Source organism: Trachypithecus francoisi, unplaced genomic scaffold (assembly GCF_009764315.1).
Source record: "Trachypithecus francoisi isolate TF-2019V2 unplaced genomic scaffold, Tfra_2.0 Contig00745, whole genome shotgun sequence".
NCBI classification, from domain to species: domain Eukaryota; kingdom Metazoa; phylum Chordata; class Mammalia; order Primates; family Cercopithecidae; genus Trachypithecus; species Trachypithecus francoisi.
This window is the reverse complement of record NW_022680868.1, coordinates 1-70,804: the sequence shown is the minus strand read 5'-3', so window position 1 is coordinate 70,804 and position 70,804 is coordinate 1. Positions and strand designations below refer to the sequence as shown.

At 47.5% G+C, this 70,804-nt stretch overlaps 1 protein-coding gene and 3 long non-coding RNA genes across 4 annotated transcripts in view; 1 reads left to right on the top strand and 3 right to left on the bottom strand.

The window, feature by feature from the left end:
- LOC117088362 overlaps nt 1-2,999 on the bottom strand; it is an 8,119-nt gene extending 5,120 nt beyond the window's left edge. The window contains exon 1 of the long non-coding RNA XR_004439176.1: nt 2,950-2,999. This is a non-coding gene — a long non-coding RNA (uncharacterized LOC117088362). The remainder of the gene's footprint in view (nt 1-2,949) is intronic.
- The window catches only part of LOC117088359, an 8,721-nt gene extending 953 nt beyond the window's left edge, over nt 1-7,768 (top strand). Inside the window, exons 2-4 of the long non-coding RNA XR_004439174.1 lie at nt 1,553-1,655; nt 4,549-4,655; nt 6,428-7,768. This is a non-coding gene — a long non-coding RNA (uncharacterized LOC117088359). The remainder of the gene's footprint in view (nt 1-1,552; nt 1,656-4,548; nt 4,656-6,427) is intronic.
- An 8,703-nt stretch (nt 7,769-16,471) lies between these two features.
- On the bottom strand, nt 16,472-30,623 carry LOC117088355. Its single transcript, XM_033219561.1, is given in 4 exon segments — nt 16,472-16,685; nt 17,675-17,758; nt 30,251-30,551; nt 30,554-30,623. Coding segments are annotated over 4 exon segments (654 nt in total). The 3' UTR covers nt 16,472-16,486.
- A 12,505-nt stretch (nt 30,624-43,128) lies between these two features.
- LOC117088349 lies at nt 43,129-68,576 on the bottom strand. Its single transcript, XR_004439173.1, has 3 exons — nt 68,567-68,576; nt 62,384-62,398; nt 43,129-43,291 (listed from the first exon to the last, which is right to left on the bottom strand). It is a non-coding gene; the product is annotated as an uncharacterized LOC117088349 (long non-coding RNA).
- Between the last annotated feature and the right edge of the window lie 2,228 nt (nt 68,577-70,804).

Here is a 70,804-nt window from a genome sequence, read left to right as displayed (position 1 = left end):
TAAGCCATCTCATCCAGGTGAGAATAATTAGGTTGGGTGCGGTGGCTCACACCGGTAACTGCAGCATGTTGAGAGGCCAAGGCGGGCGGACCACTTGAGGTCAGGAGTTTAAGACCAGCCTGGTCAACATGGTGTAAACCGCGTCCCTACTAAAAATACAAAAATTAGCTGGGCGTGGTGGTCAGCACTTGTCATCACAGCCACTCAGGAGGCTGAGGCAGGAGAATTGCTTGAACCCAGGAGGTGGAGGTTGCAGTGAGCAGAGACTGCACCACTGCACTCTAGCCTGGGCAACAGAGCGAGACTCTTGTCTCCAAAAAAAGAAAAAAAAAAAGTGTCCCCATGACCAAGCTGAAGATTTCCCCTAACTGCTCATAACCCTCTCTCTCCCTCTTAGATTATCACTATCATGACATGGAGAAATGTCCTTGCTTCTTAAAAATATTTTACCATCTCCGCATTCTGACAGTATCTTGTTACCTGTTTGAATAAAACCTGTTTAGAATAATACTGTATCGTGTGTATCTTTTGTTTAACATTATGTGACCCGCATCTTTGTCACATGCAGTTGTAGGCCCTTTTATTGGTAAGTTTTTTTTTTTTTTTATTGAATGATTAGTCTGCAGTTTATCCAGTCGCTGTTACACCTCCAGGTGAGTTGAGTTTGGGACTGTCAGAGTTCGTGCTGACAATCTTGTCCGTGAGTGCTGGGGCAGCAGTGTAAGGTGTGGAGGATATAGACCAAGAGGTGAACGGATTTCCAGTATTCAGATTTTTTTTTTTTTTTGACGCCCAGGCTGGAGTGTAGTGGCGTGATCTTGGCCCACTGAAACCTCCGCTTCCCAGGTTCAACGATTCTCCTGCCTCAGCCTCCCAAGTATCTGGGACTATAGGCACCCGCCACCACGCTTGGCTAATTTTTGTATTTTTAGTAGAGACTGGGTTTCACCATATTGGCCAGGCTGGTCTCGAACTCTTGACCTCAGGTGATCCACCCACCTCGGCTTCCCAAAGTGCTGGGATTACAGGTGTGAGCCACCATGCCCTGCCTCTTCAGCTTTCTAAAGAATGCCAAGTGTTTTCCAAAGTTGTTCCACTTTGTACTCCCTGTAGCAGTGTATGAGAGCTCCTGGTAATATTAGGCTTTTTAAGTTTTCACCAATTCGGTAGGCATGTAATGGGATTTAACTATAGTGTGAATTTCTTCCAATATTTTGAAGGCTTGTGAGGATTCTGTGAGGAAAAGAAGCCCTTTTGTTTAAGAGTTTCTTAAGGGGAATTTAAACCATAATTGTATTATAGTTATTTTTGAACATGTATAAAGAAAAGGTTTCCAACACTGAAGCTTTAGTTAAGATAAAAGGTCATTAAAATGGGAAGGACCTTACCAGAAATTAGTTTTCTGGAATGTGCAAGATTTTGGAAGATGCAGTATTTAATTTTTTTCTAATTAATCATCTTGATCACATGAGAGCATTTTCACTCTGTGGCTGAATAATGTTAACCAGATAATTTTCCTGCAGCTCATCTAACTTAGATGACTTTAATCTAGACATGCACACCACAGAGCGTGGCGATGGAGCCGTAACCGGGCTTGTGAGCGGGCTCTGCAGTATCAACTAGGAGACAAGATCCACGGAGTCACCGTAAACCAGGTGTGGGTCCTTCCCGGCACCGCCTTATAAACCCACATACATTGCAGGTGTGGCTTCTGGCATCTATACGGGCCCTTCAGGGTGGAGACTAGCCTTGTCCTCGTGTCCCAAGGCCCTGGCCCAGCGCCTGTTGCATGATGGCTACTCGGCTGAACAGAGCTTGTGAGAGAAATGACCCCCGGTCCCTTCCTGGAATGTCGCAAAGCCTGATTCTTGTCAGATTTGAGAGAGTAACACTTCCAGCTGGGTCTCTGTCCTCAGACACGCTAGGGTTTCCGCAGCCAAATCGGACGATTCGCTGAGTGTGAGCACGAAGACTCAGTGCCCTGATCTGTTCAGTCAGGTTTTGCCATCAAACAGTTTGCTCTAAACTTCTGCAGAATCTTTCAGTTTTCTGAGCCTTTTGGGTTTCAAAATTATAAAGAAGAAATTGTGGACTTATACTTACTTGGGTTTCTATTAAAATGGATTCATTTGTTCCTTTTTTTTTTTTTTTTTTTTTTAAGCATAGTAACTAAAAATGACAACACTTCACATATTTGGCCAGCTGTTGGCTCTGTGCTATGCTTGATGTTATAGCACATTTAAAAGACACAACTTACCGTCTAGAAAGACTGATGTGGCTGTGACTGGAGGCACATGGTGGACGCCATGCGGAGGGCCAAGGACAAGGGTGGGAGCTGCTACTGCTGGGGGGAGAGGGAAGAGCTCCTGGAGAGGGTGGTGTGAGAAAGCAGCTGCCTCTGGGCAGGGCTCCAGCAAGGGAGCCAGGGCAGTGACTAGGGGGTCCCAGGCAAGGTCCAGGCATGGGAGTCCTGACAACAGCCTCAGAGCATTTGTGAAATCCTGCAAAGGCCGGGTAAAGACACCTGGGTTTCTAGTACTGGTGACTATTACTAAAGGCCTCACCCAGAGTGCTAGATTCTTCTCCTTTATTTTTCACATTTTATAGAAATGGACTTTTTTCAGATTGGGACTCACCCTGTCGCCCAGACAGGAGTGCAGTGTCATGATCTTGGCTCACTGCAACCTCAAACTCCTGGGCTCAAGCGATCCTGTCACCTCAGTCCCCCAAATAACTGGGACAAGGTGCCCCCACGCCTGGCTCATTGTGTGTGTGTGTGTGTGTGTAGGTGGAAACTTGCTTTGTTGTCTAGGCTGGTCTCAAACTCCTGGGTTCAAGCAACCTCTTGTCTTGTGTATTAGTCTAATCTCACACTGCTGTGAAGAAATACCCAAGACTGGGTAATTTATAAAGAATGAGCTAAAAAGTAAAGAGGTTTCATTGACTCACAGTTCTGCATGGCTGGGGAGGCCTCAGGAAACTTACAATCGTGGTGGAAGGCACCTCTTCACAGGGTAGCAAGGAAGAGAATGACAAGTGAAGGGGGCAGCCCCTTATAAAACCGTCAGATCTCGTGAGAACGTACTCACTGTCACGAGAATAACATGGGGGAACCCCCCTCATGATCAATTACTCCTACCAGGTCCCTCCCACAACGTGTGAGGATTATGGGAACTACAATTCAAGATGAGATTTGGGTGGGGACGCAGCCAAACCATATCACCTTGGCCTTCCAAAGTGCTGGGATTAAAGGTGTGAGCCACTGTATCCAGCCATAGAAACTTATGATAAGTCATGTTTCCGGTTTGAGAAATAGCTACCATGAACGCTATTATTATTAAAGCTATGTATTATTAGAAAGCAGACATCTCACTGTATCTGCTGATTTTAAATGCATTGATCGTCTGTTACAAAGCACGGTAAGCTTGGAAACAAGTAATTTAACAGCGGTAGATGATGCAGGTCGTAGTGGGCCACTTACGCATGACTGTTGGATGGCAGGCTCCCTAGATTGGGCTGAGGAGACCCGAGGTCTCACCTCTGCCAGCGACTTGCTGTGTGTACTTGGTCAGGTGACTCATGGCACCTGGACGGAGGGGGTGGCAAGTGGTGTGGTGATCACAGGGACGTGGTATGTGATTGAGGGAGAGGGCCGGCTGGCATGACTGGAAGACAAGACAGTTTCTTTCATGCCGAGAAGTATGGACACTTACCAGGAGGCTTACCTAGAGTAGGAGAAGACCTTTCACCCCGCTCAGGAGTGGGGAGTCTTTCATCTTTTGGGGGGGCATTTCTATCCTCCCAGCCCCTCCAGCTGTTCTGGAAGCCCCAGCTTTGTGCTTCCAGCTACCATCGAGGATCCATCCCACACTAGGAGAAGCAAAGACTGATCCTGGAGCCTCTCCCCGCTGTCGCCAGCTAGCCCACTCCAGCATTTCCCCTCCCTGCAGGCCCGTTCTGCGTACAACAGGAGATTATATGCACAGAAACAGGAGACACACGGTCGATGTTGGAAGGGGTGCTGTGTTACTGAGGTGCAGTACACAAAAGCAGGAGGCACTCAGCAGACGTTGCAAAGGGTGCTGTGTTACTTAGGTGCAGCACAGTACCGTGGGAAGGGCAGACACCAGGGTGAATCCTGGCTCTGTGATTTGGGCAGCTTATGTCATCACCCTGAGCCTCAGGTTTTTCATCTGTAAATGAGGATGAGAATACCTCCCTCACAGAGTATATGTGACATGATTAGAAAATACCTAGCCAAAAAATAATAAAAAATTTAAAAAATAGAAAACACCTAGCCAGTAATAAGCACTCAAAATATATATATACACACACATTCTCATCTGCCTTTTTTAAGTCTTACTTTCCTTGTTTGTAGGATAAGGGACTTGGACAGGATAGTTCTGTTCTCTCCAGCTCTGAAATACTGCCTTCCTGGCATCACCTAATTTCAGGCAGAAAAGCCAGTTTTCTCAGTGTGTCGAAGATCACCATTTCAAAGGCCATTTTGTCTAAGTTTAACTGGTTGTGTTTTTCTGGTTAACTCAGGTGACATCTGTTCCCGAGCTGCTCCTGACGGCAGTGAAGCTCAGCCACGATGACACAGGAGCCAGGTATTTACACCTGGCCAGAGAAGACACGAATAATCTGTTCAGGTACATGGTGCATTGTAAGAACATGGTCTTGAATGTTTTATTTAAATCAGGGATGTCCAATCTTTTGCAGAGATGCAAAGAAATGCAGTAGCTGACAGACACAGGATGGCTCTGGGAGATGCAGAAGGAGCATGTCACCCAAAATAGAGCCAAACGGGTATCCTTAAGGAAGGAGCAAAGGGGCTGAAGAAGGGATTTGTCATGAGAGATGGGACAGGAAGTTCTCTAGAGGCAGAAGGAGAGCATGAGAATGTCAGGAAGAGACGAGAGATTCTCGCACATCTGGGAAGCTGACAATCCATCAGCATGGCCACGAGGAAAATAAGGAGAAGCGGAAATAATAGATGAGGCTGGATATAGAAGCAGGGTTCAAGCTGTGTCTATTGTGGTAAAGAGTTGTGATTCTATCCGGAAGGCAATAGGTAGCATTCTAAACAAAGATCTTTTAAAACAAGAGTCAGAAAATATTTTCTGCAAAGGGCTAAATGTTAAACATTTTAAGTTTTCCAAGCCATATGGTCTCTCTGTGAATGATTTAGCTCCTCCATTGTACCATGAAAACAGCCAGAGACGTCATATAACACATGTATGTGGCTGTGTCCCAGTACAACTTTACTTACAAATACAGACTGCGTCAGACATGGGCCATGCATGGTAGTTTGCCACACCCTGTTTTAGAAAGCTCAGGTTTGTGATATGATGGAGAATGCCTATGAGAGCTCTTGTTTTAAATGGTAGAGTGAACATACACTGCAGTTCTATCCTGCTTGACCCAAGCCCTTGATAGTGAAAAGTAGAAAAGATAGATAGTAAATAGATAGATAATAGGCAGGTAGATAGATGACAGATAAAGAAAATACGTAGCTGTTTCAGAAAACAGAAAGGGATAACTTCATGAACCAAAAAGAAAGTAATATACTTTAGAAAGGAAGCAGGCTGAAAAATCCACAGTTGCAAAGCGAATACAATTTCCAATTGCCTCTTTGAGTCCTTTCCTGGAAGTAGTCACAGCCGACTTCCTCCTCTGTTTTTTGTTTGTTTGTTGCTTGCTTTTTTGTGGTGTTTTTGTTGTTGTTGTTTGCTTTTAAAAAAAAAATCCCTTTCCCTGCTTTTTTGTCACAGAAGCCTTTGTCACTTCAAACATTGCAAGTGTTCTTTTAAAAAAATTATATCAATCTTTCAATTAAAATGCAACGTGTCTGCAACCTGGTGTCTAGAGAGGTGAGATGGACAAAGGAGCCCTTGTTACTGCATGTTTTCTTGCCCCAGCCTTCACCTTGCACACAGCAACAGACAATGCACAAAGCCACTTCCTTATGGACTGAAATTCTGATCTTTTTATGACCGGCCTTTCCATCTTTCACCTTCCCCTCTCCCATGCTGTGAATGATTGTATTGGCCTTTTTTTTTTTTAATCTCAGTGACAGGGGAACACAGGTAGCTCTAATATAACTGTGACCCAGATGCTTCTGTTTCTATCATATATTCATTTTGTAGCAAACATTTACATCCATCATTTTTCACTGTCTTTTGAAAATAATTAGGCAATATCTCATCTGAGGTAGAATGTTTCTAGTGGGTGTGTTCTGAGGGAAAAAAACTAATCTGTTCTCTATCCACTGCTTTCCAGGAACAGTAAGAGGACTTTTTGCTTGAATAATTTTTATCCACACTGCAGAGTGGATAATGAGCAGATTATGTAAAAACAATTCTGCTTCACTTCAGTAACAGCCTCCTCAACTCATTTTTTCTCAACAAACTTATTTTTCCAGCAGAAAAATCCCAGGCTTCTTAGAGAACCAGTGACCTTTTGCACCTAAATCAGTGAAATCATCATGTTTTTTTCTGCCGTATCCATAGTTCAAACAAAGATGAGGCAAAGCCAGACTAATTCCTGAAGGAACCCAAGAAAGTCCTCCTTTCTCTCTCTGGAATGAAATGAATTCTCTAGACCATCAGTTCTAACCTTCAAAATCCAAACCTGTTTGTGAGATCTCCTTCAAATACTACTGTAGACCCCAGTGTTTATTCATCAAATTTTTTGAATATTTGTTTTATTTGGAATCAATTTATTTGTAAGTTTAGTATTTGTATTAATATAAGGGAGAAATGTTTAAATCCGTCTATGTCATATGTACCTCTGGCTTATTGCCCAATTAATTTTAGCCTCAGGCTAAACTTTGGTTTCTGTCTTTAATTTTTGTCAGAACAGATATAAGTCATCTCAAAACATCTGCTTTTATTGTAGGGACTCATGCTGCCATCTCCATTCCTCTCTCTTTTCTTGCAATCTGGGTGGAAATTCTTTCATATGAACATTTCAACCACCTTCACTCTCCCATGTCCACTATCAGCACATTCAAACTTATCCAGCCAAGGCTGTCATCTTAGGCCAGGGATTTTTTAGGAATCTATTTTGCTGTGATACGGCTGGCACCCCTTTGACTCATTTTATCACCCCAGGGTTGTTTTCATTTTAGGAGCCCAAGAGGGCAGAAAAAGAAGTAGGCGAGCAATTAAACCCTCTGAGTCAGGAGCGTCTCCCCTTGTGTTAAGCAACATTGTAGAATATCGTATTTAGTAAGCTCCTAGCAGATGAGCCACGTGACTGCTGAGCACACATGCCTGCTTGCTGCTGTGAGCTCCGACACCATCATCATTAGTCTTTTCCACCTCTGAAGGGAATGATAAGGGCCACTTAATAACCTGTAAATCATAGAGAGTGAAAGGTGTTTCGCCAAAGTGCTGATGACAGAATGAAAGGTGAGGAGTGTTAGCCACAGGTCAAAAGTGCAGGAAAGTCTCTCAATGTGGGTTGTTGAAGAAATGTAGGTCTTTTTTCTTTTGGAAGTCTCACTAGAATGGGGTCAAGGATTGCCGATTTTAGGATGAAAAATTGGGATATTAGACACCCTCAGATATTTATCCCAAGTCTTCCTTTAGGGCTTTTAATTAGTTTGTTCAACCATCACAATCTCAAATGCTAAGCAGGGCATTTGAATCTCTCCACAGTCCAAATCAGCACCGTCTTTTAAAGTTGAGTTTCTCATTATTCTCACCTGACATACGTTATTTATCCCACACCCACCCAATAACATATCGTGCCCACTGTTATCTTGAGACAACACTTGAATTTTACTCAACCTGGAGTGCTCTTCACATGTCTTGTCCAGATCCAGTTTGGACTCATTCTTCAGCCCTGCATCAGTCAATGGGAGCTAGGTTAAACTGTGGTGACAGACAACCTCCAAATTTCAGTGGCTCAAAAATTTTCTTCCTCATTTATATACATCTCATCATGGGTCAGGTGAGAGGTAGCTCTGTGTTGTATCATCCTAACACAGGAATCCAAATGGAAGGAGGGACCATCAATAAGATCCCCATTGCTATAGAAAAGAGAAAAAAGCGTGTGGAATAGAACTCTGTTTCTTGGAAATTTCTCCTGAAAAAGTCACATTTTATTTTCTTCTCACCTCCATTGGCAAAGAAAAAAACAGTCATGTGGTCCTGTGAAAATTTAAGTAGGTGGGATGGAACAGTCAGAATGCATTCATAAAAAGTGAACTGAAAATATTTGGAGAACAGCACCAATGACTATCATGAATGCCAACATGCATCCCAAACAACCCAGTGCTGTCACTCTCCAAACCTTTTGCGTCTTGCAAAGTATTAGAACTTACCTGAAGCCATGCCACTCAGAGGGACTACAAAATACATAATGACATTTCCTTTAGGATGTCCTTAGAGAATTCAAGGAAAAGAAGTTAAATAATTTAAAAGTGCATTTGGGTACAGCTATTTACCACTAGAGGGTAAGACTGGAGATAGATCGTAAACAAAACAACAGGGATTATGCTGAGTCAGGGCCAGAAGTATGGTTTGAGGTGGGGTCATGGTCAGTGTCAAGGTCAAAGTAAGGATCAGAATTAGGGACCAGGGTAGGGATCAGGGTTTAGGTTTAGGGTCAAAGTCTTGGGACAGGGTTAGGGTTAGGATTAGAACCAGAGCTTTGTTCTCCTCGGGACCCACCCGAGAGTGGGTCACCATGGCTTTGGAGCACCTAGTAGCGTGTCCACCTTGAAGACTAGAGTTTCGTTGTCCTTAAGACTGACCTAGGGAGATGTGGCTGCAGGCCATTGAGGAAGGTGAGGCAAAAGCTTCCTGTCTGCTCCCCGTGTGCTGAGGAGGGAGCTCGGCTCTGGGCTTTACTTTCACATGTTATATTCTATAAGTCTTGTTTTACAAAAGCCTCCCTGCCTTGAGGCTTTGGCTGCTCGTCGCTGTTCATCATCACAGCGTGCCATAACATATGGTAAGATTTGGGTTTGTTTCTGGGGAGAGATCTTGGTACAGAGAAAGGAGCAATGCTTAGAGCCACCATCAGGACAGTTGGGATGAAAGCTGGGGGTGGGCAGAGGCTGGAGAAAACAGGTACACCCCGCTGTAAACACTTTTATTCATGTTTTAATTACTAATTTTTCTTACAGTGTTAAAGTAGTAAAACATAGTATTGAAAAATTGAAAAGTAGCCATATTAAAACTTGCAACATTATTTAAGTTTAAATATATTATTTGTACCTCATCAACATTTATTTTGTTGAGAAAGTCTAAGGTTAATTGGCAGCATATTTGTAATAGTAGGTAGAATAATGTCTGTTTTATAAACATTGAAAAAAAGATTAAAAAAAGAATAAAAACAAAAAAAATATAAACATTGACATCCTACATTATATTTGTGAACCCTGAAAATCTGAGACAGCTCTTAGATTTTTTAGAAAGTGTATTTTGCCAAGCTTGATGTTCCCCAATCTGTGTCCAGGTGTTCTCATTGTTCAATTCCCACCTGTAAGTGAGAATATGCGGTGTTTGGTTTTCTGCTCTTGCAATAGTTTGCTCAGAATGATGGTTTCCAGCTTCATCCATGTCCTTGGAAAGGACATGAACTCATTCTTTTTTATGACTCCATAGTGTTCCATGGTGTATATGTGCCATGTTTTCTTAATCCAGTCTGTCACTGATGGACATTTGGGTTGATTCCAAGTCTTTGCTATTGTGAATAGTGCCACAATAAACATACATGTCCATGTGTTTTTTTAATTTATTATTATTATTATTATACTTTAAGTTCTAGGGTACATGTGCATAACGTGCAGGTTTGTTACATATGTATACTTGTGTGCCATGTTGGTGTGCTGCATCCATCAACTCGGCAGCACCCATCAACTCGTCATTTACATCAGGTATAACTCCCAATGCAATCCCTCCCCCTCCCCTCTCCCCATGATAGGCCCCGGTGTGTGATAGTCCCCTTCCTGAGTCCAAGTGATCTCATTGTTCAGTTCCCACCTATGCGTGAGAACATGTGGGTGCCATGAGCCATCCTGGGTGCTCTGGGGTGGGGTGGCTGAGCTGTGGCAGCCCCTCCCAGCTGAGCAGCAAGGCCGGGGAAAGCTCATTCCATTCCCCTTGGTTCTAACCAGGTAGAGGTTTACACTGCACATTTCCTTAGCTGGGAACCTTTAGAACTTTACATTTAACATCTAGTCTGTGATCCAGGGGGTAGATACATGGGTAGTCACTGTACAATTCCTACATTTTTTGTATATTAAAAATTTTTTTTATGTGTCATGGATGACAAAAGAAATGCAACCCCTTTGAGTTAGTTTTTCTGTACAGCGTCTTCTAGAATCAGGAGGCTGGCCAGGGTTTAGTTTCATCAGAAATCTGAATCTTTCTGGTCAAGAGACGGTATTATTAAACTCTTGGTTGTGTGGTTTCTGGGAAAGAAATATTCGAAATGAGTTCCAGGAATCACCTCTGTGGCGTTTCTGCAGGAAAAATGACCACTCTTGAAGCTTCACTGTCACCAACAAGAATGATTGTGATGGTTTCTAAGCAGTCTCCGGCCAATCTTGAGTTCTTTTATGCACAGTGCTTTTATTCCAAGTGAGGTGCCCTTCTGTTTAATGGTGACCTCCAGTTACTACAGGGATTGCAGCCGCATTTGATGGGCATGAACCTGCTCATCTCTGGCTCCCCAGCTTCACCTCTGGGGTGGATGGAAGGAGCTCCACAGCCATCCTGAGTGCTCTGGGGTGGGAAGTCCCTAGTGGGAGTGGACAGTGCATGGCCGGGACGTTCCTGTCCCATGTTCCACACTGGTGTGTGCTCGTCTCTGCCTTGTTTCCTCCGTTCGTGCGTCTGTGGCATTTCCTCCCGTCGTGCGTCTGTGGCGTATTTTCTCCGTGCGTGCCTCAGTGGCGCGTTTCCTCCATTCGTGGGTCTCTGGCCTGTTTTCTCCAAGCGTGCCTCTGTCGCGTTTCCTCCATCCATGCGTCTGTGGCCTTTCTTCCGTCTGCGCGTCAGTGGCGTTTCCTTCGTCCGTGCGTCTGTGGCGTTTTCTCCATGTGTGCGTCTGTGGTGCTTTTCCTCCCTCCGTGCGTCTGTGGTGCTTTTCTTCCCTCCGTGCGTCTTTGGTCTGTTTCCTTCGTCCGTGCGTCTGTGGTGTTTTCTCCGTCTGTGGATCTGTGACGTTTCCTCTGTGAGCCTGTGACCCGTTTTCTCCGTCCACGCTGAAGGCCGTCACTTCTCTCTAGTCACCACTTACTGATCGCTCCCTGTGTGCTGAGCCTGTGTCAGGCATGTGGCGTGTGTCATCTGTGTGGCAGGGGTTTGCATGACACACCGGGACACACGCTTGGGGAGCCGTAGTGATGGGGTCATAGCCACGCAGCTCATCTGAGGGGCTTGGTGCCCATCCAGCCCTTCCCGAAGCAGCCTCGGGGCAGATCCCAGCTCTGCTTTCTCTCCTCGAGGCACCTCATGAAGTAAATTAAGCAAATCTAACGTAGGAAACAGTTGTGAAATGAGACCTGGTTTCGGGTGTGTGGTCATTTCTCTTTACATGTTTACTTCATGTACCCCAAATGATATACTTTCCACCTGGTATAACAATGAATTACCAGCCATTACTGGTACAAAATTCCATGAAGGATATTTGAGGAGGGCATAGCCTCAAAAACGTGCTTTATTTTCACAGCTGTGATTTGCATGATAAACCTGTCAGGACTGTGACTTTCTTTTGTTATCTTATTTTTATTTTTAGACCCTTCAGAGAAAGTTATTTAGTGATTACTTATGATTGTGAAAATAATCTAATGGTTAGAGAATCTCATTAGAACAAGTATTATATTTTCTGTTCCTTATGTCAATGAAATCATCTTAATCCAGGCCGATGTTGGCAGGAATGGTCACGTTTAAAATGGGTAAGATGTTTATGTGCTGTGTGGACCTTCCCCATATCGTCTCTGGAACATTCCAGAACTTCCATCTCACTTCTCACTTGTTGACACCCTACCTTGTTTTGTGATTATTCTTGTTTGCATCAGAATTTTGAATCCACATACCTGAGATGATACCTACGTATGCATGTACACATGCATGTGTGTGCATGTGTGTATGAGTGTGTACGCGTGTCCATGTGCAGGTGTATATGCATGTATGTGTGCATGCGTACGTGTGTATATGTGTTTGTGTATGTGCGTATATGCGTGTGTGCATGTATGTGCATATGTGTGCATGCATATGTATGTATGCACACATGTGTACATGTGCATGCACGTGTGCACTTGCATACACGTGTATTTGTGTGTGCACATATGCACACGCTTGTGTGCATGTTTAGGTATGTGTATGCATGTGTGTGCACACAGATACACCTTTTCCTTTCATAGAGGCTGTTTTGAGTATTGCTGTTAGGCAGTGACAACTTTCCCTTTCCTCAGTCAGAAAATGGGTAGCTCATTATTAATAAAGATGAGCATCCAATATCAGGAATCCCTAAAGACAATTGAAATTGTCATATTAAATCAATAAATTCCGAAACGAAGATAGTGTTCTGTACTATGTGTTCACATTGAACTTCTTTATAAAAATTGGTGTGAATGTTTCCCACTTATTGGAAATCATATGACTAGTTTAAGCGAAAACGTGGAATATTAATTCTGTCTTCAGGTGACTTTTGCATATTTATGATTGATCTGTTCTGCTGCTCTGGAAGCTCTGAAAGCCACTCTGTCTTACCCTAGCTGGTGCCACGGTTGTGAGAATTCAGGGAAACAAGGTGTCTGCCAGTTTAAGTATTTTAGATCTCAAGCTGCCTCTTTTCTGCACCATAAACCAACCTTAAAGAAAGACACAGTGTGACTTGCAGTGGATTCTATCAGTTTTGTTTTCTGTGGCTGAATCATCACTCTCCATTGTGAATTCATGTTATTTTTCAGATCGTCTTCATAACACAGGGAGGTTCTCCAGTGTTGAGTGCAGGTTCAGTGAAAGCACTCACACTGTTACTACGGACTTAAACAGACTTGTTTTCTGATTTGACAACCCTGGAGTCAGGCATTCAGTGTCCTCTCATCACTTCACTTGGTTCCGAGTTCTCGGTCCCCTCCCGCTCTCCTCCCCCTGCACTGTTATTTCTGTCTTATCTTCTTTTTGACGCATAGGCCCTCAGCAGATGGTGTGTTGGGGGCAGGTGTCTGCTGTGAATCTTCGATAACCTTGGGAGAGAACTTTTTCTTTGGAGCAAGACCCCTCTCAATAAACTTTCAGTAGCCCGCGTATCATCTGTTGTGTGAACTACTTGTGGAAAATGTTCAGCATTTTTCCTTGGATTTTGGCCGATCTTTCTCCACCTGCCATTTTCGTCTCGGTTTGCCATGTCTGTACCTCACCAACCCCGTTCCAGCCCCAGGTCCGTGTGAAGTAACTGAAGCAGAGCTCTGCAGATGAGAGAGTGTGTGTCGCCCCCCGAGTTCCCTTCCTGGCCTCTGAGTGTGGGTTGTGTTTTGTTCCGAGGGACGACTCTGAGGCTCCTGGCCCCTGTTTTGGAGCACCCCACATCAAAGTGGGTGTAAAATGAAAAATGGGTGTATGCTGTATTATTATAATTCATAGAGCAGATGATAAAAATGCTTGAATTTGAACAGCAGCTGAAAATGAGGACATGGTACCAGTTTGGATGTTGGACGACCTTTTTGAAAAAAGCTTTCATCATACTTTAGAAACCGTGCGTGTACTGTTTTGTATTTCATACTTAGAATCTGTACAGTGTGTGTTGTATGAATGTGTTGTATGAGTGTGTTGTGTTGTATATGAGTTGCATGGGTTATGTGTGTGTTGTGTGTGTATATTGTGTTCAGCTGCATTGATTGTATGAGTGTTGTGTGTTGTATGAGTGTGTCGTACGTGTGTTTGTGAGTTGCATGTGTTGTGTGTTGTATGAGTGTTGTGTGTTGTGAGTGCATTCTACATGTATTTGTGTTGAGTTGCATGTGTTGTGTGTATGTTGTATGTGTTATATGTTGCATGAGTGTGTTGTACATGCATGTTGTGTTGTGCGTGAGTTGCATGTGTTGTATGTGTATGTTGTGTTGTGAGTTGCATGTATTGTGTGTATGTTGTATGAGTGTTGTGTTGTATGAGTATGTTGTACGTGAATGTTGCATTGAGTTGCGTGTGTTGTGTGTGTTTTACGTGCATGTTGTGTTAAACGTGAGTTGCATGTGTTGTACGTGAGCTGTATAAGTGTGTTGTTTGTGTATGTGGTGAGTTGTATGTATGGTGTGTATGTTGTGTGAGTGTTGTGTGTGCGTGTTATGTTGTGAGTTGCGTGTGTTGTGTGTTGTATGAGTGTTGTGTGTTGTATGAGTGTTGCATGTGCATGTTGTATATGATTTGTGTGTTGTGTATGTATGAGTGCTGTACGAGTGCATTGTAGGTGCGTGTTGTATTGTATGTGAATTACGTGCACTGTATGTGTGTATGAGTGTGTTGTACGTACATGTGTTGTGAGTTGCATGTATTGGTTATGTGTTGCGTGAGTGTGTTATAAATGCATATTGTGTTGTGAGTTGCATGTATTGGGTATGTGTTGTATAGGTTGTGTGTGTTTGTGTGCATTGTGTGTTGTGAGTGTTGTATAAGCGCATTGTACGTGCGTGTTGTGTTGTTTGTGAGTTGCATGTTGTCAGTGTGTGCCGTGTGAGAGGCGGGACATCCACATGACTTCTCCTTAGCGAGTCCTGCCTTGCAGCCCCTTCCGAGCTTGTATCCTCCCGAGCAGCCTAGAAGCAGCAGCATGTTTGCCTCTGCCCCTCCCCAGGAGGCCTCAGCCAGATCCTGAGCTCAGCCCACTGCTGGGCGGCCTCTCTTGTCTCTCTTGTCTCTCTCGTCGTCCTCCTGCGCCTCCTCCTTCTCAGGACCTGCATCCTTCTTCTGTGCTCCCTGGCAAACCACACCTGGGATGTGGGAGTTCAGGCTCTCCCCGAAGCCGTTTGTTCCTCTCTGAAGAGCGCCCCCCTTGACTGGCCGTGAGCAGCTGGAGTGGATTGCAGGGAAGGGAGGTGGGTGTTCCTGTAGAGATGCCGGGGTCTTACCTGGGGAGAACAGAGCCTGCGCTGGGCAGGCCGCCCTCCTGAGGAAGGGGACGGGGGGGAGGAGCCTCTCGTGGGCAAGGGGCCCACCTCCTGCCCTCCTTCCCTCTATCCCAGTCTGTTGTGAGGGAGGGCGGGGCCCAAGGTGATTTCTATGCAGATCTTCAATTATCTAGGCTGTGAAACAAATACTTCTGTTTTTAAGATCAGAGGAAATCTCCTTTTGTTTGTCTGCCTTTTATTTTATTTTATTTTATTTTACTTTTTTTGAGAAGGTGTTGCCCAGGCTGGAGTGTGGTGGCATGATCTCGGCTCACTGCAACCTCCATATCCCGGGTTCAAGCAATTCTCCTGCCTCAGCCTCCTAAGTAGCTGGGATGACAGGTGCCCACCAACACATCCGGGTAATTTTTGCATTTTTAGTAGAGATGGGGTTTCACCATGTTGGCCAGGTTGGTCTTGAACTCCTGACCTCAAATGATCCACCCACCTCCGCCTTACAAGGGGTTGGGATTACAGGCGTTGTTATGCCCAGACCGTTTATTCCCCGAAGAAGACCACCAGAGTCCAGAGTCAAAGCCAAGCGGAAAGGATCTTTAATGCAAGTTCGAACTTGGTCCCTCCGTTCTACAACATACAAGAGGGCCCCAAACAATGCGTGCGCTTGCTTTTTATAGCTCGAGGTAAACAAGACTTGTCAGGTTACAGAGGAACAAGGCATTTCTCTAGGCTACAGCATTACAATTGGCTTACATGTTAATGTGAAGTTATGCTTTTAGCAGCCTTCTGATCGGTTCCTGCGCTTTTACAAACGGTTGTAACCTTATTGCAGCTTCCCCAGGTGTTGTTTTTCTTCATGTGTTTGTGTCGGGCCCAGGAAGTTGGGACAAAATAGAAGATTGTGTTTGTACTGGCCCCAGGACTAAGATATGTGGCAGACACTGGTAATTAGAGCAGGACTGAGACTTTCACAACGTTTGTCCTTACAATGTCTGGAGTCTATAGATAACCTTAATCGGTTAGGTCCGGGGTCGATCTTTAACTAGGCTCAGGGCGCCGCCCGGGCTGTCAGGGTGCCGCCAGGGCTGTTTGCCTGTGGACTTCATTTCTGCCTCTTAGTCTCTTCATTTGATCTCTTTCAGCGTGAGCCACCGCGCCCGGTCCATTTGCCTCTTAGTTAGAACATGTATATTTAATGTTTTAAATTTATCTTTTCCGGTTCAGAACAGTAGCGTTTCTTTTTCGTAGTGTTGCTATGAATGTCCTTTACGATTAGGAGACTGGGCTGGCTGCCCACTGGAGAGTGGTATCACTGGGTCATGGTCACCATCTGCCCCAGCAGGGTCCAGAGTGTTTAGAGTCTTTCCTGGGCATAGATACCCTTTTGTCTGACGTTCAGATAAAACCAATCACCATATTCAGTGAATCAAAGAGATCAGAGCTGGGAACGGTTAGTGCACATCCACCTCTCCCGAGAGTGTTCATGCCTCTTCCACGCGGGGCTAGGCTGCCGTTGAGCGTGGTTCTACTGGCTGTGGGTGTGGCCTCTTTCCTCAACCAAAGCCATCGGAGGCCTGCCACAGTTTTGATTCTTCTAGAAGAGAATGGGCAGGCAACACAAGAGAAACAAGATATGTTAGATTTGAAACCTTTAAAAATTATTTCCTCAAACATTGTGTTTATTTTTTGCCCATGCCTAATTTGATAGCAATTTAGAAAAGATTAAAACGAAAAGGCCGGGCGCGGTGGCTCAAGCCTGTAATCCCAGCACTTTGGGAGGCCGAGACGGGTGGATCACGAGGTCAGGAGATCGAGACCATCCTGGCTAACACGGTGAAACCCCGTCTCTACTAAAAAATACAAAAAAAAAAAAACTAGCCGGGCGAGGTGGCGGGCGCCTGTAGTCCCAGCTACTCGGGAGGCTGAGGCAGGAGAATGGCGTAAACCTGGGAGGTGGAGCTTGCAGTGAGCTGAGATCTGGCCACTGCACTCCAGCCTGGGCCACAGAGCGAAACTCCATCTCAAAAAAAAAAAAAAAAAAAAAAAAACGAAAAAAAATTTCCCTTATATTAAGTCTTTGAAAGGCATCCAACTTAGTTTTCATACAATGATTGTCTCTTTGGAGTCATACTTTATTGGTTTCAGTAATGTGTAACAAGTACACCGGCATAAACAGATTTAGGAGCAAACAGCTGCTTCATGGTTATAGTTCAGCTCACGGGGCCCAGCTGTGGGGATGCAGCCTGCGCCTGTCTGTGCGCCAATGGGGCTGGTCACCTTGAGCATCTGGGAGTGTCTGGGTAAGTGAAGTCTGGGCAAGGCAGCATCCACACATCTGTGTAGTTCTCACTTTGTCCACGTTATCCAGCAATGCCACAAATTCTCAAGTAAGTGTTCTCCAAGTGCATATTCAGTTAGTGTTTGGAAAGTGCATACGTACCTCATACAGCACGTTCAGGAGGAGCTAGGAGCCCAGGAATGAGAGCAGGTGTGAGGCCTGTACTCTCTTTGCATAGATAAAATATACATGTGCATATCTGAGGCCAGAAAGTTAGATTGGGGCCAGAATGTGGAAGTCCTTACCTGTTGGATACCAGGGAGCCACTGAGGGTTTCGGAGAGAATCGCGCCTCTGATGTGTGGCATGCGGGGGGGGGGACAGAGCAGTCTCATACAGGGCACTCGCCCTGGCGAGAGGAGGAGAGAAGGCAGCCAGTGAACTGAGCGATTCGGTGCCTGGGTCAGGAGGGGAAGAGGGAGTGCAGGAAGGCGGATGAAGCTGCGAGTCTGCACCCCGTGGTCGGCGTTGCGCTTTGCTGGAAATCAGGAGGAGAAGCAAGTGTGGATCTGACTCGGAGATCCTTAGAGACACCACTGCAAGCTGCGAGTTTGGAAATACAGGAGGAGGCTTGGGGAAAATCTGGAGCAGGATGCGTTTGGGAGCCTCTTAGATAGAAGTGCAGGTCAAGTAGTCAGTGTGTGAGGCGGACATGTCTGGAGGGAGGAGGCCAAAGGAAAGCCCACATTTGGAAATGGAGGAAGGGTTGGAAGACCCAGAAAAGGTCCTGCTTAGAGTCCAGAGAAGAGCTGGATGGTGCAGTTCACTAAAGCCCAGAGCCGAGAGTTTCCAGGAGAAAGTCCCAAGTGTTGCTGAAAACCAGCGGGCAGGACTCCAGTTGGAGCCTGCGAGGGAAGCCTGGGTGCCCTGATCCCTGAGAGCAGCCAGAGCTTGGGGGTCTCGGCGGAAGTGGGTGGGAAGTGCAGGCAGCAGGTGGGGATGGTCCTTCAAGGCCTGGTGCTTCACACGGGCAGCCAGCCGTGGACCAAGACACAGCTGGAGAGGGACCTGAACCCAGAGCGTCTCCAGGAGGAGGAGGGAGCCAGGAAGGGCAAAGGTATCCGGAAGAAAGGGGGCAGGCATGGAGCCAGGTCCCCAGGGAGGCTGCAGTCTTCTTTCTCTGTTCATGGACTGGTTGTTGGTTATTTTGAGTTCTCAAAGTCATCCACTCGATGTGGTCCAGAGAAAGTTCCCAGGGATCTGAAGCCCGGAGCAGGCCTTGTGCTTTTCCGAACACTGCGTGTTGCCTCAGGGTTACCGTCAATGGCTAATTCTAGCGTGTCTTTTGTTGAAGTCTGCAGAAGAGCCTCAACCAGCACCAACTTTTGAAGAACTTATAAAACTTGTGTTCTTCTGATTCTGAGATTTTTGCCTGAAATGCCTCGTACATTTTTAACTAGGTGTTGTTAGCACTTGTGTGACGGCATTTGGAGCTCTGTATTTTTGTGATGTGCTAGCTCTGAGGATGTTTAAGATTAGATTCCTAGAAATCAGATTATAGGAGCTCTCGGCCACACTTCATGAGTTATGTTTTGACCCCTCATAGTGGATCCCATTGCGGTGGCTATTCTTAGTATTTGTGGAACACCTGACTCGCGATGCTAGGAGAATGTGATTTGTTTTCTTTGTAAGCCTAAAGTCTAATGACCTTGTAGAGTCTTTATACCCGTCTCTTATAAATCAGCTTTAATATACTTGAACGTGTCCTCATTGTGCCCTTGAAAAGCAGGTGCGCATTTTAAAAGTCATCCTTTGAAAACCCTTGTCTTCAGCCTGTGCCCTTTGTCTGTTTTGTTTCCTTCACTGCAACATCATGAAACAGGGACAAGGGCTAGAATCTGTTTCATACAGAGAACTTGAAACAAGGACAAGGACTAGAATGTGTTTCATACACAGAGCTGAACTGTGCCGAGCGACCTGCTTTGCCGACGTCTGTTTCTGTCTTGAGAGGGAACCCAGGCCTCTTGACTTTTCCTTTTGTACATTTTCCAAAAGAATATTTTTTTCTCTCTCAGGTCCCTTCCACTGTGGGATTCTCTCCTAAGGCTGTTTCTTTGCCTTCCATTTTGACAACTATGATGTAGTTTCCGAGATGATATAAGGGTAATGAAAAGGCCTGGGAAAGAGAAAGCAGGAAGGGAAGAAATCATCTCATGATTTGAGTCAGAAGGAAATCACTCTGACAGGAACGCTATTACAAGCGGGTCCGATCCCAGGAAGTGGGATTGAATAAGTGGCATCGTATCACACACCTCTGTTTTACATTGTTGCTGTTGCCAGGGGTAACGAAAAGAATGAGTATATTCATTCCGAGGTCAAACATATATCTTTGTTGACTCTGACTATAATTAGCAGAATTCGTTCAGTTCAAGTTTGAGAATACCTTTACAGAAGAGGGTCTTCGTGCACGTGTGCCTATTTCTATTTATATGTTCACACGTAGTAGAGTATAAATGTGTGTGTGCTGTGTGTGAGACCTCAGTATTTGAAAGAAGAAATGTGCAGTAGAGCTTATTAATTATGAGAAGGTACATTTGGGGGATAAACCACTTTGTTTAGAATTGAATAATGGGGTCTTTGAGGGGTGTATATATCTATGTGTGTTTGCATTTCTGTGTATGAAATGTATATTTCTGTGTATGAAATGTATATGTGTATGAAATTTCTGTGTATTGCATGTATATGGGTTGTGCATGTATGTGTGCCTTTGTGTGTAATGTACATGTGCATGCATGTGTGTATGTATATATGTGTGCATATGTATTTGTGTTGCATGTATGTGTGTGCATGTGTTACATGTTTAGGCACGACTGCACATATGTTCAAGTAGGCATGCATGGATGCTCGTGTGCATATAGTTATACATGTACATTTGTGCATGTGATGTCTACGCATTTACATATGTATGTGTGTCAGAATGTGTATGTATATGCATGTGTGTTTGAGTGTTGTGCGTATGCTTGTGCGTGTGTGTTTGAGTGTTGTGTGTATGTTTGTGCGTGTGTGTTAGAGTGTTGTGTGTATGTGTCTGCATGTGTTGTGTGTTGGTATTATGTGATTATGTGAATATGTGTGCATGTGTGAATGTATGTATTGCATGTAGGTGTGCGTGTCCGTGTGTATGTGTGTGTGTGATATGTGTCTGTGCATGCATGCATGTGCACATTGGATTTGTGAATCCTCTCTGGGAGGGGCATGTTCCTGGAGACAGTACATGGGATCCTCCGCTGTCCTCTCAGGGAGAGAGACATTGTGAAAGTTCGAGCCATTAGGTAAACATGCCTGATGTTCTATAAAATATATATTTAAATATACTACTGGGTTTAAATATATGTTAAATGGGTGCAAAGCTGTTATATTGCATTAAAACTCATGTTAGTACTTCCTGGTTAAAGGCTTTGTGAATGATTTCCTGTACATGGGACATAATACACCACACAGAATTACAGTGGGTCAATGGTATTTGCCAGGAAGTCTGGCTTACGATTGGTATTTCTAGGTGCAGATATGCAGGTTGAGCTTTGCTGGACTTAGAGGAGGGTCATTGACTCTGCCCACTGAATGATACCAGCGTCTCTGCTGCTTCCTTTTTCTGCCGGCTTCATCCAGAGCTGGGACAGCTGCTCTGAGACTCATTGTACTTTTCTCTCCATAAAAATCTGCAGCATTTGTTAGCAGTCCAGTAGCAGACAGAGTGGCAGGTCCAGGGGCAGGTCCAGGGACAGGTCCAGCGGCAGGTCCAGCGTCAGGTCCAGGGGCAGGTCCAGCCGCAGGTCCAGCCAACTTTCCACATGGCCCATGTGAAAATGTACCCTCTCCCTTCCATTTTTCATTTATTTTATTTTATTTATTTATTTATTTATTTATTTTATTATTATTATTATTATTTTTGACATGGAGTGTCGCTCTGTCACCCAGGCTGGAGTGCAGTGGCCGGATCTCAGCTCACTGCAAGCTCCGCCTCCCGGGTTTACGCCATTCTCCTGCCTCAGCCTCCCAGGTAGCTGGGACTACAGGCGACCGCCACCTCGCGCGGCTAGTTTTTTGTGTTTTTTTTAGTAGAGACGGGGTTTCACCGTGTTAGCCAGGATGGTCTCGATCTCCTGACCTCGTGATCCGCCCGTCTCGGCCTCCCAAAGTGCTGGGATTACAGGCTTAAGCCACCGCGCCCGGCTGTTTTATTTATTTATTTATTTATTTTTTGAGCAACGTGGCTGTTTATTTCACCTGGGTGCAGGCGGGCTGAGTCGGAAAAGAGAGTCAGCGAAGGGAGACAAGGGTGGGGCCGTTTTATAGGATTTGGGTAGGTAAAGGAAAATTACAGTCGAAGGGGAGTTGTTCTCTGGCGGGCATGAGTGGGGGTCACAAGATGCTCAGTGGGGGAGATTATTGAGCCAGGATGAGCCAGGAAAAGGAATTTCACAAGATAATGTTATCGCTTAAGGCAAGGACCGGTCATTTACACTTCTTTTGTGGTGGAATGTCATCAGTTAAGGCGGGGCAGGGCATTTGCACTTCTTGTGATTCTTCAGTTACTTCAGGCCATCTGGGCGTATACCCTCCACTGTAAGAGTTATCCAAAGCGTCTATGATGGTCCAGGAAGCTTCCGAGGCGATGGGACAGCGTCAATCTTCAACCGCTAAGCCGAGAATATGTGGGAAGGAGTCAGTCAGACAGCCTTGGGCCAGAGCTGCAGGGGCTCTGGGAGTGGCTGCTGGGCGAGTTGGACAGTCCGACTTCCAGTGGGGTCCCACACAGATGGGACACGGCTTAGGAGGAATCCCGGGCTGCGGGCATTCCTTGGCCCAGTGGCCAGATTTCCGGGACTTGCAGCAAGCTCCTGGGTGAGGAGGTTCTGGAGGAACCCCTGGCAGCTGTGGTTCAGGCATTTGGAAGTTCTTGTGTGCTGGAGATGTGGCTGGGGTTTGTCTCACAGTGGGGACAAGGAATTGCAACTTAGAAAGAAGTTGGTACTTGGCTGCCTCTACTGTATTATTGTACACCTTGAAGGCGAGGTTCTTTAAGTCCTGTTGTGGGGTTTGAGGGCCGGAATTTAATTTTTGGAGCTTTATTTAATGTCAGAAGCAGATTGTGTAATAAAATAAAATGTATATTAAGAATAAGACAGCCTTCCGACCTTTCAGGGTCTAGGGCTGAAAAGTGTCTCAGGGTTGCTGCCTAACAGACCATGAACTGAGCTAAGTTTTTATATTTGATTAAAAAGACCCTAAACACTAACTGATTTGGGAGAAGTCGGATAAAGAAAAAGGAGCATTAACCTTGACCACGCCTTCAGCCCTAGCCACTTTTTTAAGAGGAAATTGCTGGGTAGGTGGGGGAGGGTTAGTCGAGGAATGAAACTGTAAGCCAGACCCGGTGTGAGGAAGGCAGGTGATAAAAGGATTATAGTGGAGGCTGAGGAAAAATTGGGACCTAACTTGGCCTGGCAAGGAGGACAGAGGTCAGATGGGTCTATAGAAAAGGAAGACTGGAAAGACTCAGTGAAGCTTGGGGTTGGGACTGAGGGGACAGGCAGGAGGGAAAGAAGGAAGATTTGGGACGAGTTGCATTGGGAACAGAGACTAGGGAGGGACCGATGTGTAAAAGAATGCCTGGACGTCAGGCACCTCAGACCAGTTGCCCATTTTAGGACATGAATTATTTAGATCTTGTAGGATGGAAAACTCAAAAGTGCCATTTTCTGGCTCTTTGGAACTACTGTTGAATTTGTATTGGGGTTAAGCGGCATCGTAGAAGAAAATAAGGCATTCAGGTTTTAGGTCAGGTGTTGTTATGCCCAGACCCTTTGTTCCCCGAAAAAGACCACCAGAGTCCAGAGTCAAAGCCAAGCGGCAAGGATCTTTAATGCAAGTTCGAACTTGGTCCCTCCGTTCCACAACATACAGGAGGGCCCAGAACAATGCGTGCGCTTGCCTTTTATAGCCTAATGTAAACAGGACTTGTAAAGTTGCAGAGGAACGAGGGAATTTTCTAGGTTACAGCATTACAATTGGTTAACATTTTAAGTTTATACATTTAGCAGTTTTTTTATTGGTTCCCGTGCTCTCACAAACGGCTGTTTTCTTATCGGGGATTTTCCAGGTGGTGTCCTTCTAAAGTTGAGATATATGGTAGTCTTTGAATTGAAAGATATATGGTAGGGAGACATATGGTGGGATGAGCCCAGGAAGTTGAGGGATATATGGAGGGGAGACATATGGTGGGATATGTTTATACTGGGCTCAGGAAGTTGAGAGATATATGGCAAGCACTAGTAATTAGAACAGAAAAAGAACAAGACAGGGACTTTCACATTGCTTGTCCACACAACATCTGAAATCTATAGATAACATTATCGGCTAGGTCCGGCATCAACTTTTAACCAGGCTCAAGGCGCCGCCCGGGCTGTCTGCCTGTAGGGTCAACTTCTAACTAGGCTCAAGGCGCCGCCCGGGCTGCCTGCCTGTAGACCTCATTTGGTCTCTTTCAGTGTGAGTTGAAGAGGTTTTAAGTTCTTGAGAACACAGGCTAAGGGAGAAGAAGGAGGAACGGAGGGTGGAAGGTTGCCCATAATGAAGGAGGCAAGCCCAGAGAAAAGAGAGAGTAGAGACACAGAAGGAGTTCGGGGGTTCTTGCCCTCCAGAAAAGCAGGAAAGGGGTCGGGGAGTGGAAGTAATGGACTGGGGTGCAAAATTAAGAGGTCGGGGTTCTTGCCCCTCCCCCAGAAAAGCAGAGAAGGGGTAGAAACAGGGAGAGAAGGGTTTGGGGTGCTTGTCCCTCCCCCAGAAAAGCAGAGAAGGGGGAGAGAAAGGGGTCGAGGTGCTTGCCCCTCCCCCAGAAAAGCGGGGCTTGCCACTAAGGGTGAAGGACCAAGGGAGGCGTCCCTGCAGCGTGGTCAGACACCTCTGAAACATGGGTGAGTAATCAGAGAGGCGTCCCTGCAATGATTAAACACCAAGGGAAGGCTGTCTTCCCCAGTCTATGCCTTCCCCGGCGCCGGCGTTTTGGGTTCGTGGATAAAACATGTCTCCTTTGTCTCTACCAGAAAATGAAAGGAATTGAAATTAAGAGAAGGGAGAGATTGAAGGGTGGTGCAAAGATTGAAAGGAGAAAGAGGTCGAGCGATAGTGAGAGAGGTTGGAGAAGATGGTAAAAAGAGGCTGCTTACCCAATTTAAAATTGGTGAGATGTTTCTTGGCCTGGTTGGTCTGAGGACCAGAGGTCGTGAGTAGATCTTTCTCACAGAGCAAAGAGCAGGAGGACAGGGGATTGATCTCCCAAGGGAGGTCCCCTGATCCGAGTCACGGCACCAAAATGACATGCGCATCTGTGTGAAGAGACCACCAAACAGGCTTTGTGTGAGCCACAGGGCTGTTTACTTCACCTGGGTGCAGGCAGGCTGAGTCCGAAAAGAGAGTCAGCCCCCTTCCATTTTTTAAAGCAGTAGTTATTAGAAGAGCCTACTGCCATTTCTCCTTGAGCTCCTCACAGTGGATGGTAAGCATTTGCTTTACGAAAGCAAAGTTCCATGCTCTTTGTGCTAAGTCTCCTCTGCCTTTCTGTGAGAGGCTAGAATTGGGATCGACCCTCATCTGTGCCAGAGCCTTGGTACATGTCTCAGTTCTGGAATCTACTGTGTGCTTGTTGCCTTCCATCCACCAACAGCCGTCTGTCTTCCTGTCACTCCTTCAACACGGAGTCCAGCAGTGTGCACACAGGTGAGCCTGTGTGAATGCGGGTTTTGTAGGATCTTATCGGGACCTTAGTCATCTTTTCACTAGGAAACCAGACACTGCAGAGGACTTACAGAAAAGCCCAAAGAAGCCATATCAATAGAATCATAGAGACAGAATTCTATAACCATAGGAAATGGCATTGATTATCATCAAATGTGCATTTATGTGAGGCATAGTAAAACATCACATTTCTTACTGGATAAGAGCTTGGAAAAGAGATTATGAAAGTATAACTGACTCTACTCTTGTATCGTGGAACATGGTAAAATGATGCAAGGTATTGTATAGAGTGGAACACACAGAATAGAATTCTATAGAGTAGCGCAGAATAGAAGTAGTATAATGTTATATAGGGTAGCATAGAATAGAAGAAACAGTGTAACATTATGTAGTATAGTATATACAATAGGACAAATAGTATTACATGGTCTAGAATAGAACAAGTGGGATAGTATTGTAGAGTACACAGTTGAACTAATGACGTAGTATTGCATAGCATAATACAGTCTAGATTAGAACACACAGCATAGTATTAATATTACGTAGTGTGGTGTGGAATAGTAGAGTCGCATGGCACAGAACAGAGAGGATAGTGTTCTGTAGCAGTGATGCAGGAGTTTTGCTCTTTAGCTCAGCTGGGTCCAGGTTCTTGTCTCGTGACCAGGAAGAAACAGGCACGGGGACATCGAAGAGTGAGTGCAGTAGAACTTATTAAGCTAAAAGTTAAGCTCTCGTGAAAAGAGGGGCCCTGAGAGCAGGTTGCTGGTCGCCCCCTTCCCAGTTGACTACAAGGGCTTTTATATAGAAGCTGATGGGGCTGCACTCCCTGTCTAAGGAGCAAATTTCTCGTGGTTCCACCCCATTCCCCCATGTGCATGGGGACCCTTAGTCTGCTATGAGCATGTTTAGGCAAGCCCCCCCGTGCAAGTTCCCCTATCTGCACAAAACATGGGCTGGAGGCTCTCTGGGACCCTTCCCTTACTGTCTGCCTAAAGCAAGCTGGCTAACTCCTTTCTGTATAGAAGAAAATAGAATAGAATAGAAGAGATAGTACAGTATTTTATAGTATAGAATGAAGCTGTCGTATTCTATCGTAGAGAATGGAATAGTATAGAATAGAACACACAGATCGTACTAGTGTAGTACAGAATAGTAGCCTCACGCAGCACGGAGCAGTGTTGTGCTCCCTATGTACAGAGTGGAACCAGCAGGAGAGCATTCTTCAGTGGGAAGTCACTGGCCCTTCATATTTCTTTGGTTCTGCGGAAATGAGGAGAGGGAGTTAAGAGAGGGGGAGGAGGTTGGCTTTCTTACTTTTAAGGCGCTCATTACTTCTTGGGGAACATTTGATGGTCCCCTTTGGTAGTATTCTGTGAAGCTGTCTCTGTACTCTGTGTAGGGTGAAATGTGGAGCAGTCTGTGGACTCTGTAGGGTGAAATGTGGAGCAGTCTGTGGACTCTGTAGGGTGAAATGTGGAGCAGTCTGTGGACTCTGTAGGGTGAAATGTGGGGCAGTCTGAAGACTCTGTAGGGTGAAATGTGGGGCAGTCTGTGGACTCTGTAGGGTGATATGTGGAGCAGTCTGTGGACTCTGTAGGGTGAAATGTGGAGCAGTCTGTGGACTCTGTATAGGGTGAAATGAGGTGTTTTATGGAAATAGTTGTCTCATGCCTGGCACATGGCAGAGCCTCCGTGGATCTTGCCGTCAGGACCCCTCTGATAACTTCTCTTCAGTGCCCTCCACACTGTAAATACCACACATTGTGGGAAGTCCGGGCCTTTTCTTTTTTTTTTTTTTTTTTTGAGGCGGAGTCTCGCTCTGTTGCCGGGACTGGAGTGCAGTGGCCGGATCTCAGCTCACTGCAAGCTCCGCCTCCCGGGTTCACACCATTCTCCTGCCTCAGCCTCCCGAGTAGCTGGGACTACAGGCGCCTGCCACCTCGCCCGGCTAGATTTTTTTGTATTTTTAGTAGAGACGGGGTTTCACCGTGTTAGCCAGGATGGTCTCGATCTCCTGACCTCGTGATCCGCCCGTCTCGGCCTCCCAAAGTGCTGGGATTACAGGCTTGAGCCACCGCGCCCGGCCGTCCGGGCCTTTTCAAAGGCTGGGTTTCATTTTAACAAAATTGGAATGCCCTGCATATTTGGAATGGCCAGATCATCCTGCACTTTTGACTTCACCTGTCCAGCTGGGTACACCTCCCTGCGTGCTGCCAAGGTTTACGGCGGAATTCCCCGACGCCACTACCCTCACTGCCTGCACCTGAATCTGCTGTGGGGTCATTTCCTTATTGGACTTGTCTGGGGACCTCCTGAGGGGTGGATGGGTCAGGACTGGGTTATCTGGGGAAGGTGTTCACGGCATTCCTGTTTGCAGTCTGTGTCCCTGTTGGAAGAGATGCTTTTAGCACATCCGTTAATTCAGACGTGATTAGCAAGGGGTGTCTCTCCCAGGTAAGAGTTGGTGCATCTCTGCTGAGCTTCTTCTGACTTCATCCTTTTTCAAGTCTGTTACAAAGAGAACGTTGGTTTCTCAAGGCTTAAGAATTAATGTCAAAGAGCAATTTAGTGTTCTTTTTGAGCCACCAGCCTTGCTGTGGATGATTCGTGAGTCCTTGGTGGTTAGGGACACAGCACAATCGGTGGGCCGTCTGTTCCCCACCCTGGTGGATACTTCCTCACCCAAAGAAATGTATTCCGTTAACATGTCTCAATTAGAATATTTTAGTAGGAGACAGAGTTATGGCTCTTGTTTTAATTTGTAATAGATGATTACTGTAGCAGGGTCAAGGCTGAGACCTGCAGTGTAGCTCATGGAAAACATTGATTAGAAACACCCAAAATATATCACCAGCTTTGTTGCTGCAGCTGCAAGGGACTAGGAATGCATATCTATTTTTTTCTTTTGTTATTATTTATTATTTTTATTTTTGAGACAGAGTCTTGCTCTGTCACCCAGGCTGGATTGCAGTGGCATAATCTCAGCTCACTGTAACCTCTGCTTCCAGGGTTCAAGAGAATCTTGTGTCTCAGCCTCCCGAGTAGCAGGGATTACAGGTGCCTGCCACCATGCCCAGCTAATTTTTGTATTTTTAGTAGAAACAGGGGCCTCACCGTGTTGGCCAGGCAGGTCTTGAACTCCTGACCTCAAGTGATCTGCCAACCTTGGCCTCCCAAAATGCTGGCATTACACACATGAGCCACCGTGCCTGGCCACCATGACCATTTTAAATGTGGCACTGAGTATCTGCCTTTTTTTTTTTTTTTAAGAAGTGCAGATGTTACCTCTCACACCTCTATTCTTTTGCTGACCTGGGCTGGCCAGCAGGGTTCCCAGGCTCGAGGCCATGTCTGAAGTGATGTTGGACAATGTGGATCTGTGAGCCCTTGGTCTTTGGGGACGTGGGGCACCCCGGGACACCCACAGTCTTGCGAGGGTTTTTGGCTCTGTGTGTGGCTGCTGTGAGGCAGCTTTGGGCGGGGAGGAAGGAGAGCAGAGCCCATCTGTCCTGGTGCGGAAAATGCCCAAGAAACTAAAGAAATGGTACGGCCGGGCGCGGTGGCTCAAGCCTGTAATCCCAGCACTTTGGGAGGCCGAGACGGGTGGATCACGAGGTCAGGAGATCGAGACCATCCTGGCTAACACGGTGAAACCTCGTCTCTACTAAAAAAATACAAAAAACTAGCCGGGCGAGGTGGCGGCGCCTGTAGTCCCAGCTACCTGGGAGGCTGAGGCAGGAGAACGGTGTGAACCCGGGAGGCGGAGCTTGCAGTGAGCTGAGATCCGGCCACAGCACTCCAGCCCGGGTGACACAGCGAGACTCCGTCTCAAAAAAAAAAAGAAAGTAAAGAAATGGTACAAAAAAATCATCATCTGCCCTGGTGCCATTTCTGTTAAAAAAATAAAAATAAAAATTCACTCTGAATGTGGTTCTGTGCTTGAGGGGGATAGAAAATACCTGGAAAGACACACAAAGTGTTCTTATGGGGTCAGCGCTGGGAAGTGGGATGGGAGGCTTGGGAGTGTGTGGAAAGCAGGACGTGGCGTATTTCATTCTAGTTTATTTGGTAGAGCAAGTGATGAAAGTGAACGTTGAGTGATCAGAGCAGCGGCCTGGCCATGGGTAGATCCCAGGGTGTCCCGCCTCCCGCCTCCAGCTGCAGCTCTGTTTCTCAGTCACAGATGAGACAGGTGGCCTGAGGCTGTGGGCCGAGGAGGGCACCTCGGTGTCCCCAGCACCTGACTGTCCAGGCTGCTCTTGGGCCAGCCTGAGGGAAGGGGCGGAGGAGAGCTGGGAGGGTGCGCAGTGCGTCCCCTTCCCCCGCCCTGGGACCGAGGTGAGCCCAGGCTGCTGTCAGGATGGAGGAAGATGCCCTCAGGACGGAGGAAGAGGCCGGTGGAGTTTGGTCAGCAGCCAGTGTGGTCTTTCCCACAGGGGATACGCAGTGCTCCAACTAGCAGGAAAAAAACTCTGCTTTAGTTTTTAAATTTTGCTCATTCTGTTTATCATGCTGGTCATGGTAAGATTTGGATGTTGTTGGTAGGAATCAGTGTCAATTGCATACAGTTGACTCTTGTCCAACACAAGCTTGAGCTTTGCCGGTCAACTTATAGGTGGATTTTTTCAATCAAACTCAGGGAGAAAATACAGTGTTCTGCCACGTGAAACGCATGTCGGAGGCTGAGTCTTTGTACACGCAGAAAATACAGTGTTCCTGCCATGTGAAAGGCGTGTCGGAGGGCCGATTCTTTGTACACGCAGGTTCGGCAGGTCCACCTGTGGGGCTTGAATGTGCCTGGATTTGGTGTCCATGGGGTCCTGGAACCGACTCCCTGAGTCCAGCGAGGCTGGCCCCGGGATCGACTCCTTGAGGACAGCGAGGCTGGCCCCGGGACCGGCTCCCTGAGGACAGCGAGGCTGTTTCTAGTAGCAGGTGGTTTATTTTGTGTTTTCCCCCTGACTCCACACCCCGTTCTCAGAGACACGGCTGTCACAGGAGGACCAGCTGGGGCAGGGGAAGCGTGGAGGGCACCTGGTAGAAATGGCCGTGGACTCTCTTAGGAACGATAACCGTGGCACCTACCGTAGATGAAGATGTTGGTCTGCACTCTTCTCGTATTGGTCTGGGGCATGCAGTGGCCGTGGGCTGGTGTGGTCACAGCCCCGGTCTGGTGCATGCAGTGGCTTTGGGTTGGTGTGGTCCACAGCCCCGGTCTGGGGCATGCAGTGGCTTTGGGTTGGTGTGGTCCACAGCCCCGGGCTCCGTGGTCCCTGAGCCTGAAATCCCATCCGGTGCTGTGTCACCTTGGGCCAGCTGTCTCCTGAGGGGAAGGGAACAGGGAACAGCCCTCCCCGCATGGCCTCCCCAGCACCACCCACCCCCAGGACCTCCAGTGTGGACCCTACTGGAGGCTCCTCTCTCCTGGGGGGACCTTGTACCAACAAGAGGACTCCATGGGCTGCAGGAGGTGTCAAGCTATTTTCTTTCCTGGAACTGGGTTCCTGGCAGCTCCCAGATGCAGGAGGAAAGGCTCAGAAGTGCCTTCATAATAAGGAGTTGTTGACATGAACTTTGGACAGCAAACACTGCTTACATTTCCTTTTCCATTTTGATGCGTTAATGGTGTGCGGCAACACCGTGACACACGGGGATGCAGGTGATGGCTGCCCCCCCCCCCCGCAAGGGGGCCATGCACCAGTTTGATAATAAGAAAGCATGCTTCTCGGCCGGGCGCGGTGGCTCAAGCCTGTAATCCCAGCACTTTGGGAGGCCGAGACGGGCGGATCACGAGGTCAGGAGATCGAGACCATCCTGGCGAACACTGTGAAACCCCGTCTCTACTAAAAAATACAAAAAACTAGCCGGGCGAGGTGGCGGGCGTCTGTAGTCCCAGCTACTCGGGAGGCTGAGGCAGGAGAATGGCGTGAACCCGGGAGGCAGAGCTTGCAGTGAGCTGAGATCCGGCCGCTGCACTCCAGCCCCGGCGACAGAGCAAGACTCCGTCTCAAAAAAAAAAAAAAAAAAAAAAAAAAAAGAAGGCATGCTTCTCTTACTGCAAATAAAAACTTTTAATGGTTTTCTGCCAGAAAGACCCTGTCCTTTATGTAGGATACATAGAGGATCATTTGGCAAGGGATTGGGGATTTGGGGTTAAACTAAAAACAAATTAATTTCATTTTCTAGCACTCTGAACCCATTTGAGTTAATTATTCATTGAGATTTGAATAGCACACACTGTTCTGACTTCCAATTGCCCCCTAATGAACAGCATTTGCTGTAACATGACAAAACCCCGAGTCTTAGAATTACTGGGTAATGTGGAAAAAGTCAAAGTTGGTTCTCTGTTGTTTTGCTTTAAGGAAATTATATTATTTTGCAGCCACTTAGTTTTCTCCTTTCCAATCAGAAAAATTGCTTTCTTACTACCTGAAAATTCGTGAAGGTCAAGGGGACACAGGCTGCAGTGCATTAAAAGCCACCATCAAATGTGGACGTGGACCGAGTTTTCCCCTGTTCTCTCCCACCATCAAATGTGGACGTGGACTCAGTTTCCCCCGGTCTCGCCCATCATCAAATGTAGACGTGGACCCAGTTTCCCCGTGTTCTCGCCCATCATCAAATGTGGATGTGGACCCAGTTTCCCCCGTTCTCTCCCACCATCAAATGTGGACATGGACCCAGCTTACCCCTGTTCTTGCTAACCGTCAAATGTGGACTCGGACCCAGCTTACCCCTGTTCTTGCTAACCGTCAAATGTAGACTCGGACACACATTCCCTCTGTTCTTGCCCACCATCAAATGTGGACACGGATTCAGTTTCCCTCTGTTCTTGCCCACCATCAAATGTGGACACGGATTCAGTTTCCCTCTGTTCTTGCCCACCATCAAATATAGATGTGGACTTGGTTACCTTCTGTTCTCACCCACCATCAAATGTGGATGTGGACCCAATTTCCTTCTGTTCTTGCCCACCATCAAATGTGGACATGGACTCAGTTTCCCTCTGTTCGTGCCTACCTTGCCACCATGGCTCATTTCACAATCACTCAGGAAAGGAAGAAACATTATTTTTCATAGGCATGAAGGCAGTTGTTTTGAACCTAAGGAACAGGACATAATTCTAGCAATGGAAATGACCAGCCGAGTGGGTCTGTGTGAGGTTTGGAAGAAAAAAAGGATTTTAACTTTCCCTCTCTCTGTGTGCCCACCTCCCCTAGTTGAGAGTCACAGATTTAATTATTTTAATTTTGAGCTTAAAATAATTTGACAGCCTAACAAAAACTACTACAGTCCTATAAAATTCTGCTGTGTGTTTGGTTTTTCAGTTGCTTTTCTGAATATGGTAAATGAATGCATTATGAGTTGTTATTTTAGTAATTGCTGTAAAAATGAATGTAGGTTATAACCAAGTGTTATAAAGTTAATTTAGCACCAATGTAAAGCTAAAGCTGCATTGATTTCCCTCTGTACTTGTGCATAACAACGGCTCCATGAGGCAGGCGCTGGGACCCTGCAGTCTGTTGGGAGCAGGTGCCACCTGGCTGGTGCGTTCACTGCCCATCCCCTCTTGCTGCCAGGCAGCTTTTCGGTTTCCAGGTTATGCGGGAGTTGAGGCCGGTGGTCAGTAAGAGACGGGGGAGTTGGGTGGTGCAGGTTGGCGTGGGGTGGAAGGAGGCGTGGAGAGCCTGGGGAAGGCTGGACAGCAGCTCCGGTACCTGCACAGAGGGGCAGGGTGCGGCGGCACGGGGCAGTGAGTAGCTCCTGGATACAGCCCTTGGGGTTTTTATAGACGAGTCTGTCTTCAGCCCTGCACCCCTTTCCTGCTGAGTCCGGGTGGAGGGTGGAGGCGTCGAGCGCTTGTTTCTCCAGGTGAGGGCCCATCGGACACAAGCCAGTGTTTCCTGGAGTCCCCTCACCTGGGAACGTGCCCCTGCTCTTTTCAGAACAAAACAAATCTTAGTTAAACTTTACACATCACCTTTCCAGAAGGTGTTTAAGTCTGTATGCCTGTTAAGTCACCTAACTTTAAAGAGTAATGATACAATATGCTTCTTTTTAGGGGAGAAAACCTAGCTGATTTAAAAGATAAAATCAGAGGTTGGGGTCGCAGCATTTTGGAGGAGACTTGGTTTATGTCCTAGTGGGCAGCAGTGTTTCCTCAACTATTGTGTTTGCTCTATTATTACATTACAGAGGTGACACTTCAAACATAGGGAAATGGAAGGCAAAACAGCCCCCCCATTCAGAGATAAACGTTGTCAACATATTCATGCACTTCCTTCTGCTGTTTTTGCTCTTCACTTTTTATTTTAAGACCACGTTCGTAGGATGGATATATAATTGTTTATGGTGACTTTAAAAGCACCTTTCTTGCTAAAAAGAGTATTTTTTCAGTCTGGAAAATTTAGACATGTTTTGTTTAAAAATTAATTATAATACCACCGTGAAGTCCTCAATGTTTTTATACATTTTCTTGGTCTCTTTATGGACTTAATATATACAATTTAACAAATTGAAAATAACGTAATTGTATGCATAAAATGTTTCTTGGCATTAGAGATGGAGCAGAGAGGAGGCACAGGGCTTCCCGCTGACTGAGGTCCTCCCAGGGTGTGACCAGCAGCCTCCGAAGTTTAGGGTCTGCACGGAGTCAGATTTCTAAATCGCCTTACACCACAACCCCTGCAGCCATGCGCCCCTTTGATAAGGGGGTGTACTCTGATAGATTTTTCAAGACAAGAGTTTGCTGGAACTGAGGCTGTTTCAGCTGCTTCTGGAGACAGCAGCTCTGGGACGTTTGTGCCAGCTCTCCCTCAAGACCCCACGGATGCCACATCCTCATCTTTTGGAATCCAGTGTTGTAGAGAAGTCTGATTTTTGCTTTGTGGTAGGAAACTGATGTTTTCAGGCCTTTCCGCTTTATTTCCAAAATGAAGATGATGTCCCACCTCATCCAGAGGTGTTTTTGTTACCCTGTCGGGAATGTCCAGCCCTTATGTGCCCCTTCAGGTCCTCAGTCCCTTTCTCACCTTCCTCGCAATCCTCCCCATCTCATCCATCTTCACTGTACTTCTGTTTTTTTTTTTTCATTTTTGTGCTCACTTTCCCATGCGACTTTTGTTCTTGTTTCACAGACGCCCATGCCAAACTTGATGTCTGAGGCTCGGGGACAGTGTTTTATTCTGTCTGCCTCTGCATGTACTTTGGAGAAGTGGGATTGGGGGTTGCCCCCCAGGTGCTGTTTCAGCTGGACCTGCCCAGACTCTGTGAATTGCGGGCATCGGGCAGAGCCCATGTGGCTCTCTGGTGGGCCGTGTTGCTGAACCGTACGTCTGAGGTTTGGGGGCCGTGTTTCATTCTGTCTGCCTCTGCGTGGACTTTGGAGAAGTGGGGGTGGGGGTTGCCCCCTGGGTGTTTCAGCTGCACCTGCCCAGACTCCCTGAAGTGGGAATGTCGGGCAGAGCCCGTGTGGCTCTACGGTGGGCTCTGGTGCTGACAGAGCAAGAAGCCGCACTCCCAGGACGTGCTTGCAGCTGTGGGCAGGTCTGGGATCCTGACAGGATCATTTCCTTCTCTAAAATACATCTCAACTGTTATCCAGAGGGTTGGCTGTAGGCTGTCAACAGCTTCACTCTTCCTAGTGACCAGGAGGCAATTCACTAAACAGAATTGCTGTCAGGGTTTAATTAGGAATTTCTGCGAGAGGCTGGCGGTACAGCTCCCTCTGCAAGCCTCCTGCAGCCTCCCCGTCTCCACTCTTGGGCCCAGCCAGCTGCGTTGGTCTGTGGAAGCTGCACATTCTCTGTTCTCCTAAGGGGCTCCTGGACTTCGGGACAGCCTTGGTAAGTTGATGTGTAACTCCCAGTCTCTTCTCTCTGTAAGTAAGTACGTTCATGGAATCCTGATCTTCTAAATTGTTTCATCTTTGTAAAACAGCCACAGTTTCCTAAGCCACCTTGTGTCTGAATGTGAATCACTTGTTATTTTTCACTGCAGAATGAACAGAACTGGAATCATAAGATTTAGAGGATGATGAAAAGACAGAGGTTAGCATATTTCATTTTCTCACCTTTTCCTTACAGTTTTTCCTTAAATGCACCCCTCGTATGTCTGTGAAGTTCTTCTGAATTGTGTAACGTCACTCCATCCTCAAGTGGAACATGTGTGAACAGTAACAAGTATTGATATGTACACCTCTGCAACCCAGCTGGAATGAATGCTTTTTATTTATGAATGGATGGTCATCGGATGGCCAGAGGCATTCCCTGTGAATTGGGGGGGGGTCCTCATGCCTGCTCGTGAGTGACATGCACATGGCGAGGGCTAGGGAATCTCAGTCTCTGTGATTCGAGTAGTGACATCGTTTACACAAGGCAGGTGGATGACTACTTGAGCTTGCCATGCTTCTGGGTGGCACAGCACAGCTGACATGGAGTGGGGCAAGGGCTTGTTCCACGAGTTTCTGTGTTTTTATTGTTGTTGTTGTTATTTTTTTTTTTTGAGATGGAGTCTCTCTCTGTCACCCAGGCTGGAGTGCAGTGGTGCGATCCAGGCTCACTGAAAGCTCAGCCTCCCGGGTTCACGCCATTCTCCTGCCTCAGCCTCCCGAGTAGCTGGGACTACAGGTGCCTGCACCATGCCCTGCTAAATTTTTTGTATTTTTAGTAGAGACGGGGTTTCACAGTGTTAACCAGGATGGTCTCGATCTCCTGACATTGTGATCCACCCGCCTTGGCCTCCTGAAGTGCTGGGATTGCAGGCGTGAGCCACCGTTCCTGGCCTGTTTTTGTTTTTTTGAGACAGAGTCTTGCTCTGTCGTCCAGATTGAAGTGCAGTGTCATGATCTTGACTCACTGCAACCTCCACTCACTGTAACCTCTGCCTTTCAGTTTGAGCAATTCTCTTGCCTCAGCCCCCCTAGTAGCTGGGATTACAGGCATGTGCCACCATGCCTGGCTGATTTTTGTATTTTTAGTAGAGACAGGATTTTGCCATGTTGGTCGGCTGGTCTTAAACTGTTGGCCCCATGTGATCCCCCCCGCCTTGGCCTCCCAAAGTGCTGAGATTACAGGCATGGGCCACTGCACCCGGCCCTGTGTTTGACTCTTAAATCTTCTTTTTCTTTTTACTATTTCTCTTTCTGGACGGCCACTCGGTGGATATGGAGGAAGAGTTCACAGATGTCCGTATTACATTTCTTTCTTAAATTAGCCTCCCTTGAATACTGCTATAGGGTACAGACGCATGAAGGGCTGAAAGGGGGTTGCGTCCCAGTAAGTGTGAACGTTGAGTTGATCTGTGAGACCCCGGTGCCGGTGAAGGCACCCGTGTGAGATGGCCTGGGATGGGGGTGTGCAGAGCCCTGACCATGGCACACACCCTTCAGCTTTGATGTTTCAGGCCATTGCTCTGGTCATCAGTGAGCAGAAGGTCTAACAGCAGTGATATTTATCACTAGCTGTGCTGGCCAGTGTGTTAGGAGGGTGAACCTGTTTGACTTAAGCTGTTTGACGGGTTTGCATTTAAATAGACAACTGGTGACCTGGTGCCTGGACGCTTGCTCTGTGACCTGCCCCATGTGGCTTCTCCCTCTGGTATGCATTAAATGAGATGGGCATATTTAGGGTGGTGTGGCCCTAGACTGGAATGCATTAGAAGTGCAAACCCTGCCTCACCCCAGATCTGCCCCACCCCCGTGTGACTTTTGGAGATGGAGGCCCAGCATCCTTCACCTGCCCTCCAGGTGGGCCTGGGGATGCTGAGGTTTCAGAGCCCTGCTTTGCTGGCACTCCAGCAAGTCCTGCTTAAAGAGGCCAGGATCTGAAATGGCAGGTTACCAAACTGTATAGCAGAAAAATAGAAACGTTTCCTTAGAATGGGTGTAGGAAGAAAAATGATTTCCTTCACCATATCTGGAAAAGATTTCAAATGAGCAGGCACTATTTGGAATTATTAGTGGTCTCCTGTATTTCTTTTTTTTTTTTTTGATTATAGGTCTCACCCTGATGCCCAGGCTGGAGTGCAGTGGTGCAATCTTGGCTCCCTGCAACCTCCGCCTCCTGGACTCAGGTGATCCTCTCACCTCAGCCCCCTGAATATCTGGGACTACAGGTACGATACCATACCTGGCTAATTTTTGTATTTTTTTTGTTGTTGTTGTTGTAGAGACGGGGTCTTGCTCTGTTGCCCAGGCTGGTCTCAAATTCAAGCATTTCTCCTGCCTCAGTCTCCCAAAATGCTTCTGTATCCCTGACCCAACAAGGAAGGACAAGAGGTGTGAGCCACACTCCCGGCCTCCTGTCTTTCCTTGTTGGAGCAGGGATGTAGAAGCACTTGATGCAGCTGACTTGAGTATATCTCATTTTGCTTTGTTTTCCTCACGGGTAACCTGGCAGTGCTGTGCACCAGTGCTGCTGGCCAGCTGTTTTTTCGATGGACTGGCAGAAAATCAAATGGAGACCCGGGTTCCTTTCTCCCTGGGTACTGACCAGGTGGGAGAGGAAGGACGTTATCTGAGTAATGAAAGAGATCAAACGAAGAGACTAAGAGGCAGAAATGAAGTCCACAGGCAAATAGCCCGGGCGGCGCCCTGACAGCCCGGGCGGCGCCCTGAGCCTAGTTAAAGATCGACCCCGGACCTAACCGATTAAGGTTATCTATAGACTCCAGACATTGTAAGGACAAACACATTAAGAAAAACAACACTGGGGAAGCTCCAATAAGGTTACAACCGTTTGTAAAAGCACAGGAACCGATAAGAAGGCTGCTAAAAGCATAACTTCACATTAACATGTAAACCAATTGTAATGCTGTAGCCTAGAGAAATGCCTGTTCCTCTGTAACCTGACAAGTCCTGTTTACCTCGAGCTATAAATAGCAAGCGCACGCATTGTTTGGGGCCCTCTTGTATGTTGTAGAACGGAGGGACCAAGTTCGAACTTGCATTAAAGATCCTTGCCGCTTGGCTTTGACTCTGGACTCTGGTGGTCTTCTTCGGGGAACAAACGGTCTGGGCATAACAGTATCATCTTCATGAGAGCTGGTGGGGAAACGTCAACTTTAAGGTACCTGGGATCTAAGGCATGGAACCCAGAGTGCAGCGGAACGTAGTGGATGTAGCCTTGGGAGCAGAGACGTGCGGGCTGGTGCCCTCATTCCTGGCGGGTTCTGAGTGCAAGAAAAGGTTAATGAACCAGCCGAGGTCACGGAGCAACCTGCCAAGACCTGCCTGGATGTATGGCTGGCGTCCATGCTGGCCCCAGAACTGCCCATTTGGGGATTCCTTGCAGTTTCCGACCCACCTGGGGGTCCGGGGAGCGTCCAAACCATGACCTCAAAGAACGAGGTGTTGCCTTGAGATCCTCCAAGGTGAGAGTAGGAATTTTTTTTTTTTTTTTTTTGCAATTAGCAATAATTTGTTGTGAATGATCTTGGACCTATTTTCCACTTCTTTGTATAGGAAGAGATACAGAATAAAAAGTCTCAATGTGCCAGATGCCATGTAATGAAGTCGTGGGGTTAACAGTGTTGATTATTACGTAACATCACGTTAATTGGAACATATTCACACGTGTCCACAGTGTGTGTGTGTGCCTAGTCCGATGAGCACGTTGGGTTGGGGTCGCTGCTGGTTCATGCAGCCCCTCTGGGTGGTGCTTTTTCTGTGACTTGCCGATTATTATGGGTACTAGTCAGTTTCTGAAGCCTCCGATTATGATGGGCATGACTATAAAGAAAATTATAACAAATGCGTGGGCTGTAACAATAACGTTGTAAATATGGTCGTTGCCTAATAGGTTGCCGGGCTGACCTAGTTCGGCTCGAATAAGAAGACTTAGGGCTATGCCTATGATTCCAGCCCATGCACCGAAGAGTAAGTACAAGGTTCCAATATCCTTGTGATTTGCTGAGAAAAACCAACGGTTGGCGAGCATAGGTAGAAGGAGGTAAAATGGCTGAGTAGGCGTTAGGCTGTAAACCTAAGGACAGAGGTAAAGCCCTCTTTTTACCAGCCCCGAGGTGATTTTCATGTTGAATTACAAATTCAAAGGAGCAGCTTTGATTTCTGCCGGGACTTCTCCCGCCTTTTTTTCCCTGCGGGGGGAGAAGTAGATTAAAGCCAGTTGATTAGGGTATTTAGCTGTTAACTAAATTTTTATGAGTTTGAGTCCCATTGATCTAGCAAGGGCTTAGCTTAATTAAGGTGATTGATTTGCGTTCAGTTGATGCAGAGTAGAGTTTTGCAGTCCTTATACATTTCAGAAATTAAGTGTGGTTTAACTTACTAAGAGCTTTGAAGGCTCTTGGTCTTATTTAACCTAAATTTCTAGGGAATAGTTAGGGCTAGTGGGGAGATTGGTAGGAGGAAGGTGGTGAGAATAATGAGTGGGGGGATTAGGAGTGTGGATTTTGTGTTTTCGAGTTGTCATTTTATTTTTACATTGTTAGATGTTTGGAGCAGTGTTATGGAGGTGGTATAGATTAGGCTTATATAGAAGTATAACTTAAAAAGGGTTATAATAATTATGATGATGGGGATGATGAATTGTTGTTTTTTATAAGTTCTTGAATGGTAATTCATTTTGGTAGGAAGCCAGTTAATGGGGGTAAGTCTCCTATGGATAGAAGAGTGGATGCTATTAATGGTATTAATCAGGTTAACTTGCTTCAGGTGCGGGATAGTATGAGGGTTGTGGTGTTTGAGTTTAGGTTTAAGGTTAGGAATGCAGTGGTTGTTAAAATAATGTATACGGTTAGGTAAAGGATTGTGATATTTGGGTTGTATATTAGTGTTATCATTATTCAGCCTATGTGTGTAATTGAGGAGTATGCTAGGATTTTACGTAGCTGTGTTTGGTTGAGGCCTCCTCAGCTACCTGCTATGATAGATAGGATTGATAGGGTTAGGAGAATATTGATATTAGTTGAAGGATGAATTTGATATATAATTGAGATCGGGGCTAGTTTTTGTCATGTGAGAAGAAGTAGGCCAGGGATCAAGGGTGTTCCTTGGGTGACTTCTGGGACTCAAAAGTGAAATGGAGCTATTCCTAGTTTTATAGCAAGGGCTATTATTATGGCTAGAGATGAGAATTGATTGATGTCATTTATTATGGTTCAATGTCCGGAGAATAGGTTGTTGGAAATAATTGCTGTCATGAGGATTATAGATGCGGTAGATTGTATGAGGAAATATTTGGTGGTAGCTTCTGTGGAGCGGGGGTTTGTTTTTTAAATTAGAATTGGAGCAAAGGCCAGTATATTTATTTCTAGGCCTGCTCAGGCAAGGAATCAGTGCGAGCTTAGTGATGTAATGAGAGTGCCTGTGATCATGGTGAGGTAAATAATAAGTTGGGCTAATGGATTAATTAGTACGGGAAGGATGTAACCAACATTTTCGGGGTATGGGCCCGATAGCTTATTTAGCTGACCTTACTTTAGGATAGAGTGTGACAGGTAGCACGGAGAAATTTGGGTTCTCAGGAGTAGGTTCGACTCCGATGATTCTAGAAATAAGAGGGCTAAGACCTCTATTGTTTACTCTATCAAAGTAACTCTTTCGTCAGACATATTTCTAGGTTTGAGGGGGAATTCCGGAGATTGTAATGGGTGTTGAGATGTATCATATGTGGAATGCTAGTGTAAGTGGGAGGAAATTCTTTCACAGTAAATGTATGAGTTGATCATAACGGAATCGGGGGTATGTTGCTCGAATTCATAGGAATAAAGAGGTCAAGAGTAGTGTTTTGATAGTAAAGCACGTTGTGAATAGTTCTGGGTGGTGAATGGGGTAAAATGTTCCTAGGAAAATTGTAGTTGTTAGGGCATGTATCATGATAATGTTTATGTATTCAGCTATGAAGAAGAGGGCGAATGGACCCGCGGCATATTCAATGTTAAAGCCTGAGACTAGTTCTGATTCACCTTCTGTGAGGTCAAAGGGAGCTCGGTTGGTTTCTGCTAGTGTGGAAATAAATCATATTATGGCTAAGGGTCACGATGGTAGGAGGAGTCAGAGGTGTTCTTGTGTTGTGATGAGTGCGTGAAGATTGAATGAACCGCTTATTAGTAACACTGATAATAGGGTAATAGCAAGGGTAACTTCGTATGAAATTGTCTGGGCGACGGTTCGTAGTGCTCCGATTAGTGCATAGTTAGAATTGGATGCTCATCCTGATCATACAATGGAGTAGACAGCTAGGCTAGATGTGGCTAGGATAAATAAAAGTCCTAAGTTAAAATTGATTAGGGGATTGGGCATAGGGAGGGGCGTCCATAGTAGGAGGGCAATGGAAAAGGCTAGGGCCGGTGCAATGGTGTAGAGAGTAGTAGTGGAGGTTGAAGGTTTTAAGGGCTCTTTGGTGAAGAGTTTGACTGCATCGGCAAAGGGTTGTAACAGTCCGTAGGGGCCTACAATATTACGTCCTTTATGTAGCTGCATGTAGCCTAGCAATTTTCGTTCAGTAAGTGTGAGAAATGCTATGGAGGCTAGTACAGGTGTGATGGTGAGTAGCGGATTTGTTGTGAACATAATGTTAAGAAGAGGAGTTGAACCTCTGATTGTAAAGTTTTAAGTTTTATGCAATTGCCGGGCTCTGCCATCTTAACAAACCCTGTTCTTGGGCCGTGTGTGTGATCTTTTGTTAAATTAAGACTAGGTCATTTATGGAATGAGGGCACTTAATGAAGTGGGCCCCATTTCTCTTGTCCTTTCGTACAGGGAGGAATATATAATAGATAGAAACCGACCTGGATTGCTCCGGTCTGAACTCAGATCACGTAGGACTTTAATCGTTGAACAAATGAACCCTTGATAGCTGCTGCACCATTAGGATGTCCTGATCCAACATCAAGGTCGTAAACCCTGCTGTCGATATGAACTCTAGAATAGGATTGCGCTGTTATCCCTAGGGTAACTTGTTCCGTTGGTCAAGTTATTGGATCAATTGTGGGCATTGTGCTTTGACTTGTTTAGTCTTGGCATAGGTCATTCGGAGGTTTAGTTATGCTCCGAGGTCACCACAACCAAAATTTTTAATGCGGGCGTAGTAGTTTGAGTCCGCGGATTTATGTGGGTTTTTGGCTGCATTCGTAAATTAAAGCTCCATAGGGTCTTCTCGTCTTATTGTTTTATGCCCGCCTCTTCACGGGCAGGTCAATTTCACTGGTAGAAAGTAAGAGACAGTTGAACCCTCGTGTTGCCATTCATGCAAGTCCCTATTTAAAGAACAAGTGGTTATGCTACCTTTGCACGGTCGGGGTACGGCGGCCGTTAAACATGTGTCACTGGGTAGGCAGTGCCTCTAATACTGGTAATGCTAGAGGTAATGTTTTTGGTAAACAGGTGGGGCTAGGCTTGCTGAGTTCCTTTTACTTTTTTTAACCTTTCCTTAAGTGCATGCCTGTGTTGGATTAACAGTACAAATAATACTGGCTTGTTTATATTTATTAATATTGGGCTGTTAAGCATCGGTGAAGTATTTCGGTCTGATTTAGGCTTATGCGGTGGAGAAGATGTTCATGTTACTCATACTAACATGATTGCTTCTATGGTGTAATAGATTAATCCAATGTGATGTGAGGAGTTCTATGAGATCTTTGGGATTTTTAAAGTAGTTGATGTTGAGCTTGAACGCTTTCTTAATTGATGACTGCTTTTGGGCCAACTATGGAAGTTAAATTTTTTACTCTCTATGCAAGGTTTTTCCTAGTGTCTAAAGAGCTGTCCCTCTTTAGACTAGCAGTTAAGTTTACAGTGGGATTATGTAGTTCTGTGGGTAAACTTAAGGTTGAACTAAGATTCTATCTTGGATAATCAGCTATCACCAGGCTCGGTAGGCTTGTCACCTCTACCCAAAAATCTTCCCACTATTTTGCCACATAGACGGGTGTGCTCTTTTAGCTGTTTTTGGGTAGCTTGTCTGGTTTCGGGGAATTTGGCTTTCGTTCTCTTTGCGAAATGGTCTCTAGTTAATTCATTATGCAAAAGGTATAGGAGTGAGTCCTTGCTATTTTGTGCTTGGTTAATTTTTTTTCATCTTTCCCTTGCGGTACTATGTCTATAGCGCCTAGGTAAAATTTCTATCGCCTATACTTTTGTATGTGTAAATGGTTTGGTATATGCTGATTTACTAATAGTATTAATTGGACTTTTGGGCTAGTGTTGGCTCAGGGCAATCAAGTAATATTGATATCTTCTGGGTGTAAGCCGGATGCTTTATATTGAGCTATGCCTTGTTTTATCCAAGTGCACCTTCCAGTACACTTACCATGTTATGACTTACCTCCTCTGTATAAATGTCAGGGGTGTTTAGTTAAGTTAGTCCTTAAATATGTTTGAGGAAAGCGACGGGCGGTGTGTGCGTGCTTCATGGCCTAATTCAATTAAGCACTCTATTCTTAATTTACTACTAAATCTTCCTTGGACTTTTAGATTTCATAAAAGTTATTGTAGGATTTTTCTGGGGTAGAAAATGTAGCCCATTTTTCCCATCTCATAAGCTACACCTTGAACTAACGTTTTTGCGTGGGCGTTTGTGCTTACTTTGTAGCTTTTGTTAGGGTTTGCTGAAGATGGCGGTATCCAGGCTGAGCGAGGGATGGTGAGGTGGATCGGGATTTATCGGTTATAGAACAGGCTCCTCTAGGGGGATGTGAAGCACCGCCAAGTCCTTTGAGTTTTAAGCTGTTGCTTGTAGTGTTCTGGCGAGTAGTTTTGTTGTTTTAACTATTGAAGTTTAAGGCTAAGCATAGTGGGGTATCTAATCCCAGTTTGAGTCTTAGCTATTGTGTGTTCAGAAGTTCTAAAGCCACCTTCGTAGTTTATTTTACATCAGCTAAGGTTTTACAATTTAGATGGAGTTTAGCTTTATTGTGTTAGATCTAAAACACTCTTTACGCCGGTGTCTGTTAGCTCGGGTTAATCGTATGGCCGCGGTGGCTGGCACGAAATTAACCAACCCTAGATATAGCATAGCTTAGTTAAACTTTCGTTTATTGCTAAAGATTTGTCACTGCTGTCTCCCGTGGGGGTGTGGCTGAGCAAAGTGTTTTGAGCTGCCTTGCACGTGCTTGATACTTACTCCTCTTAGTCACTGTGACTTATAGGGTGTCTTCACCGGAGTGGGGATGCTTGCATGTGTAATCTTGCCAAGAGCTAATAGAAAGGCCAGGACCAAACCTATTTGTTCATGGGGTGTGTAGACCCGTCTAGGCATTTTCAGTGTCTTGCTTTGGATATATTAAGCTACATAAAAGGGAAAGCATATAGTTGCGGACTATTGTCTTTGGGGTTGTGGTGGTAAGGGCGTGAGTTTGGTGTTGTGTAAGTATTTGGGAAAAGAGGGGGAGAATGGGCTCAAGAGTGGTTAGGTGAAGTAAATTTTTATTAGTTGAGGGAATGGCAGTTGGAGTTGTGCATAGCTAAAAGATGACAATGCAAGCTCTGGCCGGGTGAATGTGAAGGCTTTTGTTTTTGGGGTTTGGCAAAAGTGAATTTGTAGGGGAAGGCCGGAGATGATGGGGGAGGGGGGTTTGTTGTAAGTTTGTTATGATGATTGTGATATTGGCGCGGCGTGCTGAGCGGTTCACTATTGATATGTCTTACAAGCATGGATTAAATAACAGGAGCGCCGCTGTGCTTCACTTTGGGGACACGTTTAAGTACAAAAGTCATTTTAAAATTTCAGCATTATTTCAAGACAGCTCAGAGCCTATTAGCACAGAATCCCTGGTCTGAATGAAATCAAAGAGTTCTTATTAATTATTCATGATGCCATGAATATGTAGCCTTATTTTTTATAATTGCCAGTCTGTATAACTAACCTTTCATTTGGTTAAAGTACTTAACAGTAAGTAGAGCTGTAATTTCAACTGTTTATAAAGCATATGGAAGAATGTTTAAATGTTTAATTAGAACCACTTTTTTTAGTTTCATAGAGAATTATTTTTCTTGTCAAGGAGGATCTTTAATTATTTAAACCAAAAGAGAAAAACAGACCAGAAAAGAAAAACAACTAGTAAAGCTCGGAACTGCGAAGGTGGCATCGTTCCGTTAGTCTCGGGTTTTGCTTCCTGGGTTTGTGACGTGGTCAGAGTCCTTGTCTTTGATTTCCTAACACAAGTTGTTCAAGTTGGAAGTGAGTGTGAAATTGAGTTAGTCTAGCTTTATTCTTTCACAGATGAGAAGTGAATTATCTTCAGCAAGGTGGGTGCAGGCGTGGTCCCCGGGGGTCACTGTGGTGAACAGGCGGCCCTTGTGGGGAGCCAAGTTCGTCATCACTGGGACAGAGCCCAGGACACTTCCCCGGCTGGCCAGCCTCTTCCTAGAACCCCACACATTGCAAAGGATGGAGTCACATCCTGGCCTGCCGTCTGCCTGTGCCCCGCGGTCTGTACCGTGTCCTCACGGACCCATCAGAGCGAGGCTCCCAGGGATGGAGAGGTTCCTGCTTGCGTCTCTGTTCCACCTTCTCTGGACCTGGCACCGTGTTCTCTGCCGACAGAAGTCTTGGGTTGATTGTCAGCAAAGCAGACAATCTATATGGCTGTAAATGGTTGTGAACATGCTTAATTGGGTTATTTTAAAAATAATTGGATATGTAAGCATTTGAGTGTGACCCAGGTGGATTTTTGGGCTAATGGTCTTGTTCTTCAGGGAGTAACCACAGGCCCATCCACAAGGACCATTTCCAGCTGATCTATGGAACGCTGTTCTACCTGGTTAATTTTGAATGTTATCTCAGCCTGAGAGGTAGGTCAGCGTGTGACGAAGATCACTGGTTTGAATCCTAATCTGCTCCTTAGGAGCTGCACCTTTCATGCCTTCGTTTCTTCCTTGGTTAGGTAGGGAAGGTATGAGCTACCTCAGAGGTGTGAGGGAGGCCTGCATCGAGTGATCGCATTCAAGTGACAAGGACTGCACCCGGAGTGTTGATATTTAAAGACCTTTAAACATCGCGATGCTGCATTTTGGTACCTAGGTAAAAGAGCAAAGTTATTTCAAATGCAGACACAGACCCTCGGTAAGGTGAGGGGCTGATGACAGGAGGTGGACCACCGACCCTGTAACGAGGGTGTGGTCTGTTCGAGGCTGAACGAAGTGTACATCATTGCCTGTACCATGGAGGTCCCTCTCGTGAAGTCCTGGAAGGGTCCATGTGGCTGAGCCGTGCGGTCTGTCCATGATATCCGGCAGGAGCAGAGATTTTGGGTGCAGCCTTGCTCTTGTGTGCACAGCCCTCAACGGTTTCAAAAGTCTGAGGCTTAAAGCAGGCTTGGGGTTTCCTTATGCCTCCTGGACATCTAATTTGCCTGGGAAACATGTTTTTCTTGGGTGTAAAGGTGAAGGAGTGGGTGACTGTGGTGAAAGTGTAGTAATTACTGCACTTCTGGGTCAGTGGCGCTTGGTTGAAGACAGGGATGGACATCTCTGTGGTGGTGAGAACCGGTGGCTGGATGTCGTGGGGATGCCAAGAAGATGTCAATTTTTTCCTTTTTCCTCAGTAACAACACCCTACTTTGTTTAGGGAAGCAGCACACCCGGGTGAAAATCCAATTCTCTTGCGTGGCAGAGTGGCTGGTGACACAGGTCCAGATGCTGGCATGCTGATGGGGGGTCCTGGAGAGGGAGGTGTCAGGAGGCTTTCCCGACCCAAAGCAGCCCTGGGCCGTTGTCCGACCTTCTTGCCCAAGGCATGACACCTGGAGGGAAAGCAGCTTCGGGGGCCTGAGGGCCACAAGGCAGAGTCCTGGCGTGTGAGGCTGGCCTGGGCCAGGCTCCTCGGAGGATGTCAGAGACCTGCTGCCCATGCAGGGACCACCCACCTCTGAGCCCCATGCGGATTTTCCTCCGTAGCCGAGTGAAATCCTGGTATGGCGAATGAGGCAGTCAGAGGCACCTTTTGTGGAAGGAGGACAAAGCTGGAGAGAAAGAGGTTTTCCTAAAGGCACAAGGCGCTGATTCTGCGTGAGGGATCATTCCTAGGAGTGTGGGTGCTGGTGGGTGGAAAACTGTACCCAGAGAATAAGTGGGAATGGCCCTTGCTGGTATTTAACTGATTCGTTCACGAATGGTCCGAACAGTTCCAGTGAAAAGAACATTTCGGACACAGAAGTTTTCATCCTGCCTGATAATCAGCATGACCGTGGGCTGTTCCATCCTTCCTGGGCGACCGTGAGAGGGTCTCAGGCCCATCCGGCCCTGTGCTGGCATTTCCCCAGGGTGTGTGCCCCATCCCGAATAGGCTGGAATGCCTCTGGGTGCAGCTGAGCCTCTTGAAAAGGGAAGAGACATGTGCTGTGCTCTGGCTGAACAGGACAATGCGGGAGGACAGGGAGAGGGGCCTGGAGGTGAGGAGGATGGTGAGCGACACTGGGGACAGCGGACGGAGGTAACACCAGGGACAGGGGGACGGAGGGGAACGCCGGGGACAGCGGACGGAGGTAACACCAGGGACAGGGGGACGGAGGGTCACGCCGGGGACAGGGGGACGGAGGTAACACCAGGGACAGGGGGACGGAGGTAACACCAGGGACAGGGGGACGGAGGGTCACGCCGGGGACAGGGGGACGGAGGTAACACCAGGGACAGGGGGACGGAGGTAACACCAGGGACAGGGGGACGGAGGTAACACCAGGGACAGGGGGACGGAGGTAACACCAGGGACAGGGGGACGGAGGGTCACGCCGGGGACAGGGGCATGGAGGGTAACGCTGGGGACAGGGGGTGGAGGGTAACACCACTTCTCCAGGTGCCTTTGGGGGATGCTGCCACCTCTCGCACCCCAGAGTGAAGTCAACAGGATTCTGTCCCGAGGAGCCCCAGAGCCTGGCATCTGGGATTGTCCCAGTATGAACCACCGTTCACTAGCTCTGCACCTTGGGACAGGCTCCCTGGTGCTTCCACCCTGGTTTCCCATCTGGACAGTGGGACCCTGAGTGTCCCCGTCCCAGCTGCGCCCAGAGCCCTGGACTCCAGTGTGTCGTCGGCACTCGTTAGCGTTTCTTTTGTTGTGGTCCGTGGATGAAGTGGCTCTCTCTTTGTGTGTTCACAGCCCTCCTGCTCACTTTACCTTCTGGGAACACTTTTTACATAGCTTCGTATGTGGGGAGGACGCGAGTGATGAATAGAATGTTTCATCAGGTGCGGTTCTTCTGTTTCCCAGTTTTGACACAACATTTGGTGACATTTCCAGGGACTCCTGTGGTCGGCCTCACGGTTTCACTCTGTCACTTTCTAATGCAGTATTCCTTGGGAGTCTTTTCAATGAAGCGCCATCATTTAAAAATAAGTTTTATAATATGCAGTTTCAGGTTAATTCTTTACCTTTGTGTCTCAGGCAGTAGCTACCTACCTGTGAGTAGTCAGAAAGGTTCATGCAGTTTTCCAGGGCGGCCTTTGCATTTACTGGAACTATTAAGAGCTCGTTCCTGCTTCGGCCAGGATTGACAAGCAGTGCGCATGAGGCCGTGCGTGGCTTAGCGTCTTCTGCGGACTTAGAGGTCACTTTCTGTTCTTCGCCAAGCCTGCTGCGCTGTGCCGAGTGTTCACTGCGGGCGATGGTCACACTGTCTGGCACAGGCCACCGAGGCCACAGGGCAGAATGGCAGAGCCCGGCCTCCCCGTCACCCTTTACCGGGAGCAGAAAGCGCAAGCCTGTGATCAGAGCTGTGCTAGCCCAGAAAGCCTCCCTACAGGCTGAATTTACGAATCGGCTCCTACCAACTGCCCGTGTTTAGGCTGTGTTTGAGTTTCTGTGATTTTTCCTGCACTGAAGCTACTGGGCTGGCTCTGAGTCACCGTCATGGGACTTCATGTTGCCCCGACGGGAAACGACGTGGGTGGAGGGCTGCACAGAGGCTTACGGCCGTGACAATGAAGGGCTTGTTGCCTCTTGGGACAGCGAATTCAAGCTCTTTGTGATTGTCAGCATAAAGAGTGACCCGCTGAGGACATGGCTGTAATTCAGGGTGGCAGGGTTGATTGTCATCGTTGATATCAGGTACCTGCCTCTAAAATGACGGTACCCGTAGTGCGGGTCCAGGAGGGCAGCTCCTGGCAAACACACGTGCTCCTGGGCCCCTGCAGACAAGGTCGTGTTGCCAGCCAGGCCTGCAGCTGTGGGTGCAGAGGGGTCTACAGGGCACCGAGTGCCTCCCTCAATTGCTTGTGGGGCCCAGCCCCCCGTCCCTCCTGGTCCCCAGTGCGGCTCCTCCCTGGATTCTCCCAGCCCTGTGCACACCTCCGTCTTCACAGCTTCCATAGTTTTCTCGTGGGCGCCCCAGGTGGGCGCCTGGGCAGGGTTCGTGTGTTAGTCGAGTTCTCTCTAGCCGTCCCTGGCTCGTGGCTCAGCAGGTCCCTTCAAATGAGTCAGCCAGCTGTGTGCCTGCATGTTCAGGATACTTGTCAGGGGCCTTTCTCAGAGCAAGACCGACGCTCACCTCATCCTTGGGACTTTGGAGCCCACCTTGGAGAGACTCCAGCCACGTCCAAAGGGGCTGTCCAGGTCCTGCAGGCTGGTGAGAGTGACTTCTGAGCCACTCGAGACCACACTTTGTGTTCCTACACCCCACAAAGCCACTTCAAGTGCCATGTTCTGGTGCCGTGTGCCTCACAAGTGTGCCACACAAGCCTGCATGGGGATCTGAGCGGGCGCTGCCTTCCTCAGGCTATGCTGGAGTTTTGGGGCAACTGGAGCACTCGTGGCTGTGATTCTCGCCACTGAGCTTCCCTAGAGGGTCTCACCCGCAGCCTGAGGACCACATGGGCAGCCACTGAGGAGCCGCCAGGTGCGGCGTTGGTCCCACTCAGTCCTTCTTGACTTTGGTGACAGAGGAGACAGCAAAACTTCAGCTGGGAGCCCCAGGCCTTCTCTGCTTGGGGTCCTGGGACTAACATAGCACAGATCCTGCCATCCACGTGCTGGGGGCCCCGCCATGCTGCTCCCTCCTCTGGTCAGGAGCTGCGCCCTTGGGCTGTGTAGCCCCGGGTTCTCGCGCTCAGAGGCCCAGGGAGGGTCTTGGATGAAGACAGAAGGAGAAGGACGGCGGTTTGAGCCCAATTGTGTTGGCTTCATCTTTTGTCTCTTTTTCCTAAGTACATTTGCAAAGTTTTCGAGATGAAAACTCACAAGGGATTTTTAATGACTGGAATCTGTGAATTCCACGGAAGCCAAGTCTGTCCACCTCTTTCACCCACCTCATTTCTCCCCGTTGGGGCGGATTTTGGCAGCGTTCATAGGGTCAGGGACGGAAGGGGTGGGGGCCAGCCCTCGGCCCTGTGTCCCTCCCCTCCTCCCCTCAGCGCCACAGCATTTCGGTGTCATCCCCTTCCCTGCACGCGTCCTCATGAAAACCAAGTGCGGCTGGAGGGAGATGCCTGCACCCACTCCTGTGACCTTCCCAGCCAGCCTGGCTGCAGTGGCCTCTCCGCAGGCATCTTTCTGGTGCTGCCTCCGTGCCCCTCCCATCACCTGACGCTCATGCTCCTGAATCTTCACGCGTGTGCTCCGTGCAGCCACCTCACGGGCTCCCTGGGAACGGAGACAGTGTCTCACGCCAGTCAGAATGCTCTTAGCTGTCCGCTGAATAGTCCAACACAGAATCATTCCTCTGTGATTATTTATGCTTTGTTATGTAGAACTGGAATAAAGAAAAAGTGAATTTACACATTACAGCCATCAGGTTGAAGCTTGGTAATTGCATTAGGGAATTAAATGAGAGCATTTGAGCTTCTCGAGTTCTAATTCCACATCTTCATATCCCCATCACCCCATACCCACTGTCCAACCTAGCTCTTGGTCTAGGAGTTTCTTGATAAATGCTTATTGAATTGAGCTGGACTGAGCTTAACATTCCCACCCAGAGTTAGAAGCCAGTCCCTGAGCAAATTGCATTGAGAACGTGAATTTGATCTTACTGTGATAAGGGGTATCCTACACATCATAATTCCTAGTCAATATCGGGTATTTAGTCAAATAGACTCAAGTATAGAGAAGCATAGGCCCATCTGGCGAAAGGGCAAGGCACGGTGCTTTAGGTCCAGGTCCCCAATATCAACTATGAAAATAAAACGTTGTCGGCCGGGCGCGGTGGCTCAAGCCTGTAATCCCAGCACTTTGGGAGGCCAAGACGGGCGGATCACGAGGTCAGGAGATCGAGACCATCCTGGCTAATACGGTGAAACCCCGTCTCTACTAAAAAATACAAAAAACTAGCCGGGCGACGAGGCGGGCACCTGTAGTCCCAGCTACTCGGGAGGCTGAGACAGGAGAATGGCGTGAACCCGGGAGGCGGAGCTTGCAGTGAGCTGAGATCCGGCCACTGCACTCCAGCCTGGGTGGCAGAGCAAGACTCCGTCTCAAAAAAAAAAAAAAAAAAAGAAAAGAAAAGAAAACGTTGTCAACTCCAATTACAGCCCTGTCCTCAGCTGGTCACTGTTTAGGCTAACAATTATAAACAGCTTGAACTTGCTGTCCTGAGAGGCAACACACCCTCCATTCTCTCTGCAGTGCAGCTGCCTTGGTGGATGGAACATGCCCCTCCTCCCTCCCTCTCCCATCTCTCCCGCCCCCCTCCTCTCTCCCTCCCTCTCCCCTCCTCTCTCCCTGCTTCCCCCCTCCTTCTTCATGTCTTCTCTCACTTTTCTCCCCCCACCTTCTCTCCTGGACAAGGGGCAGAAGAGAGGAGACCTCCGCAATCTTCTGCTTCATCCAAGCAGCTTGGGGGCAGCATCAACAGCTGCAATTTGGCTGCCCCAGCGGGTGCCTCAGGGCAGCCTTTCTAATGGGAATCCTGGAATCATGTCTTTCCTTAATGTGTCCTAAAGGCTGGAGGACATGAAGTGAAACAATGCTCCATGCTCAGTCCTGTGATTTTGTGTATTTCTTGGACTTACTTTGAAATTAAACTAAATGATAACCAAGGTAGAGCATGAAAAAAAAGAAAAAACAGGCTATGGTGTTTGAAAACAAACAAAACTGTTTGGTTTGTTCATTTGTTCTTAGACCTTCACAGGCTCCTAGGTCACAAGTTTCAGTTTCTCAGCGAGTGACAGTCTAGTGTCAGCCTCTTGTTTGACAATGTAAGCCACAGCAGAAAGAAGCACTCCGTAGGCCCCGTGCTCAGCACCTTGGCGTGAGCTCCTGACATCTTCTGTTCATGCTCATCACAGCTCTGTGCAGTGGGCGTCGTCCTGATCCCTGTGGGAGGATGGAGGATGGAGGCGGAAGGGTGAGTGACGGCAGGATCACATGAGGGGTCTCTCCCGAGGTAGAGAGCGTAACCGGCCCAGGACCTTAGTGCCCATCGCATCCTTCTTCCTCCTCCTCTGCCTCTCTGTGACTGTTTGACTCAGGCTGAAGGGACAGACATGAGTATGTGCAGAGCCTGTGTGCACCCCTGGGAATGTGTGCTCATATTGGCAGGGAGGGATGTGAGTGTGTACAGAGCGTGTGTCCACACCTTGGCGGTGTATGCCAAGGGACAGATGTGAGCGCGTATGGAATGTGTGTGCACACCTTGGGGATGTGTGCTGGCATTGGCAGGGACAGATGTGTACAGAGCGTGTGTGCACACCTGGGGGTGTGTGCTGGTGTTGACAGGGACAGATGTGTACAGAGCGTGTGTGCACACCTGGGGGTGTGTGCTTATGTTGTTTTGTAAGCGGCAAATACGTGGCCCGTTGCGTCGGGCGGCCCTGCGTCCCTGCTGAGTCCGTCAGTGGCCCTCGGGTTGGGGTCTCCATCTCCCCAGACAGCGCTCGAGTGGCTTGAGGTTTCAGATTCTTCCTCTATGGGTACTTGGGCCTCCTCAGGACCAAACATCAGAACCAGCCAACTGTAAACTACAACAACGTTCAAATGCATCTTCAGTAGGAAAAACAAAAGCAATTGGAAAAATTTTCCAACGTGACCCCGTGGTTAAGCCGTTAGATACTCCAGCCAACAGATTGAGTCACTTTAAAATTCACACCAATTAAAATGGTTGTGAGAGTTGCAGAGCTTCACCACTAAACCTTGAAATCATTGAAGCATTCTGCTCCACTTGCTTACGAACTAGGGGTGGGGATACCTTTCAGTCCAAAGTAGCAACCTTCTAAATCCAGCTTAGATGCGAGGCTCCCACTGACACAGGAAGAGGCAGTGGCCCTTGATTATTCTCCTGTGTTCAGATATTTTGTCTTTTTTTTTTAATCCTGATCATCACTTCTGCTTTTCCAATTCAAACTAAAGGGAGTTTATTTCTGTTTTGGGAAAGCTGTGGTTAGTGGTTTCTTTTCATGGTTTGCTTAATCTCTTAAGTCTGGTGCTTACATTACCCAAATAGACTTTTCTTGAGTACGACAGTGCCATAACCCAGGGCTTCTCCCTCCATATCTGTTCCCCAGGAGGCTCCCTAGGAATGGGCGCTGGAGATCCAGCCCCTTTCCATGTGCCATTTTCTTTGAGTCCAAGGTAGGTTTGGCTCAGAGAAGAAAAGAGGCCTCCGGGTTGGGTGCCTCTGACTGCTTGCTGGTGAAATGTTTAATGATAAGGCGCCTTCCAAACTAATTTTACACATTGGTAGTTGTAGCTTGAAGTATCACTGCAGTCATAAGAACAAGAAACACTCCCATAAAGTAGATTAGCAGAAAAAAAGCCACAAAAGTTTAATAAATCGCAAATAAAATGGTGTTCTAAGAATGTACAGTGGGAAATGCTCCCAGTCCAGCCAGATCCAGCTGTGGCATGAGTCCAGCTGTGGCGTCCTCCTGTAAATACATTCAGCCACGTGTGGCCCTGATCGCAATCACTACTCTGAATTGTGATCCAGAATGTTCTTGGGGGCTGATGCTGGGACTGTGCCAGCAGCTGAGTTTGATTGGACGTCATGGTGGTGATGTGCTTAGCGCAGCCCGCTGGGCTGAGTGGTGGCCACCCGTGCACTCGCCACGTGCAGCTGTTATTCTGGTGATGGGGTTGCATGCATCCCGGCTTGTCCACCTGGGCTACTTAAAGTACTGGGAACCCAACTGCGGGCGGGTGCCTCCCGACATGAGAGTTGTCTTTTTTATGCAGGGCCCTCTGGCGCTGCAGACCCCTGCCGCCAGTCTGAGCTCACAAGGAGGTACCGGAGGGCTCTGCTGGGGCCTGGAGGTCCCTGAGCAGGTGGTCACTTATTGCTTGTGGAGTGGTCCATGGCCTGTGAGTTTATTCCCGGGGTTTGTGTGGGCGAGGTTAACCAGTTCACAGCTGGGCACTGACCCCTTATACAGGTGACACTAAAGTGGAATCTATATTAGCTCGCACGGGAGTGCGTGAGGAGGTGGGAGGGTGGGGGAGGCTTGACCCTAGCGCTGGAGCCTGGGCTCCTGACATTCTGCGTCTTCCTGTTGGGGGGCCGTCAGAGCCGCTGTGGGTCCTGAAGACAGTAGGTGCCATATGGACCAGGAGATGCTAGAAGCCTCTAGAGGCTGTGAGGGGCAAGGAGACAGTTGCTTGCCCAGAGACAGCCCTGCCGACACCTTGACGTTAGCTGGTGGGACCTGTTTTGGACTCCAGCTTCCAGAAATGTGAGAAAATAAGTCAGTGTTTAGGGTGCTAAATTTGGGGTGATTTAGTGGTGAAATAGAAAACTAGCCCACAAAGGTGCACGCATTAAAATGTGCTCTGTCCAGGTGTTCACAGTGGCGTGAGGGGGATGGCATCAGGGTTCTGGGAACTGTGCAGTTTTACTGAAGGAAGGGGGCTCACCACGCCTTTCCTCATATAACTGAAGGTATGTGTGCCTGCCACACCGCCCAAGAGACAGGGACTAGAATTCTGACTTTCTTATGGGAACCAAGCCACAGTCAGAACACAGTGAGGGCTGAAATGAGCTTCCTACAGTCTGAACTGGGAAGAGGAATCGCAAGTAGCTTTTTTCTACACAGACCTGTCCTTTTAGGGTTTGTTAAGTTCTGGAAAAAGGGAGAAGCCAGGCACACCTCAGTGAGGGACAGTGTTTCTGGAGGTGGCGCGGCTTCAGCCTTAATGTGGCCGTGTGGTTGGGAGGCTCAGAAACTGCCCTCCAAGAGCACTCATCTGTTCCTTACTGCACTAATACTTCGTTTACAGAAATCCACAGAAATGACAGAGCAGTGTAGGAGGCTTCTGGTCTGGATGGGTTTGTGTGGACCGAGGTCACGGGGTGTTGTCCCAAGTGCTTATCCTGATCTGGCAGAGGCTCTGTTCCCAAATAATTATTCCACAGTTTCAGAGCCTAGATCTGAGTGATAGTCTTTTAACTTTGTTGCATAAAAGTAAAGTATGTCTTGAGAGTCTAAAAATCCATTTAGTAGTCACGGCTGTCAACTCATACATGGGGCTTTGGGATGGAGTGAAAACCACCATCACCTGGCGTGGACACTGCATGGTATTTTTAGCGTGGTGGCCTGCTCGTGCCTTGAGCTCCATCTGCAGTGTGAGCAACAGCTGTGTATTTGAGAAATGTAGGCAGGTCAGCTTTCTCCTCCGGGGCCTGTGGGTATCCAGGTGAGGGGCCTGGGATGAGGCCACATCAGTGGGAAGGAGCTTGGTTGTGTCACCAGATATGTCTGCCTCTACAGGTCTGAAAGCCAGCCAGAACCCAGTTTTCCTTTGGTCATGTAATGCCAGAAAAAAACCTGTTTCTTGGAGATTCTTGTAGTTTATATTAATGAACCATTTGGCCATAAATAAAATGTTATAAATGCGTGAGGCTTTACAATTTGGCAGATGTGTAACTCACATGTCATTATATCAAACTGTTAAAGATCTTTGTTTCACTTGAAGGTTTTTTAGCATTTTATGCGCAAACCAAATGCCAGTAGCATTTTGAAGGAGTATTTTGGAATTTTAAACACAGTGGGATAGTGCTGGGTCTCTGGGATGCTGATGAGGTGGACGTGACCTCAAGCTCTTGGAGCTTGCAAGCAGGATTGCTAAATTGTCACACCTGCAGTGCTGGAAGTCAAAGTGGATTTCTCTAAACGAGGTATTAGTGCAATAAGGAACAGATGAGTGCCCTTGGAGGGCAGTTTGAGCCTCCCAGACACCCCAGGAGGAAGCGGGGGAGGGGGGCAGTTACCCACCAGAACCTGGACGGTGGACCGTGTTTGCTGGTGGCCCTGCTTGGCAGGCCATTACGTGCAATAAGAAACAGGTTAGTGTCCTTGAGAGCGGTTTCTCGGCTCCCTTCAGAACCACAAGTGGAAGATGCCCCAAGGTCGGGGGGTGGGAGTTCGGTTATCCACAGGAGCCTGGATGATGGAGCTGGGTTTGCTGGTGGTACTGCGTGGCAGGTCATTACGTTCAATAAGGAACAGGTGACTGCCCTTGAGGGCGGTTTCTCGGCCTGCTTCGGAACTGCAAGTGGAACACGCCCCAAAGTGAGGGGGAGTGGTGGTCTATTATCCAGTGGGGCCGGATTTGCTGGTGGCTGCTGTGTGGCAGGTCACTGCGTGGAGCCATGGGAGGTGAGTGGAGTGGGAATAGAGGATGCACCCTACACAGCTACTGCTGGGAGTTGGCTCTGGTAGCAGAGGGGGCATAGAGGGATTCCCATCAGGTGCAACACGACTGGGGTCCCACGTGTGCTGGACGCCGAGGTGTGGCTATATGTAATCTCAGTCTGCACAGCTGTCCTGGTGAGTGGGTTCAGTTACCTTCCCATCTCACATATGAGAAATCTCCGGGGCTCACATCACAGCTAGGTGGGTTGGAACTAATGTCTCAGGCAGGACGTTGGCCCCAGAGCCCAGATCTAAGCCCCCCCTTTTGAGTCCACCAAGCTTGTAGAGACGGTGTGTGGTGGTGGGTGGCGGCTGAGAAACCAACACAGTAGAGGGGGGAGGAAATAAACCAGGCAGGAGACACAGGCAGAGCTTGGGAGGTCTGCACGGGGTCTGGGTGTGGGGGGCACCTCTGGGCCTGTGAACTCTGTTCTGTGCTCCTGGCTTGCCCAACCTTGGCCCTCAGCCACATGCTGCGTGCTTTAGGTGAAATCTCATTCCCTCGTGTGGTGCGGGCAATTTTTCTCCCTGGCTTTGCCTCTCCTTAAATCACGGAGTCTCAGTGGGGATGGCGGGGTGGTTGGTGGTCCATGGAATTTGCCCTCCACCTCCCCATCCTTGTCCTGTCCTGTCTGGCCTGTTACCTGAATCTGTGTCTCTTCAGAGCCTGCAAATCAGTGGAGGCCACGGCAGCCTCTTGCTGACCGACCTCTCAAACTTTTTGATTCATCAGAAACGTGTTAAATGCTGATTCCTAGGCACCTCCATTAGACTCTACGCCTGCCTGGTGTGGGTATTTTGGGGAAGGTACAGAGGGTTGCTGGGCTGTTCCAGGAGGGAATTTGCATTTGTAGAATGTCCACTGTGGTCTTTCCAGCACTCTACTTTCCACGCACACGTGGCATTAAACCTGGAAGACCTCTGGGTGCTGTGCTGGTGAAGAAGCCCCGGCTGGACGAGGGGCTGCTGGGGCTCGGACTTGATTCCTGGGCTGGGGGCTGCGGGCTTATTCTCTTCAGTGGGCCTGCTGATGGGATGCCCTGAGAAGTCCTGCTGTGCACTCAGGGGAAGGTGCAGAGACAGGCTCAGAAAACACAGACCATGGATTTAAAAATTCCTATTGGAAAATCTTTCATGAGCAAAGTAATTTGCATCTAACTGTAGACAATCATTGCTTGAATAATTGGTTTGTTTACAAAGTTGGTCCTATGAACAGATTAAAGTTTTCATTCATGCCTTATCTATAATGTCAATAGGAGCTATTACTGCAACCTAAATTAGCTTTAAATTTCATATCAGGTTGCAGTCCAGATTACAAATGGCTGCTTGATAATCTAATTGATAAAACGGAGGAATTTAGTGCTTGGAACCCACAGTGAAGGGAACAGAACTGCTTTGGTTGCTCAAAAGCGTGTGACTAAGGGGTGACCTGGGGTGAAGAGAAGTGGCTGGAGTCATTACACTCGAGGAGATGATCTGCCCCAGCATTTCTCAGCTGTCTTCTGAACAAAACGAAAGGGTGATAAATGGAAACATTCAGCACTGAGTTCATCTATGGCCTGAGCTTCTCATACGGTCATAAATGGGCTGTATCTGTGAAGCCTCCATACAGGCACAAAGGAATTAGGCCAGAGTAAGGCGGCCGGCGACCTCTGGCGTCTGGACCACGTGTCATTTCCTAAAGCCCTTTTGTGTGAAATGACAGTGGCAATGTCGTTGTTCGGAGGAGTGTAATCTCACGTATGAGATGCAGATTTTAAACAGCAAAGTCAGGAAGCTTGGTGGGAGTGGCTGTCTTCCAAGTGGTTTTCTGTGCTGCCATGGATGAGGCGTGGATGTGTCGGCTGTTGGTGAGATCCACTGGTGAAGGGGCTAAGCAAACCGCGGAGGTGGGAGGGTGTGAAGCTACATCTCTTCTGGTATCCCAAGTAAATACATTTTGTAAAACTTGTGAATTTGACCCTGACCCTAACCCTGAGTGTTGAAGTCTGGTGCAGTGTCTTGAGCCCTCTTCTGCATTGAGGGTGAGTGACTGTAAATGACCGATTCCTCAGTGGTGAAAGTTCAAATTTAGCTTCCCTGAGGAAGCCAGACCTCAGTCACCCGTATCTCCATGAACACTGCAGCCCCTACACGAGTGGCTGCAAGTTTCCAGGCCTTCCTTGGAGAAGCAGCTGTGAGGTGCTTGATGATTTGATAACATCAGCCACCTTCTGTCTTCTGTCTAATCACGGTACAAATGATTCTCCTACAAGGAAAAGGATCTGGTTTCTTCCCGATCGTTGGAAGAAGCAGCCCGCCTAGGGACTCCACTGTCCTCTGCTCTTTCACAGCGAAGCCTGTGTCTGTCTCCAAGGAGTGTCACGTGTGTCGTGGGAATTGCCTCCTTAGTTCTTCCTGCTTTTGAGGGCTCAGGTAGCTCTGCCTGTTTTACTGGGGACGAGCAGCGGGTGGTCTCTGGCTGCTGTGGGACTAGGGCTTGGGGGTGCATCATCACATCTGGTGGCCTGTCCAGGTGGGCATCATTGTCTTTTGCCTGTTGGCTGAGGCAGCTGTGATGCCATGGGGGTCATGCTTGTCAGGGCCAACCCAGTTCTTCCCGTGTATACCTCTCCTGCTGGAGTGCCTTTCCTTACGATGACTTGTTGAATTAGCGTGGAGAATGCAGAGAGGCTCTGGGCCTCTCCCTCCCATTCTTACTCCCTGGAGCTGTGATGCCCGACAGGGGAGCCCATAGCCAGAGGCTCCTTTAAATTTAATTAGAATAAAGATTTGATTACATAGTTAAACACATTTGAAAAGAACTTCACAGATTAAATTCCAGATTCAGCCCTTCAGGCCCAGTGGCCACGTTTCGGGGCTCAGCAGCTGTAGGTGGCTATTGTCTGTCTGTGTTGGCTGAGCAGATTGAAGCGTTTCCAGTTCAGCAGGCAATTCTCTTGCGTGACTCTGCCTGTGGTGAGGGCACCTAGGCTGGAGAGCCTCGTGGGGATCCCTTAGGCCTCTTGCTGCAGCCAGGCTGCACGGTTCCTGTGCCCTGGGTCCTCTGCAGGCCCAGATGGATCCCACCACAGAGCCAGCACTGCTAGACTTGGGTACTGTGTGCAGACAGCAGAGGGGCATGTCGAGGCCTTGCGGGGACTGGGGTGACTGGCCTCCTTGGCTAGGCTCTTGTTTCTGAGTCTTCAGGGGAAATGCATCCACCATCCACACCGTGTACCAGAGGAAAACTGCAGGCTTCTCTGTGGATGGTGAATTGAGATCATGCAGAGTGACTAGGTTTGGGCTCCTGACCAGCGTGGAACTGTTATGCCCAGACCGTTTATTCCCCAAAGAAGACCACCAGAGTCCAGAGTCAAAGCCAAGCGGAAAGGATCTTTAATGCAAGTTCGAACTTGGTCCCTCCGTTCTACAACATATAAGAGGGCCCCAAACAATGCGTGCGCTTGCTTTTTGTAGCTCGAGGTAAACAGGACTTGTCAGGTTACAGAGGAACAAGGCATTTCTCTAGGCTACAGCATTACAATTGGCTTACATGTTAATGTGAAGTTATGCTTTTAGCAGCCTTCTGATCGGTTCCTGCGCTTTTACAAACGGTTGTAACCTTATTGCAGCTTCTCCAGGTGTTGTTTTTCTTCATGTGTTTGTGTCGGGCAGGCATATGGGGGGATGTGATGTGCTCAAGGCTGTGATGTGTTTGTGTCGGACCCAGGAAGTGGAGGCATATGGGGGGATGTGATGTGCTCAAGGCTGTGATGTGTTGAGGAATGTGTTCTTTCAGAACCTGACACCTTTAGGTGGAACCTGACATGCCCTCATGTGTACATGGCAAAGAGAATGCAGCATTGTCAGCTTGAATCCAGATGTGCTCCCGTTTTGAGGTGGAAGGCTCTGGGAGTATTGGCCATTGGTGATTGTGCTGCCGTGGAGGACTTTGAATGCAGGCACTGGTTTGGGATAACCCTGGTTTCTTGGTCCTGGATGTGGGCATCGCTGAATATCCCGGACTGGAGGAAGGCAGGGGAGATGGGAGGGTGACAAGAGGTCAGGTGTTTCCAGCTTTGGGGACTGATGTCATCAGATGGCCGAGATCAGGATGGTGGTGGCCAGGGACCAAAGCATGGGTGCGTGGAAGTGCCATGTTTCCCGGAGCATGGGGAGGACCTCTTGAACTCTATTCCTGGGCAACAGTTCTTCCATTCTCAGGAATCTGTGCCATTGTAATTGAGTAGCAAATTCTGTAATTGCTCTAATTACTTACTGTTAAGTCCCCATCCCATGTACCATGAATTAGCAACAGTGATAACAGTTTGCCTGGTCAAACCTTACCGAGAAACACCAGTGGAACTAGTATTAGTTGCCTCCAGTTCCCTCCAAATCAGATTCCTTAGCGGTTTGTGTCCCCACACTTGCTGCAGTTTCTCCTGGGCCTGGCAGGCACATTCCAGACATTCACAGCTCAGATGCAGGCGTGCACATGATTTATAGAAAATCGCCCTGCGCTGTGATCGGCTTGAGCTGACGTTCTCTAGGTGGGAGGCGGAGGTTCAAAAGTTCTAATGGGATGAAATTAGAAACATGAATTTTAAAAATTCACATGTTATGAACTCTGTTCAGTGATTTTCTCTGAAATGACAGACTATTTGCAGATGAGGCAGTCAGCCTGCAGCTCTCCTTAGATCTGCCCTAGACCTCGATGCCATCCTTTGGCCTCTTCCTGGGTGTGGGGTGCTCTGCTTGAAGCAAAACCAAAGGCAAGAAGTGGTCTGCATCACTACTGCAGCCAGCTCAACGCTCACACCCACTGGGAGGGGGGTTTGATCACTTAACATTTTAAATGCATTTAACATTAAACCTGCAAGTCAGCCAGTGCTTTCTGTAAGCAAGCTGCCTGGCTCATGGGAACCTGACACTTGACTTTTCGGAAGAGAGTACTTGCTTCTGTGGAGTGTCAATATCTGTCTCATTTCTTGAGACTCTGCTCAAAGTGATGAACGTGAGTAAATTAGGACCTTTTTTTTGGTAAATTGGGCCACAGAGCTTTCTTGGCACAGCCAGGGGAGTAAACGGCTCATGACCAGGCACTTTGGGACCTGGGATCCCATCTCCAGCCTTTCAAAGGACACAGAGGAATATAAAATGCAGATGGGAGAGTTCATATTTTGGGCATCTCTGTTCTTTTGAAATCAAAGTGCAAAGAAAAATTTTGCCTTGAGGTCTTAACCCATACTTGTTTTTCTCCTGAGGTTTTAAGATTTTCTTAACTGCTTTTTTCTCCCCCGATCCTTGGGGAACTTCTATCTTCATATCTTCTTAAAAGATATGGTTAAATTGAACACTGAAATTTAAAAACATTCTTTCATATTTTTCTTTAAACTGATGTATCTGACATTGGTGAAGAACTAACTGGGAGTATTGGTTTATTTTTATTTTTTTGAGACAGTCTTGCTGTGTTGCCCAGGCTGGAATGCAGTGGCACGATCTTGGCTCACTGCAGCCTCACCTCTTGGTTCACACCATTCTCCTGCCTCAGCCTCCTGAGTAGCTGGGATTATAAGTGCCTGCCACCATGGCTGGTTCATTTTTGTATTATTAGAGACCGGGTTTCAACATATTGGCCAGGCTGGTCTTGAACTCCTGACCTCAGGTGATTCGCTCACCTTGGCCTCCCAAAGTGCTGGGATTACAGGCACGAACCACGACACTTGGCCTGGGATATTCTTGATTATAACTGTAACATATCCCTTTAATAAAAACAAAACAGAACAACAACAACAAAACAGCTGTCTGAAAAGTCTTGAAATTAAAGAGCTCACTTGGACTGGGATTTGGACACCAGATGAATGGCCCAGCACACCATAGTTACATGGGCCACTTGGCCTGTTAGATCCTTAAGGTATTTGAAGTCATGTGGATATTTGCATTTCTGCCTCTGGATATCATGTTAGTATTTGGCTAGTGTTTGAGGGCCAGGCTCAGATCCGGGAAAACAAGAGCCCCTGCACTCACGGCACTTCTCTTCCATGTGTGTGTGTTAGGAAAATAGAAAGCATAAGATTTTTTTTTTCAATGAACTGGGAAGATGGAAAAACAAGCTTAAGATGTTTACTTGTTCAGAAGAAGGGAAGTGCAAGGAACACTCAGCTTTGCTGCTGCTGAAGGAGGCCCCTGGTGGAGGCTGTTTCAGAGGTGGGGTTTCTCTGACAAAGAAAGTTAGTATCCCCAAAACAGCCTCAGCATTCTGGCAAAGCTTTGGAAACCAGCTAGGGTGTGGGACCTTGTTGGCCGCTGGGTAGAAGGAAAACATTGCTGGTCCTGAGGACTGTACTGTTCTTCCACTGCTATAAAGAACTATCTGAGGCTGGGTAATAAGGGAAAAAAGGTTTAATTGGCATACAGTTCTGTGGGTTGTAGAAGCTTCTACATCTTGGGAAACTTACAATCAGAGTGGAAGGTGAAGGGGAGGCCGGCATGTCTTCACATGGCTGAAAGGGGAGAGAGAGTGAAGGGGAAGGTGCCATGCACCTCCAAACAACCAGCTCTCAGGAGAACTATCATGAGGACAGCACTTGGGGGATTGTGCTGAACCATTAGAAACCACCCCCATGAGTCAATCACCTCCCACCAGGGCTCACCTCCAACACAGGGTTAGAGTTCAGCATGAGATTTGGGTGGGGACACACAGCCACACCATGTCAGCCTTCCCATTCTTCTGCACGTGCTTCGCAAATGGTTCTGTCATTGGTTTTTGTTTTTGTTGATACATAATATATGTACATATTTTCAGAGTGCATGTGATACCTTGATTCACCCCTATATTGATGAAATCTGTGTACTTGGGATGTCTTTCACTTTAAATAATTTCTTTCCCTTGTGCTGGTTATGTTCAAGTTATTCTCTCCTAGCTGTTTTGAAATACACAGTAGATGACCCACTACCATCCCCCTGCTGATTTAACAATACTAGGTCTCGTGTTCCCATGAGGCTGTGTGTTTGTGCCCGTCACCAGCCTCTGCCCATCCTGCTTCTGAGTGGGCTCTGCTGGGCCCTGTTGACCGCCTACTCTTGGCCTCCATGAGATCTACTCTCAGCTCCTGCTTATGAGTGAGAACATGCGCCATTTCCTTGCTTGGCTCGTTTGCTTCACGTAATGTCCTCCAGCTCCATCCGTGCTGCCGCGGATGACAGGGCTCTCCGCTGTGTGGTGGAGTATTGCTCCTGTGTATGTTCGGGCCACGTTCCCTTCATCCCCTGTTGACGGGCACTCAGGTGATTCCAGACCTTGGCTGCTGTGGATGGAAGTTGAGAGCAGTCACTGGCTTTATACTCGGGGGAAGTGAGCCACTTTGGTGTTCTCAAGCAGCCTATCCCCAAAGCCCTCCGTAGAGTGCCACATTCGTTTGTACCCATGGCTTCTTCCACTAGGATGAACAGCTGGGAAGGGGCTTTGAGTGAACGCTTGGGTTTCTGTCTTTAATTGGTACCCAGCTACACTGGCCAAGCAGGGGTCCCAGTGACCCTGGACACTACCTCACATAAGGTCCAAAGATGCAGTTAGGTTCTTTTTTTAACTTAGAAAAAAAAAATGCTTTTGACCTGGTTAAGCTATAGCGTTACCAGTTAGAGTTTTTCATACTGGAAAGGTGTATATTTTATTTTCTAAGAAGGAAAGAAATCCTGTTAAATACTCTAACCACAGATTAAATCATGTCAAGGAAAGAGGTACTATTTTGGGGGAAAATTACCCCTTCATGTCAAAGATCAAGGAGATGACTTCTTTAATTGAGTTAATTATGAAATCTTAAGTGGTTTTGAGATGAGCTGTGGATGCTGCAAGACATGAGACTGATGCTGATTTAATGTTAGCCCTGACAGAATGTGGCTAATATTTAAAGCTTGCTCCAGTATTGCTTGATAGATTGTAAGTTAATGTAAAGATCTGTTTGATGCTTTTATTTTACAAAATATTATTGAGAAAAAGTTTGACAGCCAAGGAGCCGCCTTCAACCAATTTCTTCCTAATTTCTATCACCAGAAAAATGTGTCCTGTTAATTCCAGAATTTACTTTTGGAAAGTTCCCGTAAGGAGAGCAGAGGTATTGGTGGTTGAATGGTGACTTGAATTTAGGTGAAGATCGTTAAATATTTCATAGTCATGTTTGTCTTGGTTGTTTTAGCAATTTTATATTAAATTTAGAACTGTGAGTCAAACCAAATGTGTTCTTTTGCTTTTGTGATACTCCTTTGTATGACTATACTGGTAAAGAATGATAAAATGTGTATAGGGTATTTTTTCTGTGTAGATATTAGGATTTTGAGGGTAACAAGTTAATCATTCTTCTAATATACACTATGCTGTGTGTTGGGTCCTTTGTATATTAGTTGAATCGCTATAATGAAGACCACTTGAAAGTCTGTTTCTATACAAGATCTTTTATATGTTAACTTGTGTTATGCAAAATCCTTCATCCTCTAAGAAGACTAAGCAATGGGTTGGAGGAGAGATTTAATCACCCATTAAGTCTATTCTGAATGCCCAGAATTGAATGCAAGTACTAATTATGTTTTTGAAATGCTGTGTGTGTGTGTGTGTGTGTGTGGTGTGTGTGTGTGGTGGACTCCTTTTTAAGTCATGGGAGGGAGGTAAAGCAAAGATCAGATTTGCCAATGAACATTTGTGCATATGCTAGTGGAGAAGTCATATGTCTTGACTGCACCTGCGTACTCTGATTTTGGTTTCGTTAGTGTCCGTAGCCACAAGCCTCAGCCGCCTCTGGGACCCACCCTGAGGTGCTGTGGTGAGGGTTATTAAAGAGTCGGGTGTCTTCGTGAATGGCACAAATGGCCTTGTGGGCCTACTTTGGCTTTGTTTGAACCTCTAGATTGTTAAACTAAGTTTAACATTTTGAGGATTATAAATTGTGATTCTTGTCTAAGAAGAGGTTTCTGTTGTCTCGAAGACAGGAGCCCCAATACAGTTGGTCCCTGGCTCACAATGGTTACATTTGTGATTTTTTTTTCAACGTTGTGATTGTGTGAACTAGTCACACTCAGTGCATTGTTTGGTACAAGGTGGGCTGCCTCTGGATGAACCCGTTGTAAGTTGAAACTATTATGTCAAATGCACTTTCTATTTAGGATATTTTCAGCTTATGCTGGGTTTATTGGAACAGTTTCATCCCATGGTAAGTCAGGGAGCATATGTGCTCATAAAAGTAGAGATGATCTCATAGATACCGTGAGATATAATGTCTCTGATGTTATAGGGATACGGTGAATACAATCAAGTGGGACTTGGAAGCCTTGGAGGGACTCACATGGGCGGCTCCTGGAATGCAAACATGAGCGCCACTGGCTTCTGGATGTGACATCTGTGCCTTCTGCTTAGCCCAGTGTGTGATCAGCTGCTCTTGAGGGCAGAGAGGTCCAGCGTTCCTGTGTTTAGGTGTTTGAGCTGCCTTAAGAGGCTAGGTCAGTTCTCATTGGTGTCTTCAGGGCTTTAGGCCTTCTGAACAAGCAGGAGGGAGGACGACTTTGTAGAGCTTTGGAAATCTCAACGGACTTCAGGGCCATATCCCTTGGCAGGAGAGAGCCCCACTGGAGGCGAGCAGGGTGCCGTGTGGGCCTTTGCTGGGCCCAGACATGTACGGACGTTGTGAGAGCCACAGGACACAGATCGGTCTTGGTTCACAACTGGTGTCGATGGCCACGCAGCATTTCTTCCAGGTACATGAGTGCGGGGACTTGGGTTTTGGGATGTGCTTCCTGGTTGCCTAGTTTCTTGGAAGACCCCTATTCAGACCCCAGCCTGAGTCACCGTGACAGGCTTCCTGCTTCACACGCCACACGGAAGCCGTGGCGTCGGTCACTGACATCCACCAGGTGTCAGATGTGCGTGTGTATCTTCCCTGGTCTCGGGATGGGTCTTGTTTTGAGGTTACAGTAAACGTTCTTTAAGAGGGGTTTTGGATTTTTTATGTTGTTTGCAAGGAGGCAGCAGGAAGTGCTTGAGCAGTGAGATCCCCTTTCCAACCAATGCAATTTCAGATCCCAGCAGATAATGAAGGCAGCGGAGCTATGGGATCACCTTTCCAACCAATGAGAATTCAGATCACAGCAGGTAGTTACCACAGCGGGGCGGGTGGCAGAACCCTGAACTGTGGCTGTTTCTGGTGTCTTGCCCCACGGACACAGTGTGCTGGGGCCTCCGCGGTTCTCTGTGGGGTGAGTGGAGCGCATGAGCCGGGTGCTGCTGGGCCCTGGCTGGCTCCCCAGCCCGGGGTTTATGCAGGACTCGTTATTAAGACAACTTGGAACCCAGAAAGCACGAGGAGAACGGGATTGTGCCTTTCTGGATCGTTGGTGCTTCTCAGTCTCAGACACTGAGCAGGCTCTGAGGGGTCGCTCCAGGAAGACTTGCACAGTCGGCCCCCTGGGTGGAGTGCGGCTGCAGCGGGTCTTGCAGGAGCTGGAAGTGGGGGTGAGTTTCTCGCCAGCAGAACCTTTCAAATGGGCCCAGCAGGATGCATCCGTGGAAATGGTGCCGCCTAACGCAGGGCTGCGGCCAGCAGACCTGAAAGGCTACAGCGGGCTCTGTTTCTGTTCTCTCTCCAGCCTCTGCACGATTTTCCTTGGTTTTTGTCTGTTTGGAGGACGCTTCCCCCTTTCTTGCGCTTACCTAGCCTTCTGAGCTTCCTTGTTGAGTATGACAAAGCCCTGAGAAGGCATTTTTATCGCATAATTGTGTTATCCTGGTGGCTGGATAAATGACCTGCAAATGTGGGTGACTCCGTAGCTCTGAGGGTGTTCAATATCCAAGACAGAGGTGGGAAGGAAATGTTCAGGCAGCCGTCAGAGGATCTGTTCTCTGCTTTACACTGGGGTCCTGGTTTGCTGACAATCCTCACACTCGATCCAAAATGGGGATAATGGAGTCCCACGGATTCAGCTTCAGCTGAGAGCTGCCTCCAGCACAGTCTTGTGTGAGTAACAGTTTATATGTTTGGTGCAAAGGGTGGGCATCAGTTGATCTTATTTGTGGTGGTGCTTATGGTGGCTTTTCCGTAAGGAATGTAGACTTGATTAGCTTCGGCAAGGGAATCCTGAGTGATAAATTGGAAGATTGTTTCAGGAAATTCTGGAACCTGCAGTGAATCTGGAATCTGTACGAAATTGAGATTTGGATTCTCACGATTTCCTAATGCTACCCCGAAACCCAGTAGTTGAGACAGTCGTGGAGCTTCAGTTGTGCTGCCCGGTTCCCCATTTTAAAAGGAACACGTTGCTTTCATCTAGAATATTCTGAGCTCTGAGTACTGCCGGCAGAGTGACCAGCTCTCTGCATCAGAGGGGAAGCCAGGGCTGCGCTCACGGCGTCGTGGCAGCTGGGAGCTGACCCTGGACCTCAGGCACGTGTGATGCTGACCATTTTCTGTAAACTCCAAGGGTGTAGTGGTCTCCTTAGCCCTTTACAGTCTTCTGAAGCTTTTGATGTGTCTGCACTTTATAGATTTTTCAGAAGTAGATAGCCTTTTCCCACACCCTTGGGCTGAGTTTCGTCAGAGGCTGGTGTGTGGGAAGCACCACACCCACATTCTGACAGGGAAGACTCTGGTGCCCAACTGAGGTCAGAGTGGAAATTTGTTCTTCCTTCCCTCCAGTCTGGTCCAGCTGCTCCCTGCTTGGCCAGAAGGATATCATGCTTATCCCAGTCGTAGGCAAACCCTCCGAAGTCAAACATTTATCTTTTTTCTTTAATATGCCCATTCCCAGGAGGAACTTAAGGGCTTTGAGAACTGACACCTTAGGACTGTAGTTTTCTTCAGACTGTAAAAACCTTGGTGTGTGACAATACTGAACATTGCCTGAGCCCTGTGATCCTGTAAAACAGTGATGGTTAAGACATTCCCCTTCCCCACAACTGCGCCCCCACTTTTACTGCAAGAAGCCCCTTCCCATGTGGCTTAGGCTGACTGGCGGATGACTATTTACCGAGGACAAGGCCAGACGCAGGCCTTCAAACCCCCCATCTCTGCCTTATAAGTGATTAGCTAAACTGCCTGTTCCCACTGATCGATCACCTCCCACCTTGAAATGGTTCTTCGTGGTGCAGTTGTGCCTAGGGGGGTGGGCTTGTCTTTCACCGTCGCCTTCCACAGAGGACGGTTTGGGTGGGGGCAGGAAAGAATTCTCTGCTACAGGTCTGCATTCCAGGCTGTTTCCAGAAGTGGGAATTCTGGTGCCCTGGAGTCTGGGAATGGATTTCTAGTGTCCCAGCTTCAGGTGGAGTTGAAATGGAGTGAGACAACCCACCACACCCATCTGGAGCCAGGAACTAGAGCCATTTGTAAAGTGGCAGATTCTCCATCAGATTACAAAAAAAAATGCGCTCAGCACGTTGCTTTCTTTCTCATATGCATTTGGCCATCTAAAATGGGAGTGGTGGTTTTTGAAGCATGAATGTAGTTTTAAATTTTGAGTATTGTAAGCTTTAATGTAGCTTCTTAAAATGTTTGCCTGATTATCTGGAGATTTACTAAACCTTTGGAGTGGTAATAATGAGTTGATCTGTATGACTTTGCTTTCTATAATGCAATGAAAGCACTGTAGTTAAAACCTCTGCAGTTGGGTCAGCAGGCGATTGGCCAAAACAAATTCTGCCTTTTGGGTTTCTTTAGGCAAACAAGGGAGTAGAGTGTAGGCCGAAGTGGCAAATTCATTTCAGATCTCGTCAGAGCCCTCAATGATTGAGCAGCCTTCTCAGGCGAACGTGTAATGTGCCATGAATCTTGGCAAGGCTGGCTACTGATGTGTGCACCTGACACCACGAAGCCCCACCTAGGAAGATGTGGTTTCTGTAACAAGCTTTGGAAAACCGAAGTTCAGGTTCATTATCCAACTTTGTTCCAGAAAAAGCTTTGACCAGATGGCCAAGACCTGATTGTCTCAGGGTTGAGACGTGGTTATAAAACTACCCTTACTTGGTGCCAATCTGTGTTGGTCCACAGTGATACTCCTGTAACCTCACTGAATAGTTTGGAGACTGATATGAGACTGTGAAAATCTCCTTAAGGTGAAAAGGGCTCTGGGGCACCTGGGAATGTCCGCACACCCGTGACCATTCCCCTTTAAGGTAGAAAGGACTGCTGGGTCATGCGGGAGCATCCACACACCCGTGGCCGTCCTCTTTAGGTGGAAAGGGCTGCTGGTGTGCCCCGCAATATCTGCACACCCGTGGCGATTGTGGTTGTCCCCCTTTCTGCTCAGTCACCTCTGTGTTCCCGCATTCAGGCTTTGGGACACTCATGAGCAGCTCGTCCCCTGGGCTGGTGAGGAAGGAGTGGGAGGTTGTTCTGAGGCTCTGTCACTGTCTGCCCTGTCATGAGCTGCGCAAGGCAATGGCAGTGACCCCTAAGGAGTCTGGTCAGTGAGGGCTCCGGCAGGAAGTGCTGAGGCTTGAGGTGGCTCTGCCAGTCATAACCAAATGTCTTCCCTCTTATTTCCACGATTCCTTCTAGTTCTGCACCTTGCACTGCAGTGTCTCTGTGTGTCTATAAATACACGAGTTACGATACAGGTATCTCTTTCCCCTCTGTATGGGGCTGGGTCCAGGGAGTGAAGTGCAAGATCCCCTTACTGCTGGATGCCCACCAGCACGAGGTACTGCCTGCCCTGTTAACAAATGCCTACAGCAAGTCCTGGAAGCCCCCTTCTGAGCACCTGGCCTTTTGAGGGTGTACAGGGGAGACATGAGCTCCCCTTGCCCCACCCTGAGCAGAGACTGGGGAGGTGGCGGCAGCACGGTCCTCCATGGTGCATCCTTGGTGCATGGAGGAAAGTGTGTTCATGCTTAAAACACAGCCCATCCTCTCAAAAGCAGGGTGACAACCAAATTTACATCTGGAATCTTTAAAAAGGGCCTGTCTCTTTGGGAGAAGAACGTGACATGTACGTGTGTACCTCCTTTTTTTTTTTTTTTTTTTCCAGACAGTTTCACTCTGTCACCTAGGCTGGAGTGTGGTGGTGCAATCTCAGCTCACTGCAAGCTCCACCTGCTGGGTTGATGCCATTCTCCTGCCTCAGCCTCCCGAGTAGCTGAGAATACAGGTGCTCACCACCACGCTTGG